The sequence below is a fragment of the Scomber japonicus genome, chromosome 18 (genome assembly GCF_027409825.1).
Source record: "Scomber japonicus isolate fScoJap1 chromosome 18, fScoJap1.pri, whole genome shotgun sequence".
Classification (NCBI taxonomy): domain Eukaryota; kingdom Metazoa; phylum Chordata; class Actinopteri; order Scombriformes; family Scombridae; genus Scomber; species Scomber japonicus.
This window is the reverse complement of record NC_070595.1, coordinates 7006618-7067565: the sequence shown is the minus strand read 5'-3', so window position 1 is coordinate 7067565 and position 60948 is coordinate 7006618. Positions and strand designations below refer to the sequence as shown.

The following is a 60948-nucleotide window of genomic DNA, read 5'->3' as shown; positions in this document are numbered from 1 at the left end:
TCAATTTTTGTTGGCAGGCTTGGGCTTTCTATTTCAATGTTATGATGCATATTTTAAAAATGCGAAAAATCTATTGTAATATGTTTGAAATGTTAAATCTGTAACAACCTATGGGGGAGTTTTTTCCTGAGTATCTTGACAGAAAAACATAAATACTCAAGACTGGTGATTATGATAATAACTGTAATGTTGCCTCATTTTACAAACCTTTTTAAGGCTTGTATTTTCAGCCGACCGGCTTCTTTATGAAGGTTATTTTGCCACTTTGTGTCCTTACCCTCTCTGTGCCATCTAATAAGGCAGAAATGCCATTTAAATGTCAGTTACACATTAAAATAAAAGAAAACTAAATTAATTATTCATTAGTATACAATGACATGATGGGAGCGAGCAGCTAAATATGTTGACCTTATGCATCCCCATTATAGTACTGTTATAGTCTTTACACTCTAACCTGCAGAGCCTGTTGCCGAGGAGAAGAAAAATGAGAGGAAAGCATGCTGGTAAACAAGTGTAGAAACTGGAAGGAAAAAAAGACTCACCGATGCATTCTTGTCTTTACACTTAAGGCGTTTTTTTTTTTCTTCCTTTTATCTCCCGTGTCAAACCATATGGATCTTCTTAGTGTTTTCCCTACTTTCCAAGGTTCATAATGCTCTCAGTTATATCTCCCAGGAAGTTCTGTAGTCTTTGTGGCTGCCTCCTGATGACGCTGCCAAGAACTTCCCCTGTTCCGTGGGTAGTTTTACTTCTCTGGAGAGGAACCTCAAAGCAAGAGGAACCTCTGAGTTTTTTTCTGTGATCTCCGAAGGCCTCTTGGGCAATTGCTGATTTATGCTACAGCTCAGATTGCGAGGCTCGTGTATGATGTGACGTGACGAGGAGCAAATTAGGTGAAGATGCCTGCCATGTGGTACTGTTGAGTGTCTTTGACTGGTTCTCTGGAGGCCTCCCTGGCTACTGTTGCTATACTCCTGCCTCTAAGGCAAATGGAAGATGGTGAAAGTGAGCTGTCTACTGGGTAGATCGAAGCACCAGGCTGGCGTCTGTGTGTTACCTGCTGAGCCGATTGAAGCACCAGGCTTGTGAATGCTGTGGCTGAACAGTTCCCTTGTGTTTCCTTGACTGAGTGTCAAGAAGCTGTGTCTGCTGAGGTATATAGTTGCCCGTCGGATACAGAATAAAATGACCCTTCTCCTTCCAGTAATAACTTGCTTGATGTTCAGGCTACACGTATGGATCAGTACAATTTAGGCAGTGAGCAGGTCTGAACTGGCAGGTGGTAAGAGGTCAAAGGTCATTGCTGGTCGTCACGGTTGCAGTGAGGAGAACTTGAGAGGCAATACAGGTTGTCACGGTAACAGCAGTGAGAGGTCACAGGTGTATTTTCGCTCTGTGTTCCAGTCACTGGGTTGGCTGTTCGGTGGAGGAGGTAGGCAATGGGAGAAAATCCCTGAGGTAAATGGAGAAATGTTGCACGAAGAAAATAAAAGGAACAACTGCTAACTGATAAGAAATTCCTGTTTATTTTTTTCCTTTTCTATTTCTCTGGGAGGTAGAAAGCAGAAGAGGTCTCTCTGATTGGATCAGGGGATGAGGAGGAGACGGTGGGAGGTAAAATTGTTCTGTCAACCTTGAGTATGTTCCTCTGTCTTAGGTCTTTTGAAAAAGAATGCAAAGAATGCTGGTGGTTTCCCAGTGTCCATCTGAAAAACACAGTGCTTGGCTCTGCCTCTCAACATGTGCAGGTAGGTTTCTTCAGTGGCTCCACCTGTAAAAGAAAAACACAGATAGGTTAGAATACAACCACAGAACATTATCATTATTATTATTATCATTGTTGTTATGTAACTGTGCCACGAATGTCCAATGTCTGTGACTCCACTTGTGGTGTTAATGGACAAAATCTCTAGTCAAAGTCCAAAAGTTAGTGGAAAGCAATCAGCTTGGTTACTTCAGGACTTAATACATTTTCCAAACTAAAAAGTCAAATATAATTGAAATTGAAAATTGAAAATAGATACACAGAAAAACATTTCCCTGACAATTGATTTTTGCCTTTGAAAATGACCCATGTTAGCATTTTCTGAAATAGTTCCCATACCAGTACAACAACAGTATTTTTCCAGCCTCAGACAAAGTTAATGTCCATTACAAAAATGATTCACAATCTGTTATCTGATCTGCCACCACCTTATTGCAGTATGGTTAGGTTACGGTACAAAAACGACTTGGTTAAAGTGAAGGAATGAAGGTGGTCAAGAGTAAAAGAAACTCAAAACCTACAGGGATTTTGTTGACCCAAATATCTACTCTGAGAACCTCTATAAGGCCACTTTTAGACCAAAGCAACCCTATCGTTCATTGGAATGGGGTCAATCAGATGGCACAGTAGGGATGCCAATGCAGAATAAAAATCATACAGGGTTGTTCAGCAAAAACGTTGAGCCTTGTTCACGGCAAAAGGTCTACATGAGGTCCTTGTTGAATGAAAAGAAAAAAACCAATGATGTAATTTCTCTGGTAAGGACATTCTCTTGGGATGTACTTGCTGATGATTTACTCCTTCAACTCTAGTGCCCACTGGGACAGTTTGTAGCCCACTATGAAGCAGTCAACACCTTCAGGTCTGAAGCAGTGGTAACCTCTGTAAATGTTGGGTGGCCCTCTTTGTGATGCCAACAAGTTTCTACCCCAAGTAAAGCTATAAAGGATCTCAGGGTCTTGTTCATGAGTGAGGGGAAGATGAAGTGTGAGACTGACAGATCAGTGAATCAGCAGTAGCTTTAATGGCAGCTTTGTATCGGACTGCCGCGGTGAAGACGGAGCTCTTCAAGAGAATTGACGGCAGTTACAAATGAATTTACTTGACAGGGTGATGAGTTCTGGAAGAAGAACGGCTCCTTCACATTGAAAGTCAGTTAAGGTGGTTTGGGTGTGTAATTTGGATACCTCTGGGACGGAAAGATATTCCAGGCATGTCTAAATGGGAGGATATCCTGGGGCAGACTCTGAACACACTGGAGGGATTATAGGGAAGTATAGTGTGAAGGGTGTCTGAGCTACTTTGCTTAGTTTGATACCATTGCAACCAAGCCTGAGATAAGCATCAGGAAACGTATAGATGGAAGCGTTTGAAAAAAGAACAGAAACACTTTATAGTCTCCGTAGGGAAATGTGTCTTGGACATCAAAGCTTGCAGCATCAAGGCTGGCCCCTAAAAACAGCAACGCAAGACGGAGGCTTCATATAGTTATCGTCCTAGAATAAGAATAACTCCCTGACAGATAAAACACCAGGTGAATAAGCTCTGTGATATGAACCTATTTGTTTTTTTATGCATTAGTCTTGTAATGAACTGGAACCCGGTTCATGTTGGGACACGAAGTAACCCTGAAAAAGCATGTAAAGAGATTGGATGGAAGGAAAGCAGTCTTCTTTTTTCATATTCTTAGGAAAAGAGGAGCTGAGATTTGTTCTTTGTTTTTTGTCATGTAGACTGATTGAACACATTTCCAAAAATAACATCACCATCAAGAAGATGCTGAAAGAGCATTATGAGTACCTAGTGTTTGTACTGCTAAAATACTCCAAATCATAGTTTGAAGAACATCTGTCGAGCTGTGACTCTAAAAAACAATGATTGTAATTAAACGCATACTGATGAAAGATTTCTTTTACTGGCGTATACTAGTGTTTATGCACAAGAGCCTCGATTAATGTATGGGAGAGACAAATTAAGCAATGTGCAATAACAAGATTGTTTTAGATTTCATTCAGCAATAACAAATCACACAGTACTTGTTCAGTATGCAAAGCAGCTACTGGGTGGAAAATCTATTGTTGGCAATCCACATTTGAATGCACACAATGTACAGACACGTTCACACACACAGACACACACACACACACACACACACACACACACACACACACACACACACATTCCCTGTTAATCTTCTTCCATCTGTGCAAGCTGCTCTTGGGTTGGGTCTCTGTCACACACACGTTTTTTGTGCAAGTCTCTTTCTTATATGGGCAAACTCGAGTTATGTTCATGATGAAGACAGACACACACACACACACACACACATACACACACACACACACACACACACACACGGAGGCAAACATGAGAGTAAAGGCTGTAGGAATATTCTATATGATGAGATAGACACCCTACTTTTTTAACTGAATACAAAGCTGAGCCCAAATCACTCGTAACCCATTTGGCATCACTTGTGGATACATAAATAGTGAAAAGGCATATAGATAAACGCCTCCACTCATAAAAATGCCACCCACATAGAAGTAAATACACACCAACACAAAGCTCAGGGTGTGAATTCTCTTATTGTCAAGGTTCACACATACACACACCTTTCCTCTTTTCACTTCTAATTTTTGATAATATAACAACGAGAGGCAGCGCGCTACTTGTCTCATCTCCCCCAACTAACACGCTAACACATTTATTTGCCTCCCAGGCAAACAAACCTCAGCAGAGGGGCTAATTAACTGGCAGCAGGAAACGCCAAATGAAAGAGACATCAAGATTAATCTTATGAGGGAAGATAGAAGGAGAGGGAGAGGGAGAGGGAGAGAGAGAGGGAGAGAGAGAGAGAGAGAGAGAGAGAGAGAGAGAGAGAGAGAGAGAGAGAGAGAGAGAGAGAGAGAGAGAGAGAGAGAGAGAGAGAGAGAGAGAGAGAGAGGATGAGAAGAAAGAGCCTTTTCGTACAATATGCATCATTCTGTAAGAAGGGGATAAAAATGACTTCCATCCCCCCATCAGCTACACAGTGACAGAAGCACAGAGTGAGCTGCTATCAGTGCTCTACCAGAAGCACTGTACAAGTGTCAGGATGTAAAAGAAACTCTGAGTAGATGGCTGGTTGCCTGCCAAATTGGCTGTGAAAGTGGAAGAAAAAAAACAACATTGCAGTCACCAAAATTGACAACTATTTGGCTGTCAAAATGAAGAAAACCAGAATAATAAATGACAGGGTGACCTGGTGGCTCTGTGCTCTTCTGGACCTGAATTCACTGCCTTTAAAGCACAACCACTTCCATTTCTTTTCAAATATTTCTTTTCATTCATGGATACGGTTGACCGTTCACAATATGTCTCCAACTGTTAACACTCCCATGAAAGATGCCAAACCGACAATTAATTGATCCCACTGAAAACTATTATCTGTGAAGCCTGGTTTATCTTAATCCACTGTGTCGTAGAGCTCTATTGTTGTCCAGAATATTAAAACAGACACATTGTTGCACTGGGTGAACATGGGCACAAGGGGTAGATAGATAGAAGAAATGAAATCCAACATCACATATATGATGATATCACACATTCTCAGTAAGAAAAAATTCAAAAACCAAAGAACTGCATAGTACTGATGTATAAATCCATTACATCTATAAAAGAGTCTTGATCATTGACTTCCAACACTGGGCACAATGGCCTAGTACAGGTTGATATACAGTATTAAAAGTACAGTATAGTTACTGTACTGTAATGTAATACAATCCAATGTAATGTAACACAATACAGTACAATGTAGTGTAATGCAAGGTGACGTAACACAACGTAATGTAACATTATGATACAATGTATAACGTAACATAAGACAATACAATACAACATAATAACTTTATATAACTATATATTGTCATATAGTCCACCTTTATGGAGTTTAGGGTCTTTCTACTGTAAATACTCATTAATGTGTATTAATGTGAGACTGAAAATAGTCATCACTAATGCACTGTTGACTCTTCAGTAAATTACTTAGGTGCCGCAACAGTTAGTTATTTGATTCATTAATTCATGACAGAAAATGAATTGCCGTCATCTCTTTCAAAATGTCCATATATTTAATACAGTCTACAAAAATAATGAATAAAACCTACTACTTAATATAAGACCTTTTTTCCCATGGGAGGAAACACATTCTTCAAACTGGTCTTTGCATGAATAGAGTAGATTAGAGCAGCAACGGAAAAAAATGTACAAGATGTTAAAAAAAAAAAAAGGGTGGGGGATGGGGCGGTAAAAATAAACAGTGAATGATTTCATGATTCCATCTATTGTAGCAGTTGCAGCTGTAGTACTACTGCTGATAATAATCATTTATCTAACATTATGCTACTTTAATCTATAAAGAAAAACAAGTTAGCCGACATAGCTTGAGGGAGATGTTAATAACTGTCCTCTAATCAGACCAATATGATGGAATTTTCATGTTTGACAGCAGATTCAAACCATGATGATTGCCAGTCTGCTACTCTACCAGCCAGCTACTGTGACCTGATGCTCATATCACACTAAATTTGCATCCTTTAACAGAGAGAAGCGCCGAAATGGATTAAACAAAAAGAGTCACACGTGTGCACACACATGAATATGCAACGTGCAGTCAGAGAATGTGCACGTAGACATATGTACGCGTGCATGTATGTACATCTGAATTGTTGAGTTGAAGTAATGACATGCAGACGCACATACATACACACATGTGGGACTTTTAGTAAATAATCACGAGTGTATGTGTGTGTGTGTGTGTGTGTGTGTGTGTCTTGTCCTCCGTGACCCTTTCCACCCCCCATGGTGTGTGTGTGTGTGTGTGTTTGTGTGTGTGTGAGTGTGTGTATTTGTAGTCTTGAGGCTCTATCTCACTATTTGGCAGCAGGTGGAGATGAGGTCATAGGGTATTCTATCTGCTGCTATCCTGTTGTTTTTTGGACTCTTTCCTTCTGTGACTTATGGATGTGGGTGCATCTGGAGCCTAGAAACACCCTCCAACCCACCTACACACACACACACACACACACACACACACACACAATGTGTAGCAACAACTGTGGGTACTGAGCCAAGAGTGTGTGTTTGTGTGTGAGTGTGTGTGTGGGTGTGTGACCCTCTTTCTTCTGAGGCAGTGAGGAGAATATGGATGCAAATCAACTCCGCACCAATCAGACCAGGCTAAATAAAGTGTTTTTCAGCAGCTTTTACTAAGACAAGAAGAGATAAGAGCGTAATCTGTAAATATAATTGAAAATGTCTTTTCCCTGCTTTGAAGCTCCACTTTGCATCTGTGCTTTTTTAATTTAGTAAGCAGCTGGGCTGTAAAATTGGGATCATATGCTTATTAGTCAAAGAGCTGTGATGACAGAGCAGTGTATTCGCTGAGGTTATACAGTACATGTGAAACTATAGGGATGACAGATGAGAGGAGAGTCCATATAACTGGTTGAACAATATGTTCTATAGTGTGATAGCAGTTCACCGTCTCAACAGGTTGATAACATCCCTGAATTATTCTCACGTTGCGCTGGGTGTGGTGTTCTCGACATAGGTGTGTAATGAACACTTGTACAGACAGAGAGAAAAACGAATCCAGGTTGTGTTTACTGCCAATTAGCAAATGTCAGCTGAAGTACTTCCCCTAATAGTGGCGAGTAGTCAATTAAAAGCCTTGTCTCTAATAATGGCCTAGTGCCTGTGGTATAACGTGCATGCTAGTTAAATAGTATTTATCTGGATTTAACTCAGGCTATATAAGTACATGCAGAACCCTCCAAAGTAGGCTACATTTCCACCACTTTAGTTTAATAAATTCAACACTATACATGCTATTTTTACTTAAAGTTGACCCACACATAGAGGAGAGGGGGACGTTGAAGATGCAATATTGTTTGAATTAGGCCTGTCCCGATAACTACTTCTGTTGGGTGACATATTGTCCCAGAAAAAATAATCATAAACTATAATTTTATCATTTGATGCCGTTAGCTTCTGCAGTCTCCACTCTGGAAGTGCACAGTGAGGAATGGAGGACGCTATTGCCTAGCCAATGTGACATGAATAGCCTCTTAGCTGCTAATGTGATGTATGGCAATATTGAGGTAAAAAATAATTAAGGTTAAGTCCATGCATCGTATGATAAGTCGATATATAGACATGATGTTCATAGTTATGTTATTGTACGCCATTTTTTAAGTCAAAATGTAATTATTGTGACAGTCATAGTTTAACTATTTTAATATGAGCATTCATCCATGAGCATGTTATGTGTAAAGTGCATTACTATAATAACACAATGATAGTATTGTGATTATAAATATTTTAAAAAATCAAAATTCAAAACAGAGCAAATGGAAGCAGATCGGAAAATGAGTAGGCACAAAGGATTAGAAATAAAAGCCTCACGATATAAGCCTGCTTCCAATAAAGGCCTGTAATCCTCTGCATTAGGGTAAATAAAGGTCCTGGACACTATTAGAGGAAATACAAGGAGATTTCCAGCTAAAATATAAGCAAATGTACATATCAAACAGAGGGAATTAGAAATAAAGGCCTCTAGTCTCGAAAAGCCTGCTTCCAATAAAGGCCTGGTACCCCAGTTGAGATAAATGGAGGCCCAGGACACTTTTAAAGGAGAATATGGTGAAATGGTTAACATGATAAAATGTACACCAGTTAAATTTAAACGTGTTACACTGACAAAAATTATAATCTTACTGTCAAGGTATAACATAAACACATGCAATGATGCTATATGACAAATACAAATATACTATCTAAGGTAAATAAGGTAGAAGATGGACAGATTTTGTAACAAGGAAGAAAGGGAATAAGAAAAACTGATGCTCCTCATCAAGTAAAGATGTTGGATGATGGTAATTTGTCACAACAAGAAAAAGTACATTTTCATAATTACCCTTAGAGTGAACTCAGTGCTCCAGGGATTACGTTTGTCATGGAGTCTTGTCTGATGTGTATACTACTTCCTTTCTCTACTGATTATTAACCTGGACTGGACACATCTGTCTTATTGTGATAATCTCTTTCAGTGTGAACCACTGCAGAAAAAACACACCTGTGTCTTAGGTATATATTTATAAATCACTGATTCCCACAAGTCTTCATTATGTGGGAAATGACGAGTCATGAATCCATTTTAATAAGGCTTGAGCTCACAGCTATTCAAGTCAGAAATGATGACTCATTTGGACGCTGAAGCTTCATGTACAGTAAGCTTCAGATCAACTTTTAAATACATTTTTTCACAGGAGGAGGAGGACTGTGGATTTTGCTTTGTTTTTCCTTGTTGCTGTCACCAAGTGCCACTCATGGGGTCTCTTAAAATTAAAAGGAGTACAGTCCAGACCTGCTCTACCTGATCTAGTGTCTTGAGATAACTTGTGATTTGATTTGGCCCTATATAAATAAAGATTTATTGATTGATTGAAGAAAAGTTCTAATGTTCAGTATGAACAGGAGGAATGATTAGAGCAAGAACAGGTTTCAATGTTCATTTGGGCTCCTGATTGTTGTTTTAAGACAGACTTGAACAATTGTGAACACATCCTTTAACATTCCATTCATGTCAAACATGTTAAGTGTTCATTAAAACTAAGTATGTGCAATATGACACATTGTGTACAAAGCAGGAAATTGCTATGCAGGTTTTGACACATGAGTAGTTTGAGCTTCGTTAGACTAGATGGTATGAATGTACTGATGGGAAGAAAGCAAGTATGTTTCAATGATAAGAACAGAAAGCTGATCTACTGGTAAGTGTGGACTACAAACAGTACAATGTGTCTGTTCATCAGTCCAAGTGGGATAAGGAGCAACGAGTTCAGCTGCAGTCACACTATAGCTGGAATTTGAATGTTATGGTTATGTCAAAAAAGAGTCTGGAAAACCACCTCCAGGGTAACTTTTAAAGAGTTTGTGTTGTTTTGCTTTTGGAGTGTGAAGCATAATTGGAAATCGTAGTTTTAGTGTTTTTTCACGCTTGGCTGATTCCACAACAGCAGCCTTTGAAGCGAGCACCTCCACCTCACCTACACAATGAAATAACAGCCAATTAAATAGAAATGTCTTGTCCCTTGAGTAAACACATATCATGAACTCTGATAAGGGTTACTAATGTTTTTAATTTATTCAAAGTGCAAAACCTGAGGGAAACTGCAGAGGTGGGTAATAATTCTCCGTGGCTGGGCTACGTGGATTAATTAGTGGTAGTGATTAATGCAAGAAATCCATCAATTTCTTGTTTAACGTTAAATTAGATATGCACAAATCCACGATCGGCGCCCGATACCGAGGTCTGGATCGGATCCGTCCCAAAGTCTACATTAAATTAAAGCAAATCATGTCAAGTTATACAATAATGTTTCCATTGTTGTGGTATTTCAATGGTCATGGTAAAATATATTCTCTATTTAGATGTATTGGTATGACCGCACTGTAGCAGATAGACTGAAAATATAGGCTAACACGTGAGGAGTCAAACAAAAGACAGGTGACAGTATGCAAATAATAAAGACAGGTTGGATTACGGACATGAAGGATGAGAGACTGGGGGTGGAGTGGTGGTGGGTGCGTTCAACAGGTGCCTCCAGTTAAATGATGAGGACAGGTTTGACACTGTGCCAGATGAGCACGCCTGGAGGAGTTTCAGGGGCAACAAAGCTACATCATGCCAAAAAAAAACAAAAAAAAAATCAGTTATATGCAAATTTTAATATAACCATTTTTTTTTTAAAAAACTGGTTTTATTACAATGAGTAAAAGAAGCTCGACTGTAAAGAAACTGTTGTTCCTCATGGCTCAATGGTATGTGGGAAAACCAACACAGAGAAAACATGATGACCTGTCAGCATCACTGAATGTGCCACTGAGATAGAAAAATGATTTATTGCTGCATGAAAAAATATGCAAACAAAACAAAATATACATTAAGTGATGACAGTAACATGAACTACGATACAATAAATTCCACTTTCTAATAAGGAGCTATTGGGGTGCTTATAAGTTGTATCTAATAAATGTATTAATGGTTAATACATCATTAACTTCTGCTTTATAGATCAGTAGAGCTGGGTATCAGTACTCAGTACCAAGTAGTATCAAAACGTCTCCCGTCAAACGATCCTTTTTGCACCCAGAGCTAGAACATTTGTACGGACACAGCCAGTCAACACATGTGAGTGCTCCATGTGATTGCATTTAGCTAGATATTTTTCTCTGATGTTGGTGGAGACCAAAACAGAGCTAAAAGGAGATTGAAGCTGTTAAGGCAGGTTCAAGGTTCATCACTGGATTATGTATTTAAACATTTAGTCCAACTTGTACGATGTAAAGGAAAAGTTCACACTCTGTCTGGTGTCCAAAATCCCAGATGTCTGCCCCGTGCTTTAACAGTGTGAAAATACTGCGTAGTAATATAGTGTTTATTAGCAGTTTGTCTTATTTATGTCTCATTAAATCAGTCATATAGCACTGTCCAACATCTATCCGTGGACATGATGCTATGCTGTTTGTATGCACGAAATACAGCAAAATGTGTTTTTATCAAGTGGTATTCAATGGCTAACCTGGCAAGAACTGGTTTTCTGACTTTTAAACTGGAACAATTCAAACTCAGGTGTGATGTCATTCCCAGCTCTGACTTCCAACTTGGAATGCAGCAGCATTTCTCCTGTTCATACTGACCATTAGAATATCCTTTCATAATGCACTTACAACGTAATTGATGGGGAACAATATCAACCAAGTCCTCGTTTTGAGCTAGAATGTGTCTAAAAGTAGGTGTGAAACTTGAGGCTTCAGCTGTCTGAGTTAGTCTACTAAAGTGACTATCTTCCACAGTTACAGTCTTTACCGTACACAATTCCGTCTTTGTGTCTGGATGGACAGTGTTTTCCTGTTCAGCTGCAGTGGAGGGGTCATGACAAATAGATGGAATTTGGCACTAAAAAGACTAACTGAAAGATATTGACTTGACTAATGTGGATGACTGAAGCTTTTAAATACATTTTTGCTCAAAAGCAGGACTGTATACTGTGCCCCCCATCATGTATAATGAATGTACAGAATGATTACAGCCAAAGAAATGTGAGTCCATCCTTTAAAATGTACAAATGTAAAAAGCCTTTATTAACACATTAGGGAGTTTTACAACCTGCCAAAGGTTCTTTTTAGAATAATGTGTGCCTGACATTTTTTTCCATTCAAAAACGTGTAATTATTGTATTCAAATCCTTCTCCTTCATTAAAAATTCAAAAATCTATGAATATGCAAATATATTTAATTAAGTGTTTAATTAAATTCAAAAGATGTCTGCTACATCACTGTAAACTACATTCTCAGTGTTTGTGCACTAGAAGCTTCAAGTTTCCACATCACACTTGTGATGTAAATGTGAGTTGAATACTGGACCGGGATTGGCTTCAATCAATGTGTGATGTCACCAATCATGTTTGTAGGCCCACCTTTTAAAAATCACATTTCCAATAAGCAAACCACATTTTTGAGTGGAGGAAGACTTCAAGTAATCCACTTCAGTGTTCTACATAATTAGTGGCATGATGTCCTTGTTTTATTAAGCACCATGTTGTCAGAGGGGTATTAGCTCATTTATCCATCTGTCAGTTTCCTGGAACAGAATGTGACTTTTATTTGGATCTCATTCACTGTTGTTCATTGTATAGCCTACTCAGTGAGCGCATAGGCACACATGCATATGGATGTGCATGTGTTGGGAGTTTTTAGACGGGATTACGTTAAAATATGTCAGTTTCTATAACATACTATGAAATATCCTGTTTATACCATGTAGACATAATCATGCACTTTGTAGCTTTGTGCAACTTTGAACCCAATTACTTCTTCTACAATAACAAATCTCTCTCTCTCTCTGAAACACTCCGGGTGTCTGTGTCATAGATGAGTGTCAGAATGAGCAGGGTGAAGTGGCTGCAGACGGACAGATAGCAGGTCCCGTGTTTTTCACACAGCACAGAGCTTCCTATATCAACGCCTATATGACCTCAGGGAATGGTTATACAAGCAGGCCACATGAGGACACACAGATATGTGCGGTGTGAGGACACACACACACACACACACACACACACACACACACACACACACACACACGCACACACACACACACACACACGGCTTGGATGGATAGGAAAGTGGACAAAGAAATGAGGACATGCACTCATGCCAAAGCGACACACAGACGCTATTATGCACATGCATGAGTATATGCACATGCACATGGTACTAGTGTATGGGTGGGGACATGCTGAGATTATACTGTGTAGTATCCTCCCCCAACTATCTCACACACACGCACACACACACATACATACACACACATACATACACACACACACACACACACACATACACACACATACACACACGCCAGACTGAAAGCACAGTGTGGGTGACCTTGAATGCCATAAGCTTTGCCAGCAGCTGAGCCCAGACCAGAAGAGTAAGGTGGGCAGGGGGAGGCAGCAGCATGGCAGAAGGATGACAGAAGAGGACGGGGGGCACACGGGAAAGACATATCTTTCAGAGAGAAAAAAAAAAGAGAGAGAGAGAGGATGAAGTGAGGTGAGAAAGCAGATGAAGAAGAAATTCAGCAGGAAGTTGAAAAAGACGAAAGAAAGAAGGAGGAGAAAGGAAGGAAAAGAGGATGAGCAGGAAGAGCGTGGAGGTGTGAAGAGCTATGTATATGGATTAGCTGGAGACGTCTTCCTATGGTTGCATAGCAACCATATGAAAGTCATGACAACTAAACCCTGTGCATTCTGCCAAAAAAGGGAAGAAAAAGAAATTACCACTCTGCTTTTGAAGCATTCAAGAAGCTGAACAACCCCCCATTTGTGCAACACACACACACACACACACACACACACACACACACACACACACACACACACACACACACACACACACGTACACACACACACACACACACACACACACATTCCTCCATATATCAACCTACGCACACACACAAATCCTACACAGCTTTCAGATCCAGAGAGGATGTGGCTAAGGAGTGACAACTGAGGAACAGAGGAACACTTAAGGGGCAGGCAGATGAAACCATGACAGATGGAGGAGAGGATGGCAGCAGGCAGAAAGTTAGAAAACGAAAAAAGCAGTGGATGGAAAAAAAGAAAGAAAGCTAAAAGGTTGTCGTGCAGGAAAATTTCGTCTCTATTACAGATGTCACGACATTCATTGAAGCACTGGCCGCCGTGTTAGCACAGTGATATCACAGCGGTAAACGGGGGCTTAAGTGTGGGCTGCACTTGATGACTATAGACCAGACATCACTAGCTGGTGGACCTCAGTGTGGGTCCACACCCAAAAACATCATCCTATCCTGACATTGAAGAGCACCAATACTCCAGCTGATACGCCAAGACATTTCCGTCACGGCATCAGCACCACTCAAACGAGCCAAACTAAATGGATTGTTGACGGTTAGAGAAATGTGGGGAAAGTGACAAAATATGACCTGCTCCAGAGTTAGGAAAGTAGACTGTACTTGAAATATTAACCTTCAGCTCATTGTGCTAGGAAAGGAAATAGAAAATATTTTAAAGAGAGAGATAGAGAGACTGCTCTACACTCTTCACACCTTTTCTACTTTTCACTTGAGGTAAAGGCCTTAAGTCCATTGTGCCTGTTATTTTACTTGGAATGTAAAGAAAAGAGCTGTCATATTTTTCTATTTGAAATCATTTTGATCTGTCTTCTTTTACATGTAATGTAGTCCTTATGTTTATTGTGCTGGGACTAACTTTATTTATGTAAAGGCAGCTATTTGTTTTAAATGTGTTTGCCATTATGTGTATGTATGTTAAAAATGTTGAAAATTGACAAATATTTGCACGTCAAAATACAGCATGACATGAAGGGCAGAAGGCCTGTGGGACTGTGTGTATTTTTGTAGCAACAGGCCGTCAGACTAATGGGCTGTTAAAACCCACTGGGAATATTTTCATGCACTTTATGTCACTTGGCTTCATCTTCCTTGTCGCTCCTTTACCAGATATTACATCCATGAACCAGACAGAACAGAGACCTGACATGCGTGTACACCAAGAGGACATCTTCAATCATGAAGCAAATTAAGCTGGATGACTATTTGGAAGAAGACCTCAAAAGTGTTTATGAAATTCAAGCGCGAGTGTTTCACTTATTGTTTTACTCATTATTCACTTGTTCATTTTTTTAAACCTATAACAATTCTGACTCGGTCTCCACCTTTAAAACCCACTTGAAAACACAACCATTCCAACTGGTATATTATATCACCCCAGTGGGCCGACCAGAGCAACCACTGTCGGGTATTTTCTGTCTAAATATAAATGTATTAATGTGACTCAAGCAGGTCTGAGAGATGTCAGATTAATGTCTGAATCTTACAATAATGATATTCAGGTGTCACTGAAAGTATCTGAAATATCAGTACTGATGTTCTGATGGTTGTACGTCAAATTCTTTCCTTTGGTTTTATCAAGTCCCTGCAGCATCTCACAGCAGCTGAAACCATAAGTGCATCTTTAAATTGAGACTGAAGTGCACGCTGACACATTTTAATGATCATCCTTACCCAAAGTCTTATCTATCCAGATAAAATACTGTTGCATGTAAATATTGACTGAATGTTTCTGTAAAAACTAAGATACCTAATGTGTTTGCTTATATATCACTTAATATCATTTTGTCTAATTAAGCTGTCATAGGCCCATGTTAGTAGCATTAAATGTGGTGTCAAATTAAAGCATAGGTTGATAGTGAGGGTAGAATTGCATTTGATTACTAATTAGACTATGATCTTGTAAAAGGGTGTCTAACAGTGTATTAGGATCTCCTAATTGGTTTCTAATGGCAGCATAATTTAGGTGTACACAGTCTAATTAGGATATGACTGTTTGTTCACTGTCTAATGAGAACATATTTCTAGTTTTTATTTAATTTGTTACATCGTGTTAGTGTATGTAAAATAAAGTGCAACCTTTATCATTATTATTAGTAGCAGTAGTAGTATTATTGCAGCATTGAAAGTAAAGTCATTTGGTTATTAATTGGATCACTATGAGCCGGTCAACATGCCGACCATCATCAGCTGACATGTCAAACTCATTCACATCTCATTCCTGAAATAAAGATATTCAAATAAATTATAGAAATTATTATTCTTTTTAATAATTTATCTTGACTTTGGTTTTTGGCAGAGCTCTAAGAGGTCTGACTGCTTTTAGCTTCATACTTGAACCAGACAGTAGCAGCAGGAGGGCTATTAACCAAACAAAGGATGTGGCCAACAACACATGGACACACATGGGGGAAGTGCAAAATTTTCATTCGACTATTCAACCTAACCCCCTAACCCACTGATGGAAAGGGAGAAAGATGGCAATAGATAGTTAGTACTTCTCCCAATGGGTTAATGAGAATTAAGAAATGATGTAATGTTTATATATTAGGTTATCTGTATATTTGATTATGGAATGTTTTCTGTTTTGTTGCCCATGTGTGCAAATTAGATACAAATCTAACCGGCATGCATTGCACATCAACATGTTTTGTCAGGCAAGAATTTAGATTGCAAACATGGTCAGTTTATCCAAATAATGCCACTAATTGGGTGAATCCAACCGGTCATCTCAGCTGCTAGCAGCCATAGTCCTGATTATGTTCAAGCGGTAAACATGTTCTCATGCTGAGGAGAACATGATCTGATGAACTGATCTGTGTGGCTCTTTCTGTCTCTCCCGCATTTTGATATATAATATGATTCCTTTTGGAAGATAAATGTTGGTCTCCCACATGAAATCTAACAGTTGTAGCTGCCACATCAGGTTTCTGAATACAAAATGAAGCTTCATATTTTTCCAGGACAGAAGAACAGCGCTGCTTCTGTGCCTCTAAATGTATAATAATCATTAGATTGAACAGTCAGGGTTTTTATTATAGCTGCATGACAGACTGAATGACATAATGACATAATTTACTGCATCTTTCTGTCAATGAGGTTATTTTTGTGAGAAAAGTGTTAGTGGAGCTGTAGATTGAGATGATTTTATCACAGTACAGTCAGGTAGTTGTGTTGAAGTTGAGCTGCTGCTACAGAAAGAAGCAGAGGAGAGAGGGAATGCACAGGCTCTTCTCTCTACTCCAGGGATTAGTTCAAAAAGAAAATGGAGTGAATTCTTAAAAATACATCAAAATTAATCATTCACATCATACATCAGCTGAGCAGGGTGTCCCTGGTGGTGGTGCTGGACCTCGATGGGCTACCACAATTATGAAATTAAGATTTCTGGCTCCATTTCCACTAGCTGTTTCCCAATTGCCAACTGCAGCAGTCAAGGTTGCTAGGCAACAGGAGCAGTCTGACCGCTTTGTGACGCAAGGATAAGGGCGGGGATAGTTGGCGACACAGCTGGGAATCCTCCGTAGATCAGATAGTCTTTGCGGTCTACGAAGGTCACGTGTTAATAGACCATGTCCTTCCAAGGATTCGGTTGCTGAATTGAGACAGCGAAAGAGACTGTATCTGGAATACTCTCCATGCGCCACCACTTGGTTACTGGTGTACAATGCAGCTATTCCTAGGTAAGTTATTTCACCCTCCTTTGCTGCCTGCTTCACTTCGCACCTATTACCGATCACCAATCGAATAAGCAAGTCATTTGGGTTGGTATGGTGTAGGTCAGCCCTCTGCAGGCAAATCAACACAATGGTGAAACTTTTTTTTTTGATGGAATGCCAGTGGATGACCTTTCATAACTGGATGCTGACACAACAGTTATCAACTACACTGAAAATGTTAAAAAATGAGGAACACATAAATTGAGAGGCAAAATCAAAGTGGTACAATTTTTGGTCGTCATTTCCAAACACTGAGAAACGTCTGCCAACAGCGTATTGAGAGCTTTGGCAATCAAAGACAACCCACGTCAATACTCACATTCTTAGAAAATGGCATTCAATGATGCAGAATACACTGGCTGATTCCGCTCTGTAAACTTGGTTTACTTTTAACCAAAGAGTGTGGAATAGTGCTACAAATAACCAGGCATTCATCACACAATCCGTCTAAAAAATTGATACTGTATTGTCTGACTTTCTACAACCCTTTTTATAAGAACATTGAGTAATCACGGCACTCCAGTAACAGCAGCATTTAAGGAATGACGAGATTTAGCACTGATATTCAAATAATGTATACTACCATTGTAATCTTCTGTGGCAGTAAATCACTACAGTGGACTTTGTTCCGTCAACCAACAGAAAACGGTGTATACTGTCTCACACTGAAGAGACCAAATAGAGAAAGCTAAACTTTTGACTCAAATCAGTTTTATTCAAATTGTTATTGAGAAGAATGGAACATTTACCTCAACAACATCAGTTCAAGGAACTGGAAATCCATTGACATGAAAACATCGTATTAAAATCGAAATTTGGTATTCTAGCACTTAAAATTGTCAACAGCAGTTCCAATTATCACACTGAGGGGAACAGTCACACTCATTAGTCTAATTACTAATTCATTAAATTGTACTCTAACAGTGCAGTGATAGCACTGCTGACATTAATTCAGTGCTATACACTGATTAGCTGGCTGTCAAAGACTTGTCCCTCCACAAAATCTTCAGCAGAATGCCACTTGTTATGTAAATGCTATCATTCCACCACCAGATCTTTGACTGATTCAGAGCAAACATTTAAAACTAAATGTATTCCTTCCCTCTCAGCAGCTGTTGAATATTTCATCATACTGAATTTTGAACTTGCATCTTATGTCAATATCTCTTCAACAGTTGCCAAGAAGGACAAAAAGCCATTCCCTTTAACCACCCACACTTTCCTAGACACTCTTGAGGAGATCGACCTGCCCTGCTCACATGTCCATTTTTCTACCTCTTGTTATGTCCACTTTGTTTCATAACCCCCACGCTCTCTGAAGAATCCCATTCAGCATCAGATCACATGCAGTGAAGCGTTTGTCTTTTCGAGAGGCCAGTGACCCACTTAGCAAGTATATACCCAGTCTTCTGTGCAGACACTTATTAGCTCCGGTCCTTTGGAATATAGACACAATCTGTTGTCCAACATTCCAGCTAACCCTACAACAGTCAGTCACAGCCCGTCATTTAGATTTACCACCTATCCAACCATGCTATTTCTATGGTGAGTTGCAATGGACTTGTACAATTTTAACAGGAAAAACTTTTCAAACACACAAAGCAGCTATTTAAACTTAACTAAACCCTTTCTCCAAACATTAACTATCCAATTATAGCTTAGCAAACGTAAAGGCACGGCAGCTCTATTGACCTCAGCCTAAGAGCTCATCATTAACTACATTAACTACATCCATTTTGTAGTATTACCACACTGTATGGAAGCTGGGATGCTGTCAAAGTTAAGGCAATGTAACGTTAGCAACTTTGCAGAAGTTTACACTACAGAGACGCTACATTACATTTGGAGAACAGGTCGATTAGTCCTCATCCTGAGACTCTTTTTTTATTGTTATGTTTTAATTGTATGAAAGCTACTGTAAGCAGTCACACAGGGATATATTTGAAGGAAACACAGTTGGACCAACTAGCTCTTTATAGCAATACGAGAACAATACTTTTCATTTCCGTGTCTACTACATGGATATTCAACTGGTGAGTCAGTCTTTTAAGCACAATATCATGTAGATACCTATCAAGACCGAACTTATGGAGCTAATGCTAGCTTACAGTAATTAGCTAGCTAGCTATAGCTGATAAAAGTATGCCAGAGACATTTGTCTTTTCATCCAGCAAAAGTGAGAGTTGCTAGTTGTAAATAAGAAGCTGCTATTGTCTGCTATCAAGGACCAATTATTTTTCAAAAATTACAAAGAATTGAGAGGTAAATCTACCATTTATATCTCTGTAAAAATGCATATGGGTTGAGTGAGAATGGAAAACTTGACACGCGTAGCAGACGCTGAGAGCAGTCCGTTGTAGGGGGTGATACATGGAACAGCGCTGATGAAATTCTGCTGCAAAAAACCAAGTTGCATAACACGTTTTATGACCAACTCCCAAAACAAGCCATGGGGAATATAGTATTGAGCCAGCCTGTGCTGGTTTTAGTGGTATTATTATTTCTGGGTCTCAACTAAGTCAACATCCCACAAGGCAAAACAAAAGTTACAAAACTCCTACAAAATATGAAAACCCACACGAGAAGGAAAATTACACCAACTTGATATTCATCACATAGCAGGATGAAAAAGACTTTGTAACATATCTAAAATTACACTAGGAGAACACAGTTTGTGTGTGTGTGTATGTGTGTGTGTGTGTGTTAGAACTTGAAAGTCAGGATATTGTATGAACCTCCCCTACAAAAAGGGGAATATGGGTCAAATTTACATATGGGTTACCTTGGCCTGAGGTACAAGAAGGAAGAATATTTGTCTAACATGTCACATGCAGGATTATGCACACAAAAAAACACAGACACACACACAGTAGTTTTTGTAGGACGCTAGAATGTTGGAGGACAGATAGCAGAACGCCTGCTGTTATCTCAATGTCTACCCTGTCAAGATTAGAACAATAGGTTTTTTTGTGGGTTGGTCTGGTTAGCTTATTTTAGTACAGCATGGATGAGGCTAAAAAACAAAAAGCTGACAATGCTACTGTCATTTACTTGCAGCTATCACAAATCCACAGACAAGACCTGTCCTCCCCCAAAAAGCCATTCAGCAGACTAGTATCATACAGAAGAAAAGACCTACCTATCCAAAACAGAGCTTAGTGTCCCTATCTTTTGTAGATGTCCACTCCTCTGTAGTACGGTTTTCCAAAGTCACTGTGGGCTTATGTTGAGCTCACATTTGTTTACATTTTGGCAAATTAAAAGTCTAAAAAAAGATTAAAAGTGTGCAGACTTAGCTCCTCTCTTCAGCCCCTGTTTACAATGTTTAGACAGATGTACACAGCGACCACTGGATTACTTTAAAACTGAAGAAAACCGAAAAAAACGTTATGGTTCTCAGGTAAGTTCTGGAGTTATACAAAGCACCATGATTTGTAAGATTTATAGACATCGCAGAGAAGATATCCCGACAAGTCTAAGTCATGCCAAATCTAAAAATAGGGTGTATCATTTGTGTGCGTTCAGATGTGAGTTATGGCTGAAAGAAGTGCAAGTTTTGACACACATCTCTCCCACCTCGCCCTACCTTCAACCCCCACATGCCTCCCTGGGGCAAGTTTGAAACCTTCTGCTCTATAGAAACAAGCACTGCTGAAATAAATTATGCCTAGAGAAGAAAATACACACATAAAACATGCTACTTATTCACCTTCCATACTGCCTTCATTTGGTGTCTACTTGTTACCCAAGCAATGCAAATAAATGTACTTTAACGAGATGCAGGCCCAGTTTCTATACGTCTTTTCTCTAATTAAAAAGTTACTCAGTGTTGTGCCTCTGAGATAATGAGCAGTAAAGGTATATAATTATCTTGAAGTTATCGTCTTAAAACTAAGTAAAACACAATCTGGACCCCCAGGATATAGTGCAGTGGTGCTGAAGCTCAAACTGTAAAGAAGTCTGTCGAAATACTGGATTCAAATCTTGTTTTTGCCTCCGGGCAAACATTCTACTGTTTGGAGCAGCGAGTAAACACCTACGAGATCACAGTTATACATTTGAAGATTCAATGCAATGCTGGATAAGAAATAAATAACATTTTAACTTTTTTGGTCTATATGATCAAATGACAGAGTAATACACATAATGCATCATGTTGTTTGGTTGCTGTAATCATCCTACAGCAGCTCCAATGTAATATATGGGGAACACAATCCACTGTCCTAAAGCAGTGTTAGGAGGCTTCAGCAGGCTGAATCTTCTGAGGTTACAGTCTTTTTTCATTCAATATTCCCTGTTTAAACATACATACAAGGCCCCGTGAGTGTTGTTTTAATAGAGGCTTGAAAAAATGTCCTTTGCTGTTCATAAACCATGAATATTACAGACTGTTTTTTAAAAACAGACATACTATAATATGTTGATACATGTAAGCTAAATTGCTCATTATTCTATAGATAACAGACACTATGTTTACTTTGAACTCATCTTTTTGCTGACTGACTCTTTGAAGAGAGAAACCCGGGAGGAGAGCTGTCAACTTGCTGTACCAGGCAACCTAGCAACTAGAAACAACATTTTATCTGATTTTCATGTAAAAGCACAGGAATGTAATTCATTTGCAGATGTTGTATACAACCATTCAGTTGAATAAAAAACAAATACATTTATATTCATGTGTTTTAATAGAGCACATTGAGCACAAAGGGCTACATGTACAATAAACAAAAACATTGAGACTAATTGGGTTTATATAGCTGATGCCGATGTAACTCAGGTCAATAATGAGTAAAATGTTAATAGTGGAAGAGGGCAGAAGCTTGTAGCTCCCGCAGTATAGCTGGAAGTCAATCAGAGTTGTATCTGTGTTACATACAAGTAGCAGAAGCAATGCATTAGTTAGATGAATGGTGCTACTGCAGGGACAAGAGCTGTGGGTTTTTCTTGAATATGCAGTGACTCTGATGGTGAGCTATTTCAATCAATGATACATTAATATCATTAGTAGCCAATTGATATTAATGATCGTGTTAAATTTTATCAGCAGGGCTCATAATTCTGCAGCAGCACTGCACCGCTGTAGAATAAATATAGGGAAAACACTGCACTCCCACTGCCCTCTTGACTTTGATTTAAACCTTAATTGAATGAATGGACAAATTCCTTGCTCTGTGCTGGTAAACAAACTGATTCAAACTGACTGTGCAGTGTTGTTTGTTTGGTTCTATACAGATTTAATGTCCAGTTAATTTATCCAAATGGTTATAGTGACCAATAAGTGAAGGGAATTTACATTGAAACTCCTGTCTCAATATTGACCTTATATTGCATCCAAATCCCCTTAGATACATGCTGAAGTGGATCTAACTATGAGAAGAAAACGTCCTTGAGGTAGTTGGGTTCAACACAGGCATCCCAGATAGCAAAATTCTTTTGGCCCATATCTGGCCCACACCTGACACATACAGCATGGAATGATGGCACTTGGGCGGTCCGCTCGTGTTTGCCAAACGTGGGCCATAACCAAGCCATCACAATGCCAGATGTCAACCAAAAACACACCAAATAAACCAGTTCGGCCAAGACTGGCCCAAATATGTTTCAACAAAGGTGGGCCAAGTATGTTTCCTTATATGTGGGCCTCTTTAGGCTCACATCCGGATTAGTCATTGCCATACTTGCCATAATACGGCCAAAGATGGGCCATATTCGTTTTGTGATATTTGGCCCAAATGTAGCATTTACTACATGGGCCAGTTTAGGTTCACGTCTGTTTTGTCCGGGCCAGAAGAATGCCTACAGTGCCGGATCATTGCCTCAAGTGGCCCACATTCGCATGCTATCTGGGATTGTGTTGATACCCTAAGTGTTATTTTTGTACGGCCATAGTTTGTTTGTTATACTTTTATGTTCTTTATGTATTTTTACCTATGTTCTAATAGATAATGCCTTTTCTACACAATCACCATGTCCCAAGTCTTCATTAAATATTATCATCAACGTAATTGCTCTTCTTTATTCTGTATCCAGAATTTTCTAATCAACTACAATAATGTTAAGCTATCATACTTGCCACAGATATATTCAGTAACAGTACACAACACTGAGCCTTTACAAAAGCTTGGATTGGCCTTCGTCCACTACCGAACAGTTACCACAAACACTATGCCTGATTTATCATTGCTGCTTTCTCTGCCTGAAAATAAACCTACTTCACAGGACTCTAACTGGGTCATCACACAGATGTCGCAAAGCCAAGGCAACACCGCCTTTGACCCTAAACTGATGATGAGTTCATCCTCCGGTCAGCTGTCGGCTAGAGTTGTGACTTTCAAATCAATTTTGCGGCATCCACAAAACAGGATGATGACGTACATGAGAGATGTGGAACAATCAAATGCAAGGTTGGTTTTTGGGTTGGATGCTCAAATGAGAACAAGAGTTTACTTGTCCTTCGGTATTATCTGGGCCTCACGCCAGATTATCCAAACCTACGCAGTGGCACTTTATGGTTTCGTAAATGAGGCCTCGGACACAATAACAGATGACCAAACATTGCTCTAAGATGCTGGGTGGGTTCATTAATGCTCAATGCTTTAATCTGCTGAACCCTGTTTCGGAAACAAGTGTTATTGTGCTGTTGGCACCCCAATCATGCCTTGTCACAATACAGCAAATTATGACATGATGAGCCCAAACAAAAACAAACATAGAGAAAGGATACTGTGGATACTAAAGATGCACACATATACATGCACACTTGTGTTTATGTTTATGTAAAGCAAAGATATTTGGCCTAAGAGGTGAAACAATTAAAGACTGAACGATTGTAGCCTGTCAATACACTCTGGAAGCTGTGTTTGGGCAAATAAAATGATTTGGGGGTCAAGGATGGATTCCAAAAGCCCCTTTTCAGATATTGAGCAACTGGGGGCATCTAACCATTTCTAAACGTATATATAGAAGATTCTCCTTGACAACTTCCAATTGGCTCATTAACTGTGTTTTTGGTTTATTAAACTGATTTTATCTTCTTTGTACATCAGCAATGATCAGCGCTAACTTGACTGTCCAACAGTTGCGTAACGTCTTCCATGATTGTGGAGGGAGGCTTTCGAAGTTTTAAAAAATAACCCCAAGTGATGTCATTAAGGGAGACCGTTCTCCCAAATAAAACAGGGTTTGTTGTTATTTCAAAATGCCCTGAAATGACATATATATTTACCTCAAAGGGCCGCAGTAATTATGAGTCATGGATGGCTGGTGGAGGTCAACAAAACGTCAGATTTTAACATGGGGGATTGTCGTTCATTTCCATTTCCAACTGTGAGTCAGCGCTATTGTAACCTTACCTTAACCACATGGTAATTATTATAACCATGACAACGGAAGTCATTTTAACACAAATCACAATGAATCAGCTTGAGCTTGACTCTTGAAATGTTTTACAGAAAGCCTGAGTTACGAACTGAATTTGTGCTGTTTGAGGGGTTCAAAGGGGGGGGGGGGGGGTATCAATTTTGACTTTTCTTTTCTTTTTTCTCTTGCAATTCCTCCAAGTTCATGGAGTACCACTTTAACAGTACTAACAAGGAATGTAAGACTCATGTTTCATTTTTATACATCTCCTAAAATGTGAAGAAAAGTGGGAATAGAAAATCAATACTAGGTGAATTGTGGGAGTAAACATTTGAGACTGGACTCAGATTAACGAAAGGCCCAACAGGGAGGGAATTAGACTTTGAATCCAGCACTTTCTATTCTTGGTATCCTACCTGAATCTTGCGTGACAACCTCGGATATTTATTGAGGATTTTGCTTTGGATAACTTAAAAAAAAAAAAAAAAATAGATCACAGTCTACTAGCTAAAGCCGCAGCCTCCAAATAAGGCACAGAGAGCAGAAAGGATTTAGATGGCTTATGTCATGGAGAAGATCGCTGCAAAGCTTCCAAAATAAAATCAAAATATTTATGGACAGATGGGCACCATTTGTTCAGGCCATGCCAGAAATGATGTGATTCTGGCTCGGGTGTGGTTTTTGTTTATGCCTTGCCATACTTCATTTCATTTGATTCTACTTAATCTCTTTCGTTTCTGATATGTTCCGTCATATACTGAACAAATGCAACAAAAACAGGGTTAAAAAAATACTAATCGGGAAAAACCTGCCCAGGAAAAAAGCTTGTCCACCTGTCATGGTTAAGTCTGTAGATGCTTACCTCTATTCATGTTAGGCAGTGCTTTCTTGACTTTGTGTCTGCAGTCAATGATGCTCCAATAAAGCCTGCCACTTTTATAAAGTCTTTTAATGTTGTTGACATTGAAACCGGTTATGTAGCAAGCGATAGAAATGACACAAAGCCTGATCTGCTAATGGTTTCAATGCACTTATCTGTTAAATCTGAAAAAGAAACAGTCTGATGCTTTGACTGAGACACTGAAATCAACCCCCAGACCAAAAAGGTTTGAAGTATTGACTGTTATGCAGCAGCAGAAAGCCACTGAGACGGACATATCAAAAGGCAGCTCTGCCCTTCTGATATTCTCCAGCAGCAGCAGCGAGTAGCATTTGGTTTCCACAGTTCTCGAGTCTCCTGTGACTGTAAATCATTCGTATGGGAGCCAGATGTCTTGCGCTGTTGTGGTGTTTGACAACTGTTTCCAATTTCGCAAGCTACAAAGAAGGGTGGATCAGGATCACAAGAAACCCACAAGAATCGCTGTTGAGGATTTATAATCCCGAGCAGAGGACAGAAATAGACAATAAACACTTTTAATTTCTGACTGTGGCTCATATCATACAGACAAGTGAATGAAATGCTCATCCGCTCAAATGGTTTTCATAACTTCAGAGCCAATTATAGTTGGTTAGCTAAGAAAAACATTCCAGCTGCAGCCAAAAACCAGAATTTATCCAGTGATCTGCCTCGTTTCCCACTCAGTTTATCTACAGCATGTGGGGAAAACAGCTATGCTTCTGTGTGTTAACGCTGGGTATTCTGACGCATAGCTTGGAACATTAATCATATTGCTTGTCAGAAACTGTATTGCGAAGGAAGATGTCACCCTTGGGCACCGGAATCTTTCCTCTCATGTGTGAATGGGACCGAAAATAAATTGAACATTTTGTACACATTAGTCTTCCTTTGGACCTCTATTCCAGAGCAGCTATGGAAATAGGGATTATTTAGTGGAATATGAGGACTCATGTGGCTGACTCAACTAGAATCCCCCTGAGCAAAAAGTAGTGAATACTGCGTTTCTATTCTGGGATATCACACAAAATGCAGATGTGCTCTCTGGAGTTTCAAATGGCTCCTTGCCTAAGTGGCATTGGGACATCATGCCAGGGTGCTGAGCAAAACTTTTTAGCATAGTTAAAATAATACTAAAATGAGCTGGTTCACGTTGAAGGTCAGTCCTGAACCACGGTCAGGAGGTCGGCTACACAGCATGTTGCCGTCCTCTCAACCGCTGAACTGCTGACAGACGTTTTCATTATGCAGTTTAGGATGCACAGTAGTCAGTAGTCGATTTGGGCATGCTTAGCCAGCAGTTAATGCCCAAAAATAATAATTATTTTGTTGAAGGTTACGTGTTTTTAGTGATATTTTTGGTGAAGCTGAGGTTCCCCTAGCCACTTAATGGCACTGCCTATGATGTCATTCTATTAGGCAATTTGGATGGAAGTGCTGGCCAAATGGTATGTGAGGTCATTAACTTCCTGAGTCTAGAGAGATGAGATCTGTCCCAATAGCACAGTTGTGGTATTTGACAGTAGTCAAGTGCCAATGTGTGTGATGTATTTCCAGTAATTGCCATTAGTGTCCAAGTGCTTGTTAAGAATGCAAGCATATGGTTTATCAGCCCACACTGGGACACATTTGGTTAATAAGGTCACCCTGTCGCTCACGCAAGTGCTTCAGTCAGGCTCTGATGCTTTTTTGGTTGGATTTTATTTTTCTCATAAAGCACAAATAAGCAGAGTCAACAACACAGCAATATAAGTACAATCAGATCAGAGAGTTAAGGCACCTTCAGGGGATGAAGCTGTAATAGCATTATTAAAGTCTGGAGCTCTCCAGAAACACACAGGCCTTAAGAAAGGCACAACATGACATCACTTTAAAAGGTTTCTGAGAGACTGGAAGGAATCTATTTTATGTTGGTCTGTCAGTTGGTTGGTCGGTCCACCAATATGGTCAATACTGATATATTTCAACATCTATTGGATATGTATTTTGTCCAAAGAATGAATCCTACTGCCTTACCTCTCATGACATCTTCAGGTTGATATTTGTGGTTTTGAGTGAAATATCTCAACAATTATTGGAGGGATCGCCATGTTATTTGGTAAACATTCACGTCCCCCATAGTAAGAGGTATATTCACTTTGGTAATCCACTGATCCTTAAACTGGAAGCATCATGAGGTCTAAATTGCATTTTTGACCAATCCTTTGGTTTATGACCAAATACCTATAAAACTAACAACATTCCCACCAGCCTTAAATGTTCTTTGTCTTTGTACACTACTGTACAATATCAGTATGTCAGGTACAATTTATGTTTCAGTTCAACTGTACAATATCAATATCACACTCAGGTATATTATCATTCTGAATGTGCAATAGCAATATTCCTCTTGTTTACACTGTTCCTATTTTTACATTTCCTCTGTTTTTATATTTTTATATTGTCCCCTATTGTTCATATTGCTTGTTTACTTATTATTTGTTTTTTTATTGATGCTCTTTCTATTTTTGCTATCCACTGCTGTAACACCGTAAATCTCCCTATCGTGGGAGTAATAAAGGATTATGTTGTCTTGTTTTTGTAAATGTTAGTATGTTGAATTGATGATGAAAATGGTAAACATTATAGTTCACATCAGCATGTTGTCATTGTGACCCAATCAGCATGTAAGAGAGCTGATAGCATGGCTTTAACCCTAACTCTAACCCCTGACCTTAACTCATATATGAAACAATGCCTTTCAACATTTTGAGTCACAATAAGTCTTTTTTAGGGAAGTCTGGGAAGTCTGGGCTTCCCTGCTTAGGCTGTTGCCCCCACGACCTGACCCCGGATAAGCGGAAGAGGACAGTAACGGTAACGGTAAGTCTTTTTAGCTTTGGAATATACTGGCCAGTGACAAAAATGTTTTTTTTGTATAGATGTGGTCAGTGTATAAATCAGGAGGAATTACTCCACCTCACTCCAAGCCCAAATAAGCCTCAACTTCTTTGTTGGTTTTTTGTCATAAAACCACAAATAAATACGTCACTGCCGCAGTAGAATCAGGGACACACTTTATTCTGAATACTACTTCAAAGAAAAAGAAAAAGAGGCACTATTTTTACCACTGTCTTGATTACATCATCATAATCTTTTTAATGGTGTACTAAGTCATTTTTTTGGAATTTGTCAATCGATTGTGACTCATAGATTTATTACTTCCCCAGATATTAGGGTAAGTGTACATCACGTGTGAGTTAAGTGTAACATGTGTTGGCTTTTTTTTGGAAGTGGTAACACACTACTTGGCAGTACATGAACACGCACTTGAGAGCTCAACACCCTGAATGTGGCTTTTGGGAAAGTCCCATGTGGTCAAATACACGTACACTCCCTGACAGTAGAATTACTTTGTTCACACTTGAAGATGTGTATCCAGGATGCACTGAAGTAAAGCACAAAAGAGCAAAGCCAAAGGAGACAAAGGGTTGACAGGAAGTGTCTACATTAGTGGGCCATTAGAGGCAGTTGGTGGTAATTATGTGTGGGTCTTGGGTAGCGTGGATGACGAACAAACAATATGCCTTCAAGTCCATCATCACACTCATACTGCTGGGTGCTTTGACTAGCCTGCTGACCAAGTGAGCTGGTGACCTGCTGACTTGAGACTGGCTTACTGACGCACTGCGTGAATAACCTGAATGTAAAAGAAGGCCAGAGAGACTAGCAATTTGCCTGCTGATGGACAAATTGTCCAACGCCCAGGTAATGAGCATGGTCATTAAAGAGCATGTCTAATAGCTGTAGAGCATATTCCATAACCTTTAATAGGTTATGGCTTCCATTTCTGAAAACTAAAGAAAAAGTAGGTTAGATAAGAAAACAAGTTCAAACTGACTTACAAAGACATCTTGTCAGCTGCTTAATCCATTCAATGCCTTTGGGAATGTTGTGTTCCTGCCTGTATGTGTAAGGCTTGCAACCAAAATTATTAATGCAACATTTAAAGGACTCTATAATTTAGGCCGAGGGGGAGTGTTTGCATCTTTTGAAAAAGGGTTGAACACCCACTGGCCTATTGAGGCATTTCACTGAGCCCATGAATACAACTTATCGCAGTAAAACAGTAACAGCAGTTAGAATGGAATGATACATTAACATATATAAAGAAAAGCTGGGAAACTGGAGGAAATTAATTTCAAAATGCTGAGCTGTAGGCCAAATAATGGATTTCAGATTACATCGCAATTTTTGAGGCCAAAAATGTGCTGCTTTACAAAGTTGAACTTGTATTTTCATGCCATGACATCAAACGTAGGCTTCTACTACATGCTTTCATGTCGGTTTCTGAAATGCTGATTTTATGAGCTTTTTACAGATAAATATTTAATTCAATGTGATCTGTCAGCATTATTAAAAAGACAAGTGGAGGAAAAAATACTCTATCAGATTGCCACAAAATGCTTTTTACAACTTTTTTCACTTTAAAGCAGGATTCCATGACACAGTGGGTGAGACCACAACCAATGCTCCTATTACACTTTAATGTTTTTCTCCATTGCCTGAGGGAATGCCCTGCAGTCAACTCCCTTTATATTTTGGTGGGTTTCTGTGTGTTTGTATGTATTGTACATCCAGTCTGTAATAATAATAAAAGAGAAAAATTATTTATATTTAACTTCTCAATTTCTTACCACATGTGTCATTTGTTTGGTTAGTCAGTATAACATCTACAGTATATTTATAGCATTGCTTCCACATACAGTCTTGGATTTGTTTGTATTTATCATTGTTTTCTTACACTTAAATCTGCATTCTGGTTTAATAAAGACAGACAATTATTGTTTAAGTTCAATCAAGTCAGCTTTTCGAGTTATACATTAGTTTGCCTTGTTACATGCTATGTCCTTTATGCTTCAACAGGCACCAAGCCACTTCTGACTTTTGAGCTCTCAATGACATCACGTGATGTCATGATGCCATGAGTTAGACCATATATGGGGAGGATTTATTGTATTTAGTTCAATGTTTGGCTTAGTATTCCTGTGATTTGCACTTATGGTTGGGATTATGTACTTATGGTGGGGACTATGTATGTGTGTTAACTGATACAAGTGACAGTGTCATATACCAATTTTTTGGTAAATATGGTATATATATATATATATATATATATATATATATATATGTGTGTGTGTGTGTGTGTGTGTGTGTGTATATATATATATATATATATATATATATATATAGATAGATATATTTATATTGTTGGAGGGTCTATTTACTGTATAGGAGAGTTATTGGTTTGAGTGGAGAGCAGAAACAAAAGTCTGTGCAGCTGTGTGTATGTGATCACGTCTAAGTTTGGTATATTTTCCTCAGTTAAGTCAGTAAAGATTTTTTGGTTCTGCTGGTCTGAATAAATCACCTTTTTTAGTCACTGAACAAGTCTATGAGTCTATCTCCCATCTCCTTCTTTGATACTCTGGCTGAACTTCCTCACACACTTTGATAAATGTCAATTCTGATATGTAAAATCAGTGCACTTCTTTACTCTCACTGTATTGGAGCTCATTGGAATCATTTTATGTAAAGCAGCACTGAATAAATGTGAGAATACATTTTTAATGACAGGGATTAATTTTTTACATTTGATTTATGGTGGACACGTCATGACCAACACCTGAACCCATTAGTCATACAATATTACACCAGGCTACAAACTGCACAACCCCTTCATACACTGTTTCAAGTCTGGATCGCTTTGTTCCAATATTTATTTATTATCCACAACCATGACAGGCTTTTTTAGGGCCTGCCTGGCAGACAGCTGAACTGAAAGCTAATGTGACCGTACCTTCACCCCATGAATATCGGACAGTCGTTTCAGTCTTTGTTCAGCATTGCAGAGGGGGAATTAGTATGGTCGGTGGGTCAGGATGCATCAATTTCTGCATGAACCGTGAACTGTTGATGACATTTGCACAGCTCGTCTGCTGTGAGTTTTGATAGTAGTAGTAGTTGAATAAGTTGGGTTAGTTTTACTTATTATCATGGTATGAATTTTGATTTCCATACTCCATATGCAACTGGCACGTCATGTGGAGAGGCCGACTGATTCGTATCTGCTTTGCACGTGAGGAGATTAGAACAATGTGAGCGCAGACACGAAAGAGGTACAATACAGTGCATGTACTGTAAATGTGCTTCAAGGGTGTGAACATTATTTGGGGTGTGTGAGACACGTTGGGTAACAAATCGCATTGATACTCGCAAATGTCACGATACATCATGCCGTGTCACATCAGATCAGAGGGTCAGGTTAAGTGCGTCTATCTGTGACTGTGACTTTTAACTGGGATAAAGCACCATGGCAACTGACCAATCAATCAATGGAAAAAAAGAGTCATCATTCCCACATCTGACATGGGCCAAAGTCCTGAGTTTACAATAAATTGACAATAAGAATAGAGTCTAGTTTTAAAACAAACAGAGTGATTGTTTATCCCACTTAACAAACACTGTTGATTTTAGCTGCATTTTAATTATGCAAACTTGATTTTATCCCTAGTGTGTTACAACAATGTGGATGATTTTACACTCTGACCCCATGACTGCAGCTCAGAATAACATAAGACCACTGTGATGATAACTGGAAATAAAAATGAAAGCTTGTCTTTTATTAGACAAATGATCCACATGCTGTTAATTGGCTCCCATGATTATAAATGCAACATTTGGGTCAGATAAAACCTCATCAGTCATTAACTACTACTTTTCTATTCTTTGCTTCAATAGCAGAAACAGTGTGACAGCAAACAGCAAGAATACTCACTCTTTACTTCAGAAATACTCTTAGGGACTAGTATTTAAAGCATACGCCTACTTTCAATATTTGGAAATTATTACTAGTTGTATGATTACAGGCTGTGGTTTCTATTCAGTTGTCTAAATATGATGTTTGGTCCATTAAACACAAGTTTTACACAGATATGTGTTATCACTAGGTCTGTCATGGTAGCTACTTTTGTTGGACGATATACTGTGTCAGAAATAATCTCGATAAACAATATAATTGTCATTTGAAGATTATTTTATACCTCTGATATAATGATAATATAATAGCATAATAATGCAAGGGGGGGCGTGGGGGTGGGATTGGAGAGTGGGCGCTGCGCTTCTGTAAAAGCACATAGCTAGTTGATGACAAGTTTACTGTGATACTGGTTATCCAATGTTAGGCTCAGTGAAGCCAGCTCACACACAGAGAACCACACTAAGCTGAACCTGCTTTGTAATTCAGGCCCCTGAATATTTCAAAACAGCAGTGTCATCATACTGCAAAAACACGTAGGCATGAGCAAGTTATTTATGCTGTGAAAGATAAACTGACAAGATTTATCAAAACTTTGGAAATGCTCACAAAGCTCCTGTCAAAGCATCTCAGTATCTAATTAAAAAAAGATATATCTAAGAATATCTAAGAGGTTTTTTGTTGTTGCAAAAAGCCAGAAGGCTTGTCCTGTCTGCTGGCTCAGAGGAACACCACTCTTGCTTTTTTTGTTTTTTTATCCTACCTTGCTGCTGCATGTTCTGCTCTCCAGGCGGGACATAATTATCTCACTGACTCATAAAATGCTGATTTCACTGAAGTTTCTGCCTGATTCTTACAGCAGACTGTGGGGCTGATGTGCTGCATCATACGACACAGGAAGTCATTTTAAATGTGGATGTCTACTGATGTGTGTGTGTGTCTGTATTATCATTTTGTGATGAATGCACAAAGAATGGATTGCGGGCACTGATTGCACCATGAATTGTGCATAGGGGATAGAAAAACTACCATACAATGCCTCACAAGCCTCACAAGCCTCTCAAACAGGCAGAGATCCTACTGAAGAACAGCCTTGAAACAGCACTGAGGAAATGTGCTTCAGTTAGCACCAACTCTCTGAAGATGCTAATAATTTCACTCCAACTACATGTGGCTATAGCACTGGTCTTTGTAAATTAGGCTGTTTTTGCTATGAGGCCCGTTTGCATTGAAAGGGGTAAAATTTTGCACTACATATATGCATACGACCTAATTTACATACGGCCAAATAGCCAAGGGGCACAGAGATGCTATTTGCTTGGCAGTGCAGTCAGGGGTGCATTTCACACTTTGCTGGGACTTTCTGAATTACACAGTCTCTTTTTGTCTTGTTTGTGCAGGTCCAAGCTTTTTACCTTTTCTATATAGTAAACAAGTGACTTAAATTAGTACAGTACAGTAGCAGCAGGTGAATCTCACTAGCAGAGCATTTATCATTATCTGTGAATTTGTTCAGTTTGTCAGCTATGAAGATCAACAGAGAACCAACCTGGTGCTCCGAAGACAAAGGCCAGTTTTCTTCTTTGACCCAAGCATCAGATGACAGAGCCTTCGTTTGAATAGATGTTCAGTTCCTTTGCCAGTCTGGAAAATCTGGAACAAATATGACAAAAAGTAGTCTGTTTGGTAAACGGGGACAAATTAGTTCAAACTGAAAAAAAGGAAAAACCGAAAACAGAGGTTCCATTTATTTAATAAAAATACATAGAGATGTAGTATTGTCTTGTATGTTTTGTAATTTTCGTTTTTGCTTCCTTTTGTAAGAAGTCACAGGACTAATTAATAGATGGTAAATAGAGACCTTGTGTGTGTGTGTGTGTGTGTGTGTGTGTGTGTGTGTGTGGTCCGCCATAGGCTACTTAAGGTTAGGGTAAGGGTTATATAATGGTTATGGCTAGGTTAGGGTGAGTCTCCAGGAAATCAATGTATGTAAAGTCAAGTGTGTAAGAAAACAAATCAGACCTTGCTAGATAGGTTAGCTTCTGTTTAACTCTAATAATGAACACAAATAAAGTACAAATATATCGTTTAGATTCTTAGATTGAAGGTTTTTTAGGACATAAGTTGCAGTGACACTAGACAGACAGTGGGATGCCTCAAAACTAGGGCTGGTTATTGTTTAAAAAAATACGATACCAGTATCAATCCGAGTACCCTTAAATTGATACCGATACCAATTGAGTACTACATTCGATACCTATCATGTGAATAGCAACATTAAATTGCATTAATCGCCACCACTCATCCACATCCAAATGATTAGACTTTTACACAAATGCACTTTGAAAGTCTTCAAGTTATCAATATTTAAGTCTACTGCAGGTATCGTTTGACGGGAGACGTCTCAATACTACTTGGTATCGATTTATTTCGGAGGATACCTTGGAGGTATCAAGTGCAGATACTCAGCCCTGTTGAAAACCGACCTAAAGTCTTTAGAAAACTCCACAGAAGTTCTTCTCTCTAACCTCAAGCATGCACAGGCTACAAGATTGGAAAATACTGGCACATCACACACTACAAGATATTATTGTTGTGTGTGATGCCAGAGGGAGCAATGTACCACCTCATGTGATCTCTTGTGGTCTCATGGGGAAGCAGATGTAAACAAAATAAAGACTAACACAGTGCAAAAGCTATTCTCTTTGTCCGCACGGTCATGTCTAGGAAGACTTTATGTAGGCAATCATGTTGTTGCTGCATATCGACAGGCCTCCATCCATGTTGTTGTTTCTTCTTTGTTGCCATTTCAAATGTCTTCTCATTAACTTCTGTCTTATGTTGATATCAAACATGTTTGAAACTATTGGGATGTCCCTAATGAGTCTCCAAGCAGTACTGAAGGTTTAAGATTGGATCTGTGGACCACTCACCACTCACATCGGTACTGATGAAGGTCTGACCATATTTACCCTCTAATTGTTGGGCGGGCAGGGTGAATTGTGAATAAAGCGTCCCAAAACTCCTGTAGTCTGAGCTTATCTTCTGCATTATTTAACTCTTTGCTGTGACAAAAATGCACCAAACCTAACAGACCAAAGGGACCCCTAAACAAAAGGTATGTACCCAACTGTGGATTTCGTGTAGGGTTACACTGGTAGTGCTAGCTGCTGGTTATATTGGGCCAATTACACACTCTCATGTCATTGTTCTGAGGTTATCCGATAAGAAAGAAAACCAAGAAAAAATAACGTCAGCGCTGCTAATGTGAAACTGATGAAATCCACTAGACCCTGATCAGTGTAATTCCTCTCTGGTGGGGGCTTACTAGAGTAGAGGGGACACTACTAAATGTTTCCAGCGTTGTGGCTCCACGTCTGGAACATGACCTTTACAGCGCTCTGTCTCCATTACTTCTGTCTTCTTCTATCTTAACCACTCTCAAAACTCCCTGCACAGTTTCTTCCCCTCTCTCTCCCATCTTCATCATCGCTCTCAAATGTGGAGAACAGCAAGACGCCGGAGAAATACTACTTTCAAAACTCATTTCGTGAGCGCTACAGTACAAGATAGCTGAAATCCCAAGGTGAGGAGTAAAGGCCTCGACCTGTTTGCAAATGTTCATTCTGAGCAGGGAGTCTGTCCTTTTAGTGTAATCCTTGGACCACTTCCTGTTGTGGGTACTCCCTACAGCGGCCTTGATTTTCCTTTCTCTGTAGGACATATATATATGTGTGTGTGTGTGTGTGTGTGGATGTGTGTGTGTGTGCATGTGGATAAATGGATCTGTGTCTACTCTGGGAGAACGTCTGAGTATCCATGTGAGCGAGAATCCTCCCTGGAGGAGCGAGAGCTTGCTATAAAGTCTTTCTCTCATCCCACTAAGGCAGGGGCTTTTTGCTTTTCCTGTTATCCCCTAAAACAATACAAGCCCCTTGTGAGATGCTGGAGAAGGAGGGAGACGCACTGCGCAGCCGGAGATGGAGAGATGTAAAAACTGAGAGAGAGAGGACAGAAACCGCCGACAGAGAACACAGCAACATCAAACATACTGCCACTCGAGGCTGAGGTAGTCCCCACATGTGGGCCAATCAGATTCAGTTAAAGAATGGTGGGGTGTTAAAGTGAGATCCGTTTAATCAAAATCTGATCGACAACATCTGGGATGCGATGGTGACAAGTGGTTGAACAAATAAAGGATGTTACACCACCCCATGGGAAAATCATTGCAGTTTAGAAAGCATGGAAACACACTGTCGGGATACATCATTGCCTCGAGGTTTCAAATACTCTGATTAGGAGTGTGACACATGGACAAACAATTGTAAAGTTTAGCACCCCGTTGGCTCATCAGTGTTAGCACTGAAAACTCTGGAGTGCATTGGTTGGGTGATTTATTTCCCTGATTTGTGATGAGATAACAAGAGACTGTGTACGGAACAAACAAAACAGAATAAGGAACAAGTACAACAAAATACTGATGTTTGTGAGTGATGTTGCCTTGACTTCAGCAAAAGAGGAATAATAATTAACACAGAGGAAAAAGTGGAACAGACAACAAAATAAAGAAAACAAATAGAAGACTGCCCTGTCAAAAAGAGCAAGCTTATGAATATTTTTATTAACAATGTATAAAATAAACTACTGGCATATCCACAAATAATGATCACCTAACTGGAGTTTGGATTCTTTTGCCTTTGTGGCCCACAATGTTACTGTTTGGTTTAGTCTCATCCCAAATTAGCCAAATTGGCAAATAACTGGTGAACATAGTGAAGCATTTAGCAGCAAACTAGCCACATTCACTCATGATTTGGTGTACACCAAAACAGAGCTTAAAAATTAAATATTGGACGTTATGTAGACAGACAATAAATGCATATGTAAGCAACTGTTGGCTAAAACGTGAGCCAACTCAAGACTGTTGTACACCTGCCAAGTAGCTAAAAAATTACTTCTTGCTATTTTCATTAGATGAGGTATTACTCTGAATGGATACAACAAAACCAACATGAGTACACATATTATCTCTATGCTGACAGCTAGACCTGATGCTAATACCAGGTTTCATGTTTTCCAAGACGAATTCCAATGGTCTCTGCTTTGTTCCATTCCTTAATACCTTTAAGTCTTTGGCCAGTTTTCAAGACAACAGCCTTTGTTTAAATCCTCATTCAATTTTGCCTTTATCCTGCATTAATGATGTACACATTGTCGTATAAAGGCCCTCTTCATTCATCTAAACGTATCCAGCATTCACATCGAATCAAATACACTTTTCAGCTAAAGCCTGAACCAACCAAACAGCTATAAGCTTCTGTTCATGCCGATCCAATTCCTGACAATCAATATCATTACCAAAATGATGCCTTATAATTAATTTAAATGAAGAAAACATGAAAGTAAAATAGGGGGGAAAAAAGAAGGCTAAGGATGTACAGCCACATTAGCAGCTTTGTGAGGTATAGCAGTGCATTTAGCTAAATGCTTACAGTGACAATGCTAACATGCTCATGTTTAGGAGGTATAATGTTCATCCTCTTAGGAGCATGGATGTCTGTACAAAATCTCATTGCAATCCATCCCATGGCTGTTGTGAGATGGGCATGAATGGCCAACACTGCCATTGCTGTAGCCATACCACTAGCCCGTCTTATAAGAACAACACAGAAGTCCCATTCATAAAAGCATTTACATGTGAATTGTGTTTGCTTCTTCAACATCTGTGGAGGTTTTAATGACACCTAAGGACAGAACTTGGATATAAAAATCTTATCAGCACAAGTCTCTAGGGCAGGACAAACGATCCACCTCCTGTCTCAAAGACAAACTGTCCCATTTATTCCTTCAATATAGGACTGGCAGTTAAGCACTTCTTTTTTGTTGCAGTTCCTAGTAAAACCACTGAACCTTAATAATTAGGAACTATGTTTATAATAAGTTACTTTCCCAGCCCAGCTGTGGCATCCCCACACACATGCATCTGTTTTAAAACATTGCTAAACAACCGCTTCCACTAACTCTTTGCATACCTGACTGTTATTGCCCTTTGTCCTGCTCTGTCAGAACTCATGTTTTGGGCAACATATTCCTTTAACTCATTATGACCCAAGGCGCCCTTGAAAAAAGCATTCTAAAACTTAAGGTACTAATCGAAAACAACCTCCTAAAACCTGAGGTTAAGATCGGCTAAGAACGCCAATCACAATACATTTGATCAGTCACATCTTGAAAATGTTGCACCCGGTCTGAAAGGCATATGCGCAAATGTTGCATCCGGTCTTTCTGTGTTAAATGGAAACACAACATCTTCAAACATCAGGACCCAAAATGAACTAAGGCACAAGAGGTCTGGGGATTTCTGGTGATTCTCAACCCATTTAAGACCTTCTTTATAAGTCAGACGGAGGGAGAATTGGCCTTGCCTGACTGATAGATGTTTAATTTTCTGAACGTTTAGGTCTTGTGTTTCTTACTAATTGAATCAAGGAGGTTGTATTAAATAAAGATCTTGCAGTCTTAACAGAAAAGAACAGAACACAGTACAGAAGAGACGCCTCAAGGCCCTTTCATTATAGCCTTGTATGTGTCTGTTAGAGCCTGTATTATATTGTAGTCAGTCAGGCATTGTGCGCAGTATGTTCATCCAGCAGGTGGATGTACTTCTCTCTTTCCAACACTCCTCACAATCACTCTAGGCTCTGCAATGTTTATTTCTTTTCCATCTAACCAATTTCATCGGATTCTTTTCTGCCCTCCCGCTACAACTCAGATTTATTTTCACGAGCAGTTAATCTGTCAATCACTTTCCAGTTAATGGATTTTTCAGTCTTTAAAATGTCAGAGAACAGGGGGAAGAGGACAATTGTTATTTTCCACAGCTAAGGATGATGTCTTAATGTGTCTTGTTTTGTCCAACAAATGGTCTGAAACCCAGATATTCAGTTTAGAAGGATATAAAAACAAAGAAAAACAGCAAATACATTGAGCAATTCCTCTCCATACATGATGTTCCATTATTATTTCAGCTCAATTCAACAAGGTTTGTGGGAAAAGTAAGACTAGCCAAAGTAGTTACACATCAACATTTATAACTAAGATAACTTGATTGATTATCTCTAATCATTTGCTCTGAAGGTCCTAATCTATTGTACACCAACAGGCGCCACTGTGCTAAAAGGAGAGTGTGAGTGATGTCAATCAATGACAGACTGTACATGCATGTCCACAAAGCCCTGAGAAGATCTCTAATCAGTCAATATAAGTGAAATCACATGTGTGGGTGTGCTGTAGTTATGCAGCGACTTTAATGACATCACCATTGAACAAAATGATTGAGAGTGAAATGGTACAAATAGCAAAAAAAAAACTTGAAACATATGGTTTATAGTTCATAAAATCTTACACAACCTTTGTTATTCAGGCAACAGTAAACACAACGTGAACAGCAGTCTCCTGTTAAGTCAACTATTTATAAGTCTGCTGTCCTCTATCTATCAAGCCATCCAACCAAAATAAATAAAATAGTTTTGACAGTCGATTAAGCAAATAAGATCTTTATCAAGCTAAAGTGCCAAACATATAGTGTTTCCAGCCACTCAAACATGAAGATTTGCTCATTTACCCAGTTTTGTATGATTGTAAACTGAAGAAAATCTGAGTTTTTGGACATTTGAGACATGTCACTATAGCTTGGATGGTCATTTGCCACTATATTTTTATTGTTTTTGGACACCAAATGTGGACAAATGCTATCCAACATGTTAACTTCTTCAAAAGCTCAGTTATCCTTGATGAATCCATCCTTCGCCTACTGTGCAAAAGGTTAACAGCTGGATAACTGTGTAGGTTACATGTGTTAAATTAAAGTACAAACTCAATATTTTCCTAAATTGGCTGGACAGATCACACTTCCTTTTGGTCTACACCTCTGTGACATGAGCAAGCTGTGGGACCTCAGGGGACTGGGGCAGTGGCTGCCTCCACAGCCCTGTTATGTAACTGATTTCTCTCAGAATGAAGCAGGCAGCGGGGAGGAGAGGCTGCTTTTCCTTTCCTGTTTTCCCTTCCCCTTCCCCCTCCTCATCCACCACTCGCTATACCTTAAGCCTTAACCTCAGAAAATCAGGACACTGCCTTGCAGCAACAAGCCATGGGAACAGAGGGGGGGTGTGTGTGTGTGTTGGGGATAGACGTCAAAAGAGGTCATGTCTGGCGACTGGCACACAAAGCACAGATTATTGCTTTGTATGTATACAAACATAAACACAGAGATTATTAATGACATTCATTCATTGACTTGTGATCCATTCCTGTAGCATTTTCATTGTGATTTCTATAACAGAAGTAAGATTTGAAATAATAAAAAGCAAAACAGATATTAATTGACAATTGCAATTGTATCATGGCTCGTACAGCTGTTTTCAAAATTAAAAGACAAATGTCCTATCTTCCAAGAAAACAAGCCTTAAGACTCTTAAAAACCAATAAATGTTTGAAAAGGTTGCTGAAAAATAATAGAAAGCACTGAATGAATGATAACTAGGTTACTAGGGGAAACTCCTGTGTAGTTCTTCCTGTGTAAGGCCTGGCTTCTACACTCTGGGGAAATCTTATTTTTGCCTTCACATTCATTCAAGTTTCAACCCCCTAAAGTTTAGCGACTCATACTAGCATGCTCATTCTCTCGGGGTGTTTTCCGTTTTGAAAATGTCAAACGCATGTTGGGTTTCCTCGACTAGTTTTAAAGATTTCAGTCAAAAAGACAGATGACGAACCAGAAATGTCAAAAATGTCCTGTCACTTCCAGCTGGTGAGCAGTGTGAAGCCATGCATGTTGCATGCTGCGGGGCAGAGGAACCTTTAGCATTACCGTGTTGTGTCGACATTTTTGCGTGAACGTTCAAAGATTGCCATCCATCCCTCCTGGATACCTGCGGTAGCAACTCTAACCCTGGATGTCTTAAACTAGAGCTCCTGGCTCAGTATAAGCCACAAAATCACATCCAATCAGGTCCACAAATGAAACCGCAACAATGCTTCCCTCATCCTGGAAGAAAAGCAATCACCCACACACGCACAAACACAATGCAGAGATATCATGTATAACTCAACACATGATCTCACACATATCTACACCACGCCTCTGCCTGCAGGAGCTACTATAGCAAGAAAGCCACATTTTATATTTCATGCTCTGTAACACATGCATGATTCATATCGAGTCTACAGGCTTCAGGACCATTTCAAGCATTCTTTCACTCACTTTGCACACAAAGACCTACTTGGATATGTCACAGCAAAGGAATGTGGAAAGGGGCTCTGGTAGTAAATGGGCATGGTGACTCAATGGTTAGTACTGTGGCCTTACACTAAGAAGGTCCTGGGTTCAAACCCCGACTGTCCCAGGTCCTATCTGTGGAGAGTTTGCATGTTCTCCACATGTTTTTGTTCTCTTGTGAGGAAGCTGGATTCGCAAGATCTCGTCAAAATACTGGCTTCGAGTTAAGCGCTTGTGTCTGAACCACCAGTGGTTCAAACCAATCAGCATCACTAATCCAGCTGCCTCACAAGGTAAAATGATGATAGACAGTTGGTTCATCCAATCACCTGCCAAGTATGTTTTGATCGTGCCTGCCCTTTTCCCATGGACAACTTGTCAGATGGTTCTGTATAACAAACCATCTGGAGTTAAGCGTTTGTGTGGGTTACTGCCGGGTGCTCCAGTTTCCTCCCACCATCAAAGACATGTATGTTAGGGTTAATACTCCAGACAACTGGCACTGGCAAAAAGGACTGGCTTGATCCCTAGGTGCCCACTGCGGCTGCCCACTGCCCCTAGTGTATAGGATAGGTCAAATCAAATGCAGAAGATACATTTTATTCCAATGTGTGGGAGTGCTGAGAAATAATAACATCTGCATCTAAAATCTTGCATAAAGTTTTTTTTATATATATATATGTGTGTGTGTGTGTGTGTGTGTGTGTATGTTTATTCATGTTACCTCGTTGGTGTCATTCTCACATGTCCATGCTGTACAGTCATGTAGGGCAGAGGAAGTTAACAGGTTTCTTATTGTAATTATTACTTCCAACATTAACCGTGTACTTTGGATCCCTACCTGACCCAGGTCGCTCTGCATAAAGTAAAGGCCACATAGGCAGCACATGGCATGCAGGTTAAAGTGACATTTCTCAAATGCCACCCTGAGGTAGTTAGAGAGGCAATGTTAGAGAGCTCTGGCCGGTCTTCTATGCATGGACCTATAGGTAGATTACTGTAAACAGGTCGGCGCAGCGCCGGGTTGACGTGAGGACAGCACTCACCTTGCACCGCCGTCCCTGTGCAGCAGCCTTCACTGTATTTCGCTTTATCTGACACACTCACCACGCTCGACTTCAGCTAGAAAAGCAACTCCTGTACCGTCAACAAAAAGCCCCGTAAACAAGTAACAGCGGGGTTAACACGTGAAGATGTAAAAAGGGAGCACAAACATGTAGAAATTAAAGCGAGTCAAGCTACTTTACCGTGTCAAACGGCGCAAAGCCTCTCCGGGTAGCCCCCCTCTTTCAATCCGCTATTAGGTGTGTGAAGACTGGAGCGCCGTGTCTGCCCGGGACTGCCAAAGCCATGGCCACGGTCTGCAGGGGGACTCTACAGCGTCTATTAGCTTTCTGTGCTCGGTCCTCCCCCCCTGCCTGTACAGTACGGGTGAATGCGGGTCAGGAGGAGGAGCGGAGCTGCCGCCGCTGGGGATGATTCATCACCAGGCTCCGTACCGCCCTCTACGGGTGGGAGAGGAGAACTGCCGGGAGGGTTACATAATCCCTGGAGTTTGTAGGATTAAAGGGGAATGTCACCCGTTTTCATTCAGTAACCCCCTCCCAAAGCAAAATGACAGCTAGTAGGTGTAGCCTATATTTTGGTGGAATAAAGGTATTGGACAGTAACCAATTGTAATATAAGTAGGCTAAATTTTGTACATTCCAAAATGTCTAAAAGTAGAAATATAGACCTACTTTTACTCACTAGCCTATCTGACAGCTGTAGATAGTAGGTTAATTTAGAGACAAAAGGGGGAAAATGTAATTGTTATACATTTACATCAGTGTAGTACAACATTAAAATATTGCTTAATCAATAATGATCATCCAGTAGTAATGTACATTGACTGTAATAATACTCTTAAAGAGAACATTCCTCATATGGAGTACATACTTTATTTTAAATACATTTTTCTGAGAATATTTTTTACAATATCAATCCATCTATCCATTTGTCCATCCAGCCATTTGTCCATCCAATTATTTGCATCAGACAAGGTAAGGAAACTCAGACATCCTTTACCTCAAAAACACCTTCCAACTCCTCCTGGGGGATCCCAAGGTGTTTCCAGGCCAGGAGAGATATGTAGTACCGCCAGCTATTGTGGGTCTTCCCCTGGGGTCTCCTACCAGCTGGATGTGCCTGGAACACTTTCAGAGGGAGGCTTTCATTTTATTATAGTTTTTTACTATCAAAAAGAGGGAAAAGAAATGTATTTGGGAAATATTCAAATTCTTCCATTTCTCTCTCAGCAGCTGGAGGGCATTATGTGTTAACAATACACGTATGAATTAATGCTGGTTGGGCCATCATTAATACAAAAATATTTAATTTCTCCATTCTGTTTTTTTCCAAGGGAGAACACAGAACATGTAATTCACGGAACAGATATATATGCTGTAGCAGAGATCATTTAGCAGTTTTGATCCAGTTGGACTCCACTTGTATTAGAAGTAAAATAATGCAATGTGGATCCTTTTATACTTTGACCACTAAGTAGAATAAAAGATGTAATTAAACATTATTCCATTACAAGTAAAAGTCTTGTGTTCACAATTTTACTAAAATGAAGTAAACCTGCATCGTCATCGTCAAAGTTTCAAAAGTAGAAAATTCTCATCATGCAGAAAATATTCATTTCATATTAGATAGTTTGATCTTTTAACTAGACATATGTTATAAGTTAGTATTGTTTTATTTGTAAAAGCTCTATCAGTAAAGTAACTATAGCTGTAGGATAAAAATGATAGTGAAATGTTGTGTAGTGGTGCAAGAGAGTTGCACAAAATGGGAATACTTAAATAAGGCATAAGTACCTCTAGGGTTTAGTGCAATAATAAATAAGTACTGAATGTTCTTATTTTTACCACCAGACATAGATCATATCCAGGGGGACTGTTGTGTAACTGCTTTGGGTAACAAGAGGTTACCAAAAACCACATTAAACTTTAGTTCAAATTTAAAAAAAGAAAAAATACACTAAGGAATCCAAGGTTACTAGGAGTGTTATTGATTTTCTGTCACTGACTCTACTACAACTTATCTCAAGGTCTAACCTTCTGCACAACTTCTTCCAAAACATTGGTTTGAGATCATTCAGGTGCATCAAGCAAATACAAAAGCAATGAACAGGTCATTGTGCAGTTAAATGTGAATAAGACAAATACCATGAGCCGTCCGAGGACAGTAACCCCAGGCGCTGTCTTCAAGCATTACTTAATAACTTAGAGGTATAACCCCAGGCTTTGTGTAGCAGAGTTTTGTGTTACTGCAGGGCTAAGATATAATTGTAAAATGGATTATGGAACCTTGGAGGTACAATAGAGAAAGGAAAGAACGGTATCTTGACTATGCCTCTGGGTTTTTCTGAATATATGAATGTTAATATATATGTGAATGTATGAACTTCCAAATTCACATAGTCTGGATCTGGATATAAAATCAGTCACTGGTAATAACCATGATGGAATATGAACAAGTTTGACCATTGATTTTACAACCAATCATCAAGATCACCAATGTCTCTTTTTAGTAGTTATCTGATATCATTTTAGATTTTTGTGGATCGTTTTGTTCTATTTGGAAAATTCCCTTGTCCTTGCCCTGTACATATGCAGAAATGTACCACCTTATATACCTTATTTACACTTTTGTTATGGTATTTAAACATCTTAAACATTAACCCTGATGAACAGAGTAGAGATGATATAAATAACCAAATACATGTACGTTTTCGGGGGAAAGACCAGACTGTCAAATATTGCCAACCTTTTGTACAATACAATACAATGTTATAGTTGGGGGCTTCATCTTTATTTATAATCCATGCATCACCACAATATGTTTTACTTTATCTTATTTAATTGTATAGCTCCAAGCTAAGCATAAGGTATTTCTACATAGTATTTCCATTTATGCTTCTATCATACTTGTAGTCCACTATATTCTGCATTTATATTACACATAAGCCGGTTCATAAAATGTGTTGCAAGATTTAACTACCAAACAAAGTTAGCGCCACCTCAGCTACAATATTACAAAGCTACATATGTGCTAATGCACTCCAAAAATAGTCTTAATATAACACTAAGGGTCATTTTGTAGTGCATTTACTTTTTATACTTTTGATGCATTTTCCTGGTGATGCTTATGAGGTTAAGTAATGAGCCTCTGTATGTTTATATAATGGTATTACTGTGGTACTCCATCTATCTATTCACCATTATTCAATAATTAAATAAGACCAGGCAGGCAGCAGTTTCTTTTTTCCTGTGCATCTGTGCTTTTTATTGCAATAATACATCTGCATTTAGATATATATATTTACACACGCACACACATACACACAGCGTCAATGGCCAGAACAGAACTTTGGACGATAAGCACTAAACACATGGCATGAAAAAGAAAAAACCCACAAATTAACCACTGATTTACTGTCTAAACCTGGATTCATATGCACACACACTTAAACACACATACACACACACACACACACACACATGCATGCTCACATTCTGCCACCACACGCTCACACAGGGCTCACACGTACTTGACACATGCAGCGTTTAGTTCCTCACACATGCACATGAGCAGACACAAGTTCCCATGACGGACCGCTGAGATAAGTACTTAAGGTTGTTTTTTTCATTTATTTCTTTTTTTTTGAGTCGTATCCATGTTAAAAGTGCAGAATGTTGTTTTTTAAAATTTTAAACACTGGTTATGCCATAGCTACACTAGCTCGACTGAACTGAACTGAACTGTACTGTACGCAACACAGACAGACAGGCCAACAATCCAACATTTACTTTCACTATTACAGGAACCTGGTATAGTCAACATCTCCAGATCAATAGGGAAGAAGAATCATACTGATATAGTATGAAATAGAATTGAGACAGATCACTTAAATCATTCTCATGATATACTGTATTTTGTCTATATATATTATTTACAGAACATGAAGTACGTATATTTAAAGGGTTTACATTTACACATGGAAAAGCTTGTATTCTTTTTTTACAGCCACTACATCACTAAAGCCTCTCATATATTCACACTGTAAATATTCAAACAGCTTTGGGACTCAGTTTTTGGGTGTATTCTGTTTGTACTGCTGCTTGTGTTTGTGAGGATACATATCATACTGACAATAGCTACCTTTAGTAGGACGATAAGCAACAAATACAACAAATACTATACTCCAAAGCTAAAAACATACATGGCTCTTCTCTTCTTTTTTTTGTCGTTTTTTACGCACGATGCACAAAACAGCACTTTTTTACAATCATCTATTGCAATATCTTTACAGGTAACAGATTTATAACAGTACGACTTCCAGTAGTAGTGTGCTGATATGTCAGTAAGTGTAGTGGTTGACGATGAATAGGAGGACAGTGATATTGCACACAGAAACATGCTGAGATAAGAAGACTTGAGTTCCTCTTTTTGACCAGGTGTGTGTTTAGATAGGTAGACAGATGGAGGGGTCAATGGGTTGACGGATATGAACATCTCTTCATCTTCTTCTTCCTCTGCTTCTTCTTCCTCATTTCGTCCTACAGGTGGCTTGTTGATGGCGAGATGCATGTTTTGTTCAGCGAGCCTCTCTACTCGTAGAAGCTGCGGTCACTAGACAAAGGAGAAGATAAGAGTGGTTTTAGTTTTCTGTGGGTTGTGTTTGCATTACTTCCCCCTCTCTAAAAACCTTCCTATGTTTAAAGGGGCCCTGTTTAGCAACCCCCAACGTACTCCAGTGTACTCACACAACACCAGCACGACGCTGGCCGGTGTCTTGAGCAACACAATAAACGAAGAGCAGGATTTAACAGGCTATAAAACAAGAAGAGACCCAAGACACGAATGCATCACCAATTGTCCTCTTGGTAATACTGCAGACTTAGTTTTGTGTGCGGGAGGTCAGACTGACTTTTTTATTGCCATGTTGTAATACCAAACCTCTGTCCTCCCACACATCGTCCAAAATAGTCCTTTGAGTCAGTTTTTCTCAACTCTACTCTTTTAACCCTGCAGGTTTTCAGTCCAAACATCCACTCAGATGATGACCTGCATTTTGTTGCATCAGTTATTCAGAAACCCATTGCAAAGTTTGTGTCCTAAGCTCTTAAACAATCTACTGTCAAACAAATAATTTATTAAAGCAGGTTGCACCACTAAAAGACAAAGAATGTCTTGGTGGGTAAAGACTTAAAGAATGTAAATGAATTTGTTAATTAATTTATAAATCGCTAGGTCGCTAGGTAAAGTTGCTAGGAGACAATTGTAGCATTGCCCAATTTAAAGCAATTCACTTTGTCAACACTGTAGTGTCACAAGCTGTAACATAACTTCCAGAAATTGTAGCAATATACTATATTAAACTAAACTCTTTGTAAATGTTCTTTTTAATATATGTTTGTATGTGTTATATTCAAGCAGTTTGTAATGAGTTTTAAATATCTGATTTTGCTATCGTGATAGACGCTACTGTACATTCCTTTATTCTGACATTATTAGCATAACATTTTGTACTATGGTGCACTTTTTAAATAATATTTGTGAAATGTTATTTAAAATCTCACCACTTTACATTGTTATTAAACAGCTTTATTAAAGTCTCAGGTCAGATATGTTGTTCATACTTCATAGAACCTGCTTTACTCTTAAGTCTAAATGTGTCATATATATGAGCAAGCTAACATTAGCTATATCAGTAAGCTCATTTAGGTATGAAACAGGGTGTTTTATTGGGTGTAAACATTGGTCACAGCTATTCTCTTTTTATTTTGCAGTCAGTAATGTGTTTGAAACTAATTTTGGATTTATGAACAGCGGGTGCAACTTCACCTAATGGCCTGTGCTACTCCACCAGGGTTAGAATTACATTTAGCTAAAATATGCATGCGCGCACACACACACACACACACACACACACAATCTTAACATCAAATAGAATAATTAATGTCCAGAAACGAATGCACATTAACTATACTGTAATGCTATAAGATTGCATGGAAAGGTGAAATAAAGATGAAGGGGAGTAAAAATTCAAAGCTTGCATGGCATTAAGAATGATGAGGGTAAAAGGAAGTCAGAATAATATTATATACTGTATCTTGAATAGAGTGTAGAGTGAATAAAACATCACAACTCCATAGAAAAATCTGTTTCATTAATGTGAAGATAAAAGGGCAAGTGCAAGTTAAAGCGAGACTATTTAATCACAGTTGTTTTTCTATACAACCTCAGTCTGATATACAGGGAACTGTTAGCGAATGTTATCACACTTCAGCTAGATATTACTGAGTATTACTTATCTCTTTTTGCACTGTTGTTATATATTATTTATTAGTATTTAGAATTATCACACACTTATGGCCACAGTGGCAACGTTTCAGTAAAATTGACATAGTCTCGCTTTAGGCTTTGACATGAGTGAGACATATGAAAAGTATGTGCTAATATTTTACATGTGAAATGCAAAACACACAAAAACACAGCAAAAAATTGTGTGATTAAAGCTGCTAATGCAATCACAATTCTACAGTAGCATGGAAATTAAATGCTAATCTAATAGCTAACTAGCTAACTACAGGTTAGTGAGCTAGTGAGGCACTAGCCTCATCACTATGTTGTTGACCTTACCAGTTCACAGTGAGAGCAACCAACCACTTAAATTCGGATTTGATCGCCTTCATTCACCCTGGTGATTATGGTGAAAATAAAGCTGTTAATGTCATAAGCTGGTGAGGAGATGCCACTGATTGTTAGTCTTTCTCTGCATTGTTAGGGCAATGAGTTATTCTGTGTGTGGCATGTGAAAATACAAGAATGGAGTCTTCAAAATCAATATGTATTCTTATGTGACATTACTGACATGTATTCATAAGTGTATTCTGTCAATGATGTTGATGGAAATAACACCTCACTGACCTATGCACACAAATAATGGGTGCACTTATGGTCAAAGAAAATAAGCCACCCGGATAATGGTAAAAGTAGGTTGAAGATGATGGAGACTGCTGACAATCAATAAAAGTGCATGTTATTGGTGCAAAGCGGTGTACTCACGCCCCCTCGTCTCTGAGCAGAGACAGGAACTTGGTCACTCTGTAATCCGCGTCCATCTAGAGACAGAAAAGAAAGAAGACGGAGAAACTGATCAGTCAAAAAAACGAATAGTGGTACAAGCAGATAAAAGTCAATATGAGTCCTTGCAGCCATATCTCAAATCTCAAACCCCTAGCAACAACAGCTGGTGCTATTATTAAGGACCACAAAAGTGCAAATAACAGCTCAAAATTCCTTACTATCCAGTGACATAGTTATGGGCATTATCAAAGAAATTTAAACTACAGAGACATTAAATGTCTGCTTTCCAGACTTCTAAGATGCTTACATATAATGGGGTGGACATGAGACTGGGACTGTTGAGACACCTAGGGTTAAAAATATTCTTCTTTCTAGACATAATCATCCTCTTGGCTGGGTCCAGGGAGTTACCTATAGCCCACATTTGACACTTACAGAAATAGTTTGACATTTTGGGAGATATTGCCTTTCTTGGCAAGAATTTGATAAAGAGATCGATACCATTCTCATATTTGTGGTAACTGGTTTGCACAGAGACTGAACAGCTAGCCTGGCTAGACTTAAGTTAACAAAATTCGCCGAACAGCAACTTAAAAGCAGTGTTGAAGTGAAAAAATAGCTTATGTAAAGCAGTACCTTCCGGCAGTTTCTGGATGTTGCCTGGCAACTGCTATGTAACGACAAGGAGTTGCAGCTCCTGGCCAGGTTATAGTCTAACCAGGGTTGCCAGATGGAAAATGTTAAAGTATCGTAGCAGAGTTTTAAAATAATCGTATTTGAGCAAAACTAGTCATAAACTAGTCATAACCAAGAGAACAAATAAATGTGTTTAAATGTGTAATTTCAGAAAACATGAAAAGTTGGGAAAGGGGTAGTCTTTCGGTAGTTGCTCAAATAAAAAATATCCCAACATTGAAAACAAAAGCATAGCTGTTCAATATATAATATCCTCATAGCCCATTGTTGTGCAATCTTCAAATAGGCAAATAGCTTGCAACGTTCGTCATCACCAGAAGTATGATTGATCCACAGATGTAGGATGCATATTTTACTATCTTGATTGTGTCAGGAGATGAATTAAAATGAAATAGTCTAGAATGATTACAACTATTAATACTAAGTGTCACAAAATTATTAAATTATCTTACATTATGGGACTTTTGGCATTATTGATTGTACATCGTAGAGAGCGCAAAACATATCATACAAATTTGATAAATATTGTACATCTGGCTACACTGAGTCTGGCCACCAGTTAGCTTGTATGTACCAGTACAATGTTTTCACTATCATCACTGCTTTGATGAGTCTTCCGTACCTGCAGCGACATCTCGATGAGCACGAGCAGTTTCTTGATGCCGATCCAGACTCGCTTTCCTTTGAGCTGCTGTGCGATGCTGGCCCGCTCTTTGTCTGTGAAGCTCCCCAAAAGCTACAGAGACAACAAAGCAGACAAAGAGGTGGAGACCTTCAAAACATCCAACATAAGACCAACCCAAAAAAAAAAACAAAAGAGGGCATCACAAAGCCAGTAATCTCTAAGCCACTTGATTTCTTTGCCTTTATGCCTTCAGTTTAATAAATGGAAATGTTTTTTCACACAAGCACACCAAGGTTATAAAGTCGTAAATTTCAATGCAGTGTGCTCACGAATGTGCACTCTAAAGGATGGGGGATGGTCATGTTTAATTCACTACATTCATCCATGTGTCCTTGTGTGAGCTACAACCAGGCTCATCTTTATTCCTATAATTGTGAACATGTGTGTGTGTGTGTGTGTGTGTGTGGTTTAATACCTCTAAGGCATCAACAAGCTGCTCCCCAGTAGAGATGTTGGGAATGTGGATGGTAGTGCTGAAGGCGTCCAGCATCTCCATCTCCTGCAGGACGTCTTTCCTGCTGGTGGTGCCGATGATGAGCAGCTTCCGACCCTGTGGGAGGAAGAAATTGCTCATTTTTTACAAAATGTACATAAGACCTTTGCTCATTTGTGCCACATGGCCAGTGCTGCAGTCATTTCGTGAGATTTGTTTGGTCTGCTCATGAGTTTACAAATTGAATACTGAATAATATAGACTGCCATCACCCCAGGTATAGTGTAGATTTTCAGCCTCAAGCACTTGACACCTTGAGGCTCTTGGTTAGGTTATTCTGAGAGGAATCTACTCCTCAAGCATTTGTTGATCTGATTAAGAAGTAACTTTCTTAAATTGTGATAGATATTATTATATATGCCATCATTAGATTATTAATAGTGAATCATCAGTGTTAGAGCAGCATGTTACTGTTGTAGCTATATACAGTTAGCTAGTTTAGCCCAGTGGTTCACAACGTAGGGGTAACATAACTCTTCATTTATGATTACATGTTTGAATCAGTTGCTTTGTCTAAAATGTGAATTTGTAGAATGAACAATGTATACCCGTACAGTATACGGGTTACAGATGAACTCTGACCTTGGGTGGAGGTTTTTTCAGCAGCACCAGCAGAGCCTGAAGTACCAGGTTGGAGAAACGAGGGCCTATGGGGACGTAGTCTAGGAGACGCTCAATGTCATCCACCACCACACAGCTGAGCTGGGACTTATAAGCGTCATCAAAGACCTGAAGTAGAGCAATTGAAGTAGGAATGAATGAAGACATGGACATAGGAAGGACAGGCAGAGACAATGCAGCAGGACATGAAAGGACTCGTTAGAGACAAAAAAGGGTAGGAGCAATTATACAGATCAAACAGTTCCATAAGCCATTACTCTAAATGCAAATGTGCCATTAGAGTTGTTTGCTTATACATAGTGAGGGTTAAAACACCACAGCAGCACTTACCTTTTTGATTGCCTGGCACTTAGAAATCTCTGAGCTTCCAATCATCTTGTCTGGAGAGCAGATCTTAATGAAGGGGAACTGCGAGTCCTCTGCAATCTTAGCTGCCAATGCAGTCTTTCCACTGTGGGGTGGGCCTGGAGGTGTGTGTGTGGAGAGGAGGTATAATTTATTGTCTGCATATGTATCTTTGTAGCTAGTCACTAGGGTAATAGCTGGGGTGTGTCTTTTATGTCTTGAAATAAAACTTTGAATGCCTTTTATTTGATGCATTTTTCTTCTTTTCAATGAAATTTGATGCTTAGTTCATCTGGAGTGTTTTTTTTGGAATATAACACCTTTGAGAGGTCTAGGGAAACCCAGGAAATTTAATGCAATTTCTTGGCTGTGGATATTTCTCTCCAGGCTACAATATCAAAATGAAACTTATTTCACTCTTTTATTGCTCTAAATGGTTTATTTTATTCGTTTCTAATAACACACACTACACTGAGCTGACACAGGAGTTGTACATTCTGTTCTGTTTGTGTGTCTTCTGGATATCTTACCTTCCAATAACACTGCCACCAGTGGTGTGCGATCGCTGTTCTTTGTCTGCTGCACCAGTAGCTCCCCGTCATCCAGGACATGGGTGACCGGGTCACCCCATTTGATGATGCCGTTCATGATGTAGCTTGAGTAATCCTCTTGGTTTGTGCCAAATGCCTGAGAAAAACAAGAGGGCATGTTAGGGGTGGGGTTGCTTTTGTCATATTACATGATTATACTGTATTGTGCAGTCAGGAGCATGGGTTTCAATAAGATCTGGTACATACTGGTTTAATGTCATTGTTGAGGGATCCCATGAAGTCATCTCTAGTGACCTGCAGCTTCTCTGCCTTCTCCATGTCCACCTCAACTGTAGATGTGGCCTGGAAAAGAATACACATTTACAGCATTACGTTGCAATTATCATTTATGCATTACTATTTATAAAACAAAAGTGTTAAAATAGTCCCTGTTTAATATTAAACAATACATAAGAATTATATTATTATTGTACAGTGGTATAGTAAAATGTTCTGATACTGTAAAACAATACAGTAAGTATCCATTTAGCAGCTTTTCTAGAGCTTTCAACCACATCTCATATCCTAAAATATAAGTGTAGTGAGTGGGAGAGCCATAACTGTATACAAAACTTTATAAAAAAGAACAATTACAATTTATTGATAGTCAGCCAGATGAACTCATAAAGAAAATATCTGTATTATCATATGTGTATTATAACCATGATATCAAAGATATGAGTATCACAATTATCGTCAAAACCGCTATATGGTGACAACCTAGTTTGTAACCTAGCCTTTGTAGTCTACACCATGAAAACACCCGCTATCAGCCTACTGCAGATAGCTAATGTAACCACCTATCCCTAAAGCAAGCTTTGCAATTAGTGAGTGCCAAGTAACCTTGATGTGTCGGTTCATGGCGGTGGACTGCGCGGCCCTGACCAGACCCTCGAGCTCAGCACCGCTGTAGTTCTTGGTCTCGGCAGCCAGTTCCGGGATGTTGACGTCGGCATGTAGCAGGTTGAAGCCTCGCATCTTGTTGGTGTGGATGGTCAGGATCTGGACACGACCCTTCTCATCAGGGAGACCTGGAGGTAAGACGGTGAGTTAGCGACGGACAAAAGAACAAGGGTACAAGGAGTTGAAAATCGAGGATGGTGTGGAAAGTGTGGTGGGGTCAAGGAAGGAGAGATTCACAAACATTTCATTCAAACGAACTCCCTGCAGCTTTTATTTGGCATGATGTGTTGATCAAAAAGCGTGTTGAAACGGAGTTAAGAAAAAAACATCCCATCAATACATAAAAAAGTAGAGATATATACATTACATGACATGAATAAACTAGACTTTAAAACTACTACACTACATAGAAGAACAAAGAACCTCTAAAATGAAAGCATGCTTTGCTTTCTGACAAGCACTTTATATATTCTCCTTGAAAAGTTACATCAAGGAGAGTTTGCATAAGCTCCTATTTTGGGAGGACATGTAAGAATTTTTGAGTTATATTTATTATGTCTCCACTGTCTTTTTGGCAGCCTATTTAAATTGGCAGTTGACAAACCCCTTCCTTTCTAGAGCCACTATCCAGTCATAAGCCTGTCAAGCTTTGGATTTCTCCACATGTTGAAACCATGTGTACGGGGATCTATAAGAAAGCTGAGCATTTGAAGGGAGTGTGGGTTTTTTTTAACTTTCTGAAACCAAAAACACAAGAGCAAAAGTGTGAGGAATGGGCCAAACAGTTTCTTCTCTACATTAATCTGTAAATGTTAGCTTATCTGGCTAACTGACTTATTACCCAGAGTAGTAACTGAATCAGCCAAGGAGAACATTGAATAACTATGTTAATTTCTGAGGTAACAGCTTCTGTTAAAAAAACAAAAACAACAACAACAACCTTTGCAGAATTTCTACTCTGTATAGAAGCTTGTCCTGGATGCTGCCAGAGTTTAAGCTAATATCAGTCACCCTTTTTTGGGTTTAACTTGCTAGCTTACATTAAAGCAAAATAACAGTTTGATTTTACATGTCATTTTAGGCGTAACTAAACTAGCTCTACACTGGAATACAATAATAGTGCTTTCTTTATGAATAGATGTAATGAACCATGAATTGGTGAGGAAGCTGACCTTTAGCCTCAGTCTTTAAAAACAAGTCAGCTGGCAATAATAAAAAGTCAGCTGGAGACATTTGTAACCAATGAAGCAAACATTACATGAAGGTTGTTTAAGCTAGCTAGCTACAGCGGATAAGATCTGAAAGTGATGTTTTTCAGCCAGCGAGCTCAACATGTGTCGGTTAGAAGAAAGCCTGCTTCAATCTACTTCTGTTTCTGAAATCAATAACCCAGTGTTTCAAATATGGCTAAGAATTTCAAGTGGTAAATCTGCCACTGCAGCTTTTAAAAGTGATGGATAGGCATGAGGAGTTCTGGAAACTCTTTACTTGAATGTCAAGTTGACTGAAAATGTTAGAAATAGGGGGAGTTAAAGAGAGAGAGGGAGAGTCTTATAACACTTACCAATTTCCATTTTGACCTCAAATCTGCCGGGCCTCATGAGGGCATCATCTATCAAGTCAGGCCTGTTGGTCATACCTGAACAGAAAAAGAAAAATACAGAATGGAGAGAATGATAAGAATTTGTTACATGTACACGCATCTGCACATGATGTATGTGCAGATGTGTACCATTATAGAAAGAAGAAACTGAACTTATACGGAGTAAAGGAGTTTATATCACATGTATTCAAATAAATTGTGTTGCTATTATTTCCTATGTGTACCTCAATATGACAACCATGCCTCTAGCTACAATTATCATTTCATATTTATGAGACAAAGGGCAAAAATGCAGTAGTATTAACAGACTAGAATAGTAGTATTTTATAAACGATATATCATAAAGGCGGTGGTATGAGGTGAAGACATTTGGTGAATCACTATGCTCTGATGCTGCTTACCGATGACCAGGATGTTGTTAAGTTGCTCCACACCGTCGATCTTAGACAGGAGCTGGTTGACCACGGTGTCATGTACTCCTGTGCTGCTGGCACCTGTACCTCTCTGCTTGCAGATGGCATCCAACTCATCAAAGATAATGATATGGAGGCCGCTGTTGGCTCCCAGCTGAAGACAGGTTGAGTTAAAAAGGATACGTTTGGTTTTGTTCTTTTAAAAATCACACATATAGATGAGTTCAACTGAGCATGTCTCACCCTCTTCTGTTCCTCCTCGGCTTCGGCGAACAGTTTACGGATGTTGGCCTCAGACTCTCCCACGTACTTGTTGAGGATCTCTGGACCATTGACGATCTTTGGCTCGCGGGCATTGAGCATCTTGCCAATCTGTCTGGCCATCAATGTTTTACCACATCCTGGAGGTCCAAACAGCATGATGCCCTTCACGTGCTTACAACCTGGAACAGAGGATAGAGCGAAAGGATGACAAACAAGAAAGGAAGAAGTCAAGGGTATAACCAGACATAAATTTGATTGTGGTTGTGAGGGGCAATATTAGATACTTTTATATACTCAAAGCCGAAGGAAGAAGAAACCAGAATGATAAAATGATTCATAAAACCAAAGCAAAAAAACCCGGTGTTATTGTCTGTGTGATGTGATAAGTGTATATGGCTGTGTGTGTACCTGAGAGGGAAAGAGATGCTGTTCGGTGACTAACACTCTTTCTTTTACTGTATGACTGTATATTACATTTTGCTACCTCAGGGACTACACAATATTTGATCCATAGGAAAATACACTTTTCACTATAATTACATCCACCTGGTGGTTGAAAAAAAAAGTTAATTTACAGTAAATCCCAAAAGCTTAAAGGGACCGTATAATAAAAAAAACTCATTTTTTCAGTGCTTGAGCATATGTATTAGGGTCTCCGATGTGCCTTCTAACACAAAACCGTGTCAGTTTATTGTGGGCTGGCTTGCTCTGTACTCTTGTGATTCAACAAACCATTCCGATTTGATGCCCATGCTTATGTCACATGGGGCTTCATTGAAATCGTACCTCCCCCAATCCACACCTCTGTCTGAGTCTCCAACCACTACATTTCCTGGGGTCCACCATGTTTTTCTCACAAGCTGAGACTTTAACTAAGCTGAAAAAAGCTAAGCTAAAAAAGAGCTGGGGTTACCGGGGGACAGAGCTACTGCTTCCTGACAGACGGCTGTTGAGTGCTGCTTTACCAGCGGGAGGACTTTATTCTTTAAACTTTTGGGATTAAGTGGATTCGTCTTCAAACTCGCTTCTCAACCTAGCCAGAGGTACGATATCACCGGAGACACACACCACCTCAGCTGCTGTCATCAATAATACATTCATAGATCTTACATTAAAGGGTTTTTTTTATATCATGACAAAGTTAAAGTTACACAGTATCTAGATATCTATGTGTATAAAGAATGACATCACTGCTGCCTTTTGATGATGTTATTTAAAGTGTAGATGGAGAAGCTACAATGTTATCATTGCCTTGATCGATCTGAACTCCATTTAATAGACAAGACATTTCCGAATCAGCATCATTATGTTTGTTATTAATGTTATTTTCGGCGTCCATTTGATCCGTTTATCATATTGAAATAACAGCAAAATCTAAGTTTATTTTGGGTTCATTCAGGCTGAGCTTCAATAACATCACTATGCTGGGTGGGGACTAAACATTACTTGCTGGCTGATTGAGTCAAATAAACACAAATGATCCGGTGGTCAAAGTTGTGTAGTAGAAGTAATGTAAGGCATGTGGTGTGTTTGTTGAAGCCACGTTTCTCAGGGTTTACACTTGACAGCTAACTTTAAACCTCTGAACAGGGCTATTTAGACAGGATAAGAAGGCTGCTGTGGTTCTTGGTCCTTGTGGTATTTTGGCCAAAGCATGTCAGACACATTTTATAAGGACCCTAAGAAACTGTGTTACCCTGTAAAAAAGGGGTATAAAGGGCCCCTATAAGTCCCTGAATTGCAATTATATATTATATTCATTACAAACAGAGCCAAATAGTCTTATGGCAAATACAGGGATAGTGGAAGTACACTAAGGATGGGCGGAGTTTCTTACCCATCTGCTCCACAATGTCTGTAGGGAAGACTCGGGAAGCAAAGGCCCTGCGGAAAATGTCAGAGAATTCCTTGTCCAGACCTCCAATTCCCATCTTCTCAAAGTTCCAGTCTGGGTTGATGATTGTCTGTCGTGCCTCCTTGGTCTTTGCCTTACCTGTAAAGTACAAAAAGGGAGCTACTTAGTCAGAACAGCCATATAAATACTGTATATTTAAAGCCAATGAGGAGAGAAAAAGGAAGTTAAATCTGTATACTCAGGTCAGAGAAAGAACATAGGAGAGTATTAAGAAACCTAAAAGTACATTAAAAATCACAAAATATCCAGAAGTTCTAGAAGTCTGTGTTGTCCAGAGGAGTTGAACAGTATGCACTTGTGGGGCAAAACAATAATGTTTTCTTGCTGCCATCTTGTGGAGAGAATTGATAACTGTAAGGGATGATCCACTGAGAAAAAATAAATCCATAATTCCTTGCTATGTCTCAGGTAGTGGGTTACAAAGTCATTTCAAGGAGTGTTTCTGACCATATTTACCCCTTTGATCAGTGTCTTATTATTTTTCTCTTATGGCTGTTCCAGGTATGAGGTGTCATGATATTGTACAGTTATAAGAAATATAATAATGATAAAAATAAGGAACGTACCAACTAGTGTGAGGGAAGAGCTTTCTGCTTTCTCAAAAATCACCTGGCTGTTGCCGATCATCAGCCCGATATCGATCTATCAAAGAAAACAAGAGTTGCAATCAGCCTGCATTCCAAGTACAAAGGGGACATATTTACATTTAGACTACAGTATAAACTAGCTAAATTACAAGGTGGTCATGATGGCAGAATATAGTATTAATTGTAAAATGCAAGATGTTTTATTAGTATATCCTTTTTTTGTTGGTTTGTTTTTACACATTTGGTAATCACTGTGGCTGCTCTGCACTCAATGACCCAGAGCTCACTCATTAATCAAACATTTTTGCATATATAAGGCCATTTCATTTCCTGGATTTGTTGACGATGCAGGCATACTGTTTCTCTGTGCATTTTCTGCTGAGAGGAATATAATTTAGAATGTCAATATACAGTGGCCCCTAAGGACAAAACATGTACAGTCACAAAAATGCAACCATTGTACGAACGTACAAAAGTAAAAACAGATATGTTATTAAGAGGAATGCACTTCAAATACAACAAAGTTAACAAATTAAAAAATAACATGCTTGAAATGTTTTGAAATTTGTGTTGTCATTGTATTTGTCATAAAGTTTGTGTTTTCACTGATGTATATGTTGGGGTAATTGCTGGTCTTAGAACAAATGTGCTTTTGCTCTCATAGGCATTTGTCATTTGGGGCCACCATATTAATGTACATAAATAAATATTGTTCATAAAAGCAATTAATTAAGGGGGTAGGACACTTTTACTTCAACACTGGTTGTCAGTTTATATACTCTATAAGGATCAAAATATTCCTCATATGTCATATTAATTATTCACAAGAAGCCATTAAGCACCAACAGTATACAGTACTTATATACAGTTCACCTATGTATTCCACTGGAATATGCTAAATGCCACTGTCCCTTAATTAATTATGAGCAACGCCTGACTGCACCAGAAGTCCAGATGCCATCCAGACCATGACATTTCCTTAAAGCAATTCAATTTCAAGCTGACTCCCTATTATGTTTTTAATTAGAGCTTTATAATGGAGGATGGGCTATATGCTAGTGCAGTTTACAGAATACAGAACCACACTGGGCACATGCTGAATAGCAGCTGCCTCTCTCTCTGCTTTTCTGTAAAACATAAGGCTTATAAACTGGAGGGAATGGAGCAGAGGAGTCACAAAATTCAAGAGCAAATAACAAAATGCCACAGTGAGTCACACGGAGAATCCCATCAAATGTAAAGGGGATCACTAACAGTATGAGCTTCCAGGAGAAGCTTGACTAACATTCTTGTTCTCTAGGCTATTATCGCTAACATAGATCCTCATATAGAGGAGTTGAATAGACAAAACAAATAACCCATTTCCCTAAGGCTTGACGTGTGAACTTTTGACTTCATTGGTTTTGATGATAAACTTCGATATCAACCATGTGCTCTGCATGTAATCAAGTACCTTCTGCTGTTTCTTTCCAGAGGCTGGTTCTCCTTTGAGGATGCTGGCATCCATTGCTTCGATATCCTTTACAACCAAACCAAACAGCTTGTCGCAAAAACTGAACACTAACTGTGAGACAGAGAGAAGCAAAAAGGTGATTAAAAAACCAACAGAGCACAAACAACAAAGCAAACGCATATGCAACTCCATTTCTCTGCATTTGTGTGTGTGAGAGACAGTGAATAGATCTTTTTTTAGGTATGTGACTATATAAACCTGCTGGGTGACAGAGAAGGCCTGGTTGTTGAACTGTTGGATGAACTCTGCAGCCATCTTGTCTGAGTCATAGGGAGAGGAGTCGGTACTCTTCTTCTGCAGGAAGTCAATTTCGATTGTCATGGCACCGATGCACTGCTTGGATTTGTCAAAGTTGTAGT

The 60948-nt window shown here is 39.1% G+C and overlaps 1 protein-coding gene and 1 long non-coding RNA gene across 3 annotated transcripts in view; both read right to left on the bottom strand.

The window, feature by feature from the left end:
- Positions 1–1449: 1449 nt before the first annotated feature.
- LOC128379115 (uncharacterized) lies at positions 1450–43205 on the bottom strand. The gene is made up of 3 exons (XR_008323385.1): positions 43070–43205; positions 34092–34195; positions 1450–1771 (listed from the first exon to the last, which is right to left on the bottom strand). It is a non-coding gene; the product is annotated as an uncharacterized LOC128379115 (long non-coding RNA).
- Positions 43206–47479: 4274 nt separating this feature from the next.
- nsfa (N-ethylmaleimide-sensitive factor a) overlaps positions 47480–60948 on the bottom strand; it is a 16439-nt gene continuing 2970 nt past the window's right edge. The window contains exons 4-19 of one of the 2 annotated variants that reach the window (XM_053338371.1): positions 60788–60948; positions 60530–60640; positions 59056–59131; positions 58412–58567; positions 56554–56753; positions 56299–56464; positions 55859–55933; positions 54235–54422; positions 53599–53694; positions 53332–53488; positions 52787–52920; positions 52418–52564; positions 51758–51892; positions 51280–51393; positions 49941–49996; positions 47480–47501 (exon numbers count right to left, since the gene is read on the bottom strand). The exon at positions 60788–60948 is cut by the window's right edge and continues 6 nt beyond it. In XM_053338371.1, the coding sequence (XP_053194346.1) occupies positions 47480–47501; positions 49941–49996; positions 51280–51393; positions 51758–51892; positions 52418–52564; positions 52787–52920; positions 53332–53488; positions 53599–53694; positions 54235–54422; positions 55859–55933; positions 56299–56464; positions 56554–56753; positions 58412–58567; positions 59056–59131; positions 60530–60640; positions 60788–60948 (1994 nt within the window). Of the gene's footprint in view, positions 47502–49541; positions 49573–49940; positions 49997–51279; positions 51394–51757; positions 51893–52417; positions 52565–52786; positions 52921–53331; positions 53489–53598; positions 53695–54234; positions 54423–55858; positions 55934–56298; positions 56465–56553; positions 56754–58411; positions 58568–59055; positions 59132–60529; positions 60641–60787 lie in introns of those variants that run through there. The other variant, XM_053338370.1, reaches the window with a different exon arrangement.